General features: G+C 45.7%; 1 protein-coding gene across 1 annotated transcript; it reads left to right on the top strand.

Moving 5' to 3' along the window:
• Positions 1 to 2,023: 2,023 nt before the first annotated feature.
• LOC138665233 (mitochondrial dicarboxylate carrier-like) lies at positions 2,024 to 45,353 on the top strand. The gene is made up of 11 exons (XM_069752530.1): positions 2,024 to 2,434; positions 9,066 to 9,185; positions 24,193 to 24,307; positions 33,664 to 33,712; positions 37,200 to 37,241; positions 39,457 to 39,500; positions 39,580 to 39,650; positions 41,690 to 41,782; positions 44,205 to 44,282; positions 44,365 to 44,421; positions 44,536 to 45,353. Exons 1-11 carry the CDS (start codon positions 2,345 to 2,347, stop codon positions 44,635 to 44,637), a joined length of 861 nt encoding a protein of 286 aa, XP_069608631.1. The 5' UTR covers positions 2,024 to 2,344; the 3' UTR covers positions 44,638 to 45,353.
• The last annotated feature ends 26,736 nt before the right edge of the window (positions 45,354 to 72,089 follow it).

Genomic DNA, 72,089 nt, shown 5'->3' on the forward strand with positions numbered 1-72,089 from the left:
ATCTCTGTACACAGGGGGGATATTATCTCTGTACACAGGGGGGATATTATCTCTGTACACAGGGGGGATATTATCTCTGTACACAGGGGGGATATTATCTCTGCACACACGGGGGATATTATCTCTGTACACAGGGGGATATTATCTCTGTACACAGGGGGGATATTATCTCTGTACACAGGGGGGATATTATCTCTGTACACAGGGGGGATATTATCTCTGCACACACGGGGGATATTATCTCTGTACACAGGGGGGATATTATCTCTGTACACAGGGGGGATATTATCTCTGTACACAGGGGGGATATTATCTCTGTACACAGGGGGGATATTATCTCTGTACACAGGGGGGATATTATCTCTGCACACACGGGGGATATTATCTCTGTACACAGGGGGATATTATCTCTGTACACAGGGGGGATATTATCTCTGTACACAGGGGGGATATTATCTCTGTACACAGGGGGGATATTATCTCTGCACACACGGGGGATATTATCTCTGTACACAGGGGGGATATTATCTCTGTACACAGGGGGGATATTATCTCTGTACACAGGGGGGATATTATCTCTGCACACACGGGGGATATTATCTCTGTACACAGGGGGGATATTATCTCTGTACACAGGGGGGATATTATCTCTGTACACAGGGGGGATATTATCTCTGTACACAGGGGGGATATTATCTCTGTACACAGGGGGGATATTATCTCTGCACACACGGGGGATATTATCTCTGTACACAGGGGGGATATTATCTCTGTACACAGGGGGGATATTATCTCTGCACACACGGGGGATATTATCTCTGTACACAGGGGGGATATTATCTCTGTACACAGGGGGGATATTATCTCTGCACACACGGGGGATATTATCTCTGTACACAGGGGGGATATTATCTCTGTACACAGGGGGGATATTATCTCTGCACACACGGGGGATATTATCTCTGTACACAGGGGGGATATTATCTCTGTACACAGGGGGGATATTATCTCTGTACACAGGGGGGATATTATCTCTGCACACAGGGGGGATATTATCTCTGCACACACGGGGGATATTATCTCTGCACACAGGGGGGATATTATCTCTGTACACAGGGGGGATATTATCTCTGTACACAGGGGGGATATTATCTCTGTACACAGGGGGGATATTATCTCTGTACACAGGGGGGATATTATCTCTGTACACAGGGGGGATATTATCTCTGTACACAGGGGGGATATTATCTCTGCACACACGGGGGATATTATCTCTGCACACAGGGGGGATATTATCTCTGCACACAGGGGGGATATTATCTCTGCACACACGGGGGATGTTATCTCTGTACACAGGGGGGACGTTATCTCTGTACACAGGGGGGACGTTATCTCTGTACACAGGGGGGATATTATCTCTGTACACAGGGGGGATATTATCTCTGTACACAGGGGGGATATTATCTCTGTACACAGGGGGGATATTATCTCTGTACACAGGGGGGATATTATCTCTGTACACAGGGGGGATATTATCTCTGCACACGGGGGGGAGATTATTTGTGCACACACGGGGGATATTATCTCTGTACACAGGGGGGAGGTTATCTCTGTACACAGGGGGGATATTATCTCTGCACACACGGGGGATATTATCTCTGTACACAGGGGGGATATTATCTCTGTACACAGGGGGGATATTATCTCTGCACACGGGGGGGAGATTATTTGTGCACACAGGGGCAGTGGGTGGATCACGTGGCAGCACGGTATATACACAGCTGGAGCAGACGTGCACTGCTGCAGGTCACACGTAGCCGGAATAACCCCCACAATCCATTGCACGCAGTGGGTGACAGTCTGGAGACGCACTATTACATGCAGCGTGTGACCTGGGACTCTCTAGCCGCAGAATCTACAGCCAGTAATCTGCAGCCACTGTATAGGAATGCTGGGAGTTGTAGTTTCCCAGCAGCTGCAGTCCCATGTGACAGACCAGGGCCGCACTGCATTGGCTATAGATGACACGTGGACGTGTTATTCTGGACTGGGCCCCCCTCATCCACAGCACGAACAGTCCCAATTAAGAGACACGTGTTTAGAAGCCGACCGATGCCCGTACTCGGTGACCTTTCACCATTTCCCACACCATGTGTTCTCCCCGGTGGGCCCCACCTCCTTGGCAGCGCCACTTTAACATGCTGAGTCTTGTGGTTTGACAGTAATGTGGGCGGAGCCTTGTACCAGAATTTCTCCTATTGGTCCCGGCGCAGTAGAGCAGACCCCGCCCCTGGCCCTTGGACTGTCCGGAGTGGCCGGATCTGGGGGAGAAGAAGACTGAGGGATGGCGGAGCGGAGGATCTCCCGCTGGTACTTCGGGGGCCTGGCGTCCTGCGGGGCAGCGTGCTGTACCCACCCGCTAGACCTCATAAAGGTGAGCGCTGGGCATCTGGAAGATGGCTCCTCGTACGTGTGCAGCGTGCATCTGTGCAGGGCATGTGTGACACCTGCTAGGGCTGCGTGTATGGCAGCCATATAGTCCTGTGCAGTATAGAGATGGACGAGGCTGCGCACACTGACATGTATAGGACGGGGCTGCGTACACTGACATGTATAGGACACTGCACACTGACGCGTATAGGATGATGCTGTGCACATGTATAGGACACTGCACACTGATGCGTATAGGACGAGGCTGTGCACACTGACATGTATAGTACGACGCTGTGCACACTGACGTGTATAGGACGCTGTGCACACTGACGTGTATAGGACAAAGCTGTGCACACTGACATGTATAGGACACTGCACACTGACGCGTATAGGATGATGCTGTGCACATGTATAGGACACTGCACACTGATGCGTATAGGACGACGCTGTGCACACTGGCATGTATAGTACGACGCTGTGCACACTGACGTGTATAGGACACTGTGCACACTGACGTGTATAGGACACTGCACACTGATGCGTATAGGACGAGGCTGTGCACACTGACATGTATAGTACGACGCTGTGCACACTGACGTGTATAGGACACTGCACACTGATGTATATAGGACGAGGCTGTGCACACTGACATGTATAGTACGACGCTGTGCACACTGACGTGTATAGGACACTGTGTACACTGACGTGTATAGGACACTGTGCACACTGACGTGTATAGGACACTGTGCACACTGACGTGTATAGGACACTGTGCACACTGACGTGTATAGGACACTGTGCACACTGACGTGTATAGGACACTGTGCACACTGACGTGTATAGGACACTGTGCACACTGACGTGTATAGGACACTGTGCACACTGACGTGTATAGGACACTGTGTACACTGACGTGTATAGGACGAAGCTGTGCACACTGACATGTATAGTACGACGCTGTGCACACTGACGTGTATAGGACACTGTGCACACTGACGTGTATAGGACACTGCACACTGATGCGTATAGGACGAGGCTGTGCACACTGACATGTATAGTACGACGCTGTGCACACTGACGTGTATAGGACGCTGTGCACACTGACGTGTATAGGACAAAGCTGTGCACACTGACATGTATAGGACACTGCACACTGACGCGTATAGGATGATGCTGTGCACATGTATAGGACACTGCACACTGATGCGTATAGGACGACGCTGTGCACACTGGCATGTATAGTACGACGCTGTGCACACTGACGTGTATAGGACACTGTGCACACTGACGTGTATAGGACACTGCACACTGATGCGTATAGGACGAGGCTGTGCACACTGACATGTATAGTACGACGCTGTGCACACTGACGTGTATAGGACACTGCACACTGATGTATATAGGACGAGGCTGTGCACACTGACATGTATAGTACGACGCTGTGCACACTGACGTGTATAGGACACTGTGTACACTGACGTGTATAGGACACTGTGCACACTGACGTGTATAGGACACTGTGCACACTGACGTGTATAGGACACTGTGCACACTGACGTGTATAGGACACTGTGCACACTGACGTGTATAGGACACTGTGCACACTGACGTGTATAGGACACTGTGCACACTGACGTGTATAGGACACTGTGTACACTGACGTGTATAGGACGAAGCTGTGCACACTGACATGTATAGTACGACGCTGTGCACACTGACGTGTATAGGACACTGTGCACACTGACGTGTATAGGACACTGTGTACACTGACGTGTATAGGACACTGCACACTGATGCGTATAGGACGAGGCTGTGCACACTGACATGTATAGTACGACGCTGTGCACACTGACGTGTATAGGACGCTGTGCACACTGACGTGTATAGGACAAAGCTGTGCACACTGACATGTATAGGACACTGCACACTGACGCGTATAGGATGATGCTGTGCACATGTATAGGACACTGCACACTGATGCGTATAGGACGACGCTGTGCACACTGGCATGTATAGTACGACGCTGTGCACACTGACGTGTATAGGACACTGTGCACACTGACGTGTATAGGACACTGCACACTGATGCGTATAGGACGAGGCTGTGCACACTGACATGTATAGTACGACGCTGTGCACACTGACGTGTATAGGACACTGCACACTGGTGTATATAGGACGAGGCTGTGCACACTGACATGTATAGTACGACGCTGTGCACACTGACGTGTATAGGACACTGTGCACACTGACGTGTATAGGACACTGTGCACACTGACGTGTATAGGACGAAGCTGTGCACACTGACATGTATAGTACGACGCTGTGCACACTGACGTGTATAGGACACTGTGCACACTGACGTGTATAGGACACTGTGTACACTGACGTGTATAGGACACTGCACACTGATGCGTATAGGACGAGGCTGTGCACACTGACATGTATAGTACGACGCTGTGCACACTGACGTGTATAGGACGCTGTGCACACTGACGTGTATAGGACAAAGCTGTGCACACTGACATGTATAGGACACTGCACACTGACGCGTATAGGATGATGCTGTGCACATGTATAGGACACTGCACACTGATGCGTATAGGACGACGCTGTGCACACTGGCATGTATAGTACGACGCTGTGCACACTGACGTGTATAGGACACTGTGCACACTGACGTGTATAGGACACTGCACACTGATGCGTATAGGACGAGGCTGTGCACACTGACATGTATAGTACGACGCTGTGCACACTGACGTGTATAGGACACTGCACACTGATGTATATAGGACGAGGCTGTGCACACTGACATGTATAGTACGACGCTGTGCACACTGACGTGTATAGGACACTGTGCACACTGACGTGTATAGGACACTGTGCACACTGACGTGTATAGGACACTGTGCACACTGACGTGTATAGGACACTGTGCACACTGACGTGTATAGGACACTGTGCACACTGACGTGTATAGGACACTGTGCACACTGACGTGTATAGTACGAAGCTGTGCACACTGACATGTATAGTACGACGCTGTGCACACTGACGTGTATAGTACGACGCTGTGCACACTGACGTGTATAGGACACTGTGTACACTGACGTGTATAGGACGAAGCTGTGCACACTGACATGTATAGTACGACGCTGTGCACACTGACGTGTATAGGACACTGTGCACACTGACGTGTATAGGACACTGTGTACAGTGACGTGTATAGGACGAAGCTGTGCACACTGCCATGTATAGGACACTGTGCACACTGACGTGTATAGGACGAAGCTGTGCACACTGACATGTATAGGACACTGCACACTGATGCGTATAGGACGAGGCTGTGCACACTGACATGTATAGTACGACGCTGTGTACACTGACGTGTATAGGACACTGTGTACACTGACGTGTATAGGACACTGTGTACACTGACGTGTATAGGACACTGTGTACACTGACGTGTATAGGACGAAGCTGTGCACACTGACATGTATAGGACACTGCACACTGATGCGTATAGGACGAGGCTGTGCACACTGACATGTATAGTACGACGCTGTGCACACTGACGTGTATAGGACACTGTACACTGACGTGTATAGGACACTGTACACTGACGTGTATAGGACACTGTACACTGACGTGTATAGGACACTGTGTACACTGACGTGTATAGGACACTGTGTACACTGACGTGTATAGGACACTGTGTACACTGACGTGTATAGGACACTGTGCACACTGACGTGTATAGGATGAAACTGTGCACACTGACATGTATAGGACACTGCACACTGATGCGTATAGGACGAGGCTGTGCACACTGACGTGTATAGGACGAAGCTGTGCACACTGACATGTATAGGACACTGTGCACACTGACGTGTATAGGATGAAACTGTGCACACTGACATGTATAGGACACTGCACACTGATGCGTATAGGACACTGTGCACACTGACGCGTATAGGACGAAGCTGTGCACACTGACATGTATAGGACACTGTGCACACTGACGTGTATAGGATGAAACTGTGCACACTGACATGTATAGGACACTGCACACTGATGCGTATAGGACGAGGCTGTGCACACTGACGTGTATAGGACGAGGCTGTGCACACTGACGTGTATAGGTTCTGGTTCTATTGCTGCACACAACCTGTCTATTCTGTCTACAGATTTGGACCATGTGAACATGTGTACTACTATTGGATAACATTGGTCTGAGTGCTGTCAGTTTTCTTGCCGACATCACTCCCACCAAAACCAGCAGTGTGAACTCGGCCTAACAGTTATTGTATTTCTGCAACACAGATACTGACTACATGTAGGACACTGTACACCCTGTCCGTATAGAGGAGGGGTATACTAATGCACACGGTGTACACAATGTATGTATATATAATGGAGCTGTGCATATGTATTCCAGTTAGTGGGGCAGTGAGGTACATGTATGATCCCATCCTGCACAGCTCTGCTGCACGCTGCCATCCCGTGTGTAGTGTGTGGACTGCTCACGTCTGCCGGCCGGGTCTTGTGCGCGGTCGTACTACACTCATTAGTCCATATAACGAGTGAACACTTCCTTACTGAGCCGTGTGTGTAGTGCAGGGATGAATATGTGCTCTGTACACAGGATATAATGAGTCTGCGCTCACCGTTGATATCTGTGGCGCTCAATGAATGACTTTGACGTGTGTGCAGCAGCCGTGTGTGCCTGCTTGTGTCTGGGGAGGTATTTTTGTGTGCATTGTGCCCATTCAGGGTCAGGAGCTTGACATGCTGTCACATCCGTGTTCTGGGGAGAGAGGATTTGGTCATCGGTGCTGTTTATGTGCAGACGTAGCAGAGCTGAGGTTGGCATAGTGTTCCCTCTGGTTTTCCATACTGGATTATATCTAATCTCAATGTGTTCCCACTACTCAGAGGAAATGTTTAATCACACAGTGAGCACTGCTACATCCGTGCATGAGGAGGCATGACATGCGTTATAAGGAGGCTAGGCTGATGGTATCTAGCCTGTGTGTGTGTATGTATGTATGACAGAGCCGGGAGTCTGAATGTTTGAATAGTAGAGATTTGTGAATGGGGAGCAGAATCGTATGTGTATGGCGCGTGAGAGTGGATGCGGAGCTGCGCGCGTGAGAGTGGATGCGGAGCTGCGCGCGTGAGAGTGGATGCGGAGCTGCGCGCGTGAGAGTGGATGCGGAGCTGCGCGCGTGAGAGTGGATGCGGAGCTGCGTGTCAGCGGGTGGTGGGGCAAGATGCTTTGCATACCTCTGCACGAAGCTGCTCTGATGCTGTGTCATTGTGACTAGGCTGGATACCGGAATATATCAGGATATCAGCTTTGGCCTGCGCTTATCTACAGGACACTTAGTGGTAATATAAGGGCCCGTTACTGTCTGTGGCCCCGTGCCCATCAGTCTGACTGATCACAGATTGCCTCCGGCTTCCACTTTTTCACGTCTTGGTCCCTGCCCGTCCATTACAAGAGCTGAATTTCGGTAAATGGAGTCGTGGTCTCAGGTGTCACTAACACTTCATTCACACAGGGATCTTTAGGGTCTGCATTCCTGTAATCAGTGGGATCCCAAGTGTTTGGACCCCCTGCTACGATCCATTTACCACCTGTCCTGTAGATAGGTGATTTACGTTGATTATCCCCTTGAGGATGGTGTTGAACATATAAAGAGATTGGCGTGCTTGCAGTGAGGAGGCACGATTGGCAGCTCTGGCAGTGCTGGTGCAGTGAGGGGGCACGATTGGCAGTGCTGCTGGTGCAGTGAGGGGGCACGATTGGCAGCTCTGGCAGTGCTGCTGGTGCAGTGTTGGGGCGCGATTGGCAGTGCTGCTGGTGCAGTGTCGGGGCACGATTGGCAGCTCTGGCAGTGCTGGTGCAGTGAGGGGGCACGATTGGCAGTGCTGCTGGTGCAGTGTCGGGGCGCGATTGGCAGCTCTGGCAGTGCTGCTGGTGCAGTGTTGGGGCGCGATTGGCAGTGCTGCTGGTGCAGTGTCGGGGCGCGATTGGCAGCTCTGGCAGTGCTGCTGGTGCAGTGTTGGGGCGCGATTGGCAGTGCTGCTGGTGCAGTGTCGGGGCACGATTGGCAGCTCTGGCAGTGCTGCTGGTGCAGTGTCGGAGCACGATTGGCAGTGCTGCTGGTGCAGTGAGGGGGCACGATTGGCAGTGCTGCTGGTGCAGTGAGGGGGCACGATTGGCAGTGCTGCTGGTGCAGTGAGGGGGCACGATTGGCAGTGCTGCTGGTGCAGTGAGGGGGGCACGATTGGCAGTGCTGCTGGTGCAGTGTCGGGGCGTGACTGGCAGCTCTGGCAGTGCTGCTGGTGCAGTGTCGGGGCACGATTGGCAGCTCTGGTAGTGCTGCTGGTGCAGTGTCGGGGCACGATTGGCAGTGCTGCTTGTGCAGTGAGGGGGCACGGTTGGCAGTTCTGGCAGGTCTGCTGGTGCAGTGAGGGGGCACAGTTGGCAGTGCTGCTGGTGCAGTGAGGACGGAGCTCTGTGTGTTGCTTGTACAATGACCTTTGCGCTGGTTTCTCAGTAGTAAGAATGCCCATGTGTTTTATTGCCCTGTGTCACCTGTCTGCCTTTGTCTTACTTCCAGGTTCATCTGCAGACACAGCAGGAGGTGAAGATGAGGATGACTGGCATGGCCATTACTGTGGTTAAAAATGATGGCTTCTTTGCTCTGTATAACGGCCTGAGTGCATCACTGTTCAGACAGGTGAGATGATCTTGTGAGCCACCCATCACCACCAGGAACCTGACGACACGTCCAGGTCACGTCTCCACTGATCACATTATTACTGCGGTGCCGACCTCCGCACTGTTCTATGGTACTCCATAACTATAAGTCTGTCATTTCCAAATGCCAATGTGAAAGTTGACAAACAAACCTTATATACTTATACTTTTATAATTTATAAATATTATATTAATTTATCACCATATAATTAATTTACCATACCCGGGATTTCAGAAACGCCTGTCCTGACGTCACTGCACTGGGGATTTCAGAAATATCTGCCCTGACGTCACCGCACTGGGGATTTGAGAAACGCCTGCCCTGACGTCACTGCACTGGGGATTTGAGAAACGCCTGCCCTGACGTCACCGCACCCGGGATTTCAGAAAAGCCTGCCTTGACGTCACCGCACTGGGGATTTGAGAAACTCCTGCCCTGATGTCACCGCACCCGGGATTTGAGAAACGCCTGCCCTGACGTCACCGCACCCGGGATTTGAGAAACGCCTGCCCTGACGTCACCGCACCCGGGATTTGAGAAACGCCTGCCCTGACGTCACCGCACCCGGGATTTGAGAAACGCCTGCCCTGACGTCACCGCACCCGGGATTTGAGAAACGCCTGCCCTGACGTCACCGCACCCGGGATTTGAGAAACGCCTGCCCTGACGTCACCGCACCCGGGATTTGAGAAACGCCTGCCCTGACGTCACCGCACCCGGGATTTGAGAAACGCCTGCCCTGACGTCACCGCACCCGGGATTTGAGAAACGCCTGCCCTGACGTCACCGCACCCGGGATTTGAGAAACGCCTGCCCTGACGTCACCGCACCCGGGATTTGAGAAACGCCTGCCCTGACGTCACCGCACCCGGGATTTGAGAAACGCCTGCCCTGACGTCACCGCACCCGGGATTTGAGAAACGCCTGCCCTGACGTCACCGCACCCGGGATTTGAGAAACGCCTGCCCTGACGTCACCGCACCCGGGATTTGAGAAACGCCTGCCCTGACGTCACCGCACCCGGGATTTGAGAAACGCCTGCCCTGACGTCACCGCACCCGGGATTTGAGAAACGCCTGCCCTGACGTCACCGCACCCGGGATTTGAGAAACGCCTGCCCTGACGTCACCGCACCCGGGATTTGAGAAACGCCTGCCCTGACGTCACCGCACCCGGGATTTGAGAAACGCCTGCCCTGACGTCACCGCACCCGGGATTTGAGAAACGCCTGCCCTGACGTCACCGCACCCGGGATTTGAGAAACGCCTGCCCTGACGTCACCGCACCCGGGATTTGAGAAACGCCTGCCCTGACGTCACCGCACCCGGGATTTGAGAAACGCCTGCCCTGACGTCACCGCACCCGGGATTTGAGAAACGCCTGCCCTGACGTCACCGCACCCGGGATTTGAGAAACGCCTGCCCTGACGTCACCGCACCCGGGATTTGAGAAACGCCTGCCCTGACGTCACCGCACCCGGGATTTGAGAAACGCCTGCCCTGACGTCACCGCACCCGGGATTTGAGAAACGCCTGCCCTGACGTCACCGCACCCGGGATTTGAGAAACGCCTGCCCTGACGTCACCGCACCCGGGATTTGAGAAACGCCTGCCCTGACGTCACCGCACCCGGGATTTGAGAAACGCCTGCCCTGACGTCACCGCACCCGGGATTTGAGAAACGCCTGCCCTGACGTCACCGCACCCGGGATTTGAGAAACGCCTGCCCTGACGTCACCGCACCCGGGATTTGAGAAACGCCTGCCCTGACGTCACCGCACCCGGGATTTGAGAAACGCCTGCCCTGACGTCACCGCACCCGGGATTTGAGAAACGCCTGCCCTGACGTCACCGCACCCGGGATTTGAGAAACGCCTGCCCTGACGTCACCGCACCCGGGATTTGAGAAACGCCTGCCCTGACGTCACCGCACCCGGGATTTGAGAAACGCCTGCCCCGACGTCACCGCACCCGGGATTTGAGAAACGCCTGCCCCGACGTCACCGCACCCGGGATTTGAGAAACGCCTGCCCCGACGTCACCGCACCCGGGATTTGAGAAACGCCTGCCCCGACGTCACCGCACCCGGGATTTGAGAAACGCCTGCCCCGACGTCACCGCACCCGGGATTTGAGAAACGCCTGCCCCGACGTCACCGCACCCGGGATTTGAGAAACGCCTGCCCCGACGTCACCGCACCCGGGATTTGAGAAACGCCTGCCCCGACGTCACCGCACCCGGGATTTGAGAAACGCCTGCCCCGACGTCACCGCACCCGGGATTTGAGAAACGCCTGCCCCGACGTCACCGCACCCGGGATTTGAGAAACGCCTGCCCCGACGTCACCGCACCCGGCATTTGAGAAACGCCTGCCCCGACGTCACCGCACCCGGCATTTGAGAAACGCCTGCCCCGACGTCACCGCACCCGGCATTTGAGAAACGCCTGCCCCGACGTCACCGCACCCGGCATTTGAGAAACGCCTGCCCCGACGTCACCGCACCCGGCATTTGAGAAACGCCTGCCCCGACGTCACCGCACCCGGCATTTGAGAAACGCCTGCCCCGACGTCACCGCACCCGGCATTTGAGAAACGCCTGCCCCGACGTCACCGCACCCGGCATTTGAGAAACGCCTGCCCCGACGTCACCGCACCCGGCATTTGAGAAACGCCTGCCCCGACGTCACCGCACCCGGCATTTGAGAAACGCCTGCCCCGACGTCACCGCACCCGGCATTTGAGAAACGCCTGCCCCGACGTCACCGCACCCGGCATTTGAGAAACGCCTGCCCCGACGTCACCGCACCCGGCATTTGAGAAACGCCTGCCCCGACGTCACCGCACCCGGCATTTGAGAAACGCCTGCCCCGACGTCACCGCACCCGGCATTTGAGAAACGCCTGCCCCGACGTCACCGCACCCGGCATTTGAGAAACGCCTGCCCCGACGTCACCGCACCCGGCATTTGAGAAACGCCTGCCCCGACGTCACCGCACCCGGCATTTGAGAAACGCCTGCCCCGACGTCACCGCACCCGGCATTTGAGAAACGCCTGCCCCGACGTCACCGCACCCGGCATTTGAGAAACGCCTGCCCCGACGTCACCGCACCCGGCATTTGAGAAACGCCTGCCCCGACGTCACCGCACCCGGCATTTGAGAAACGCCTGCCCCGACGTCACCGCACCCGGCATTTGAGAAACGCCTGCCCCGACGTCACCGCACCCGGGATTTGAGAAACGCCTGCCCCGACGTCACCGCACCCGGGATTTGAGAAACGCCTGCCCCGACGTCACCGCACCCGGGATTTGAGAAACGCCTGCCCCGACGTCACCGCACCCGGGATTTGAGAAACGCCTGCCCCGACGTCACCGCACCCGGGATTTGAGAAACGCCTGCCCCGACGTCACCGCACCCGGGATTTGAGAAACGCCTGCCCCGACGTCACCGCACCCGGGATTTGAGAAACGCCTGCCCCGACGTCACCGCACCCGGGATTTGAGAAACGCCTGCCCCGACGTCACCGCACCCGGGATTTGAGAAACGCCTGCCCCGACGTCACCGCACCCGGGATTTGAGAAACGCCTGCCCCGACGTCACCGCACCCGGGATTTGAGAAACGCCTGCCCCGACGTCACCGCACCCGGGATTTGATGCGCTTATAGAAAAATTGTATATTTAGTTAATCATCATTATTGCATTGTTGGGGGGGAGGGGGGGGGGAAGGACATGCTTCCTTCCTGAGGATCGTCAATACGACCTTCGCCAGAGAATCTTAAAATTCAAACAGCTGAGGTCACCAACCTTGAGAGAATCCATGTCCATTCTGGGATCGCTGACCTCATGTATTCAGGCAGTATCCTGGGCTCAACCGCACACCAGAACCCTCCAATCCCACGTCCTTCTATACTCTCGAAGGTACCACAACGTGCTGTCCAGGAGAATTCCGCTTCCCGGACATGTGAAGTCGGCTCTCTCCTGGTGGCTGAATTGCCAAAACCTGCGGAGGGGGGTGAGCTGGGATCAGCTCCCCCTAAAAATTATTTGTACATTTGCCAGCTGAAGAGGCTAGGGAGCTGTGGTGGAGGAAACATATTTTCAGGGATTATGGCCCCTGAACATAAGATCTAGATCTTTGAACCTGAGGGAGCTAAAGGCAGTGGAGGAAGCACTGATAGCTGCCTCACCTCTAATGCAAAATCATCATGTTCGGGTCTACTCCGACAACGTAACATCAGTAGCCTACCTTCGACACCAAGGGGGCACGAAGTATGCCAACTTAAAACTAATCGCGGAAAGAATATTTTTCTGGGCAGAGAAACACCTGTTGTCTATCTCGGCAACACATCTCAAGGGTTCAGACAGTGCCCAGGCGGACTTCCTGAGCAGGAGGTATGTCCATCCGGGAGAATGGTGTCTGAACCAAGCGGTCTTCCTATCCCTGTCCGATGGGGGAGCCGAGACGTCGATTTGTTTGCAAACGCTCAGAATACAAAAACCTTTTTCTCTCTGTCTGGCTTATGGAGCTCGGGGGGGGGGGGGGGGGGGGGGGGGGCTAGATGCTTTCGCCCATCTATGGAATTTCAACCTGGCCTATGCCTTCCCGCGAAAACACTTGGCGAAAACGCTGCAGAAAATCCGATTGGACCAGGTCACAACGATCCTGATTGCTCCAATGTGAGCAGGGCGCAGCTGGTACAGCGCACTGATGGACATGGCATTAGAGGGTCCCTTACTTCTACCCCAGACCACTGACCTCCTTTACCAGGGTCCCCTACGGTACTCAGACTTGAACAGACTGAACCTAGTGGCTTGGTTACTGAAGCCAGCATCCTAAAAGCCAGAGGTCTCCCTGACCGAGTAATCCAAATGCTCCAAAAGAGCAGGAAACCAGTGACGAATGCCATCTATGGCAAAGTATGGAAAAAGGTCTCTTCCTGGTGCCTTCCCAATGTCCCTAATCCCTTCCACCCCAACATTGCTCATATCCTGGACTTCTTCCAGAAAGGGTTGGAGCTAGGTCTTTCCCCCAAGCACTCTGAAAGTTCAGATTTCTGCTCTTTGTTCTTTTTTTTACCAAGACCTGGCGGGCCACCGCTGGATCAAACGATTTATGACCTCTGCAAGTAAAATATGTCCTAGACTCCCTAGCCAGGTCCCTCCCTGGGATTTAAATTAATACTCGACAGTCTAACCCAGGCTCCTTTCGAGCCCTTGTCCTCAATATCTTTTAAAACCCTGACTCTTAAGACGGTTTTTCTGGTGGCAATTACCACGGCTAGACGCATAGGAGAATTGCAGGCCCTGTCAATACAGGATCCCTACCTAACTATGAACTCTGATAGTATAGTTTTGCGTTTAGATCCCTCCTTTATGCCCAAGGTGGCCTCAGACTTCCATAGGGGTCAAGATATTGTGCTACCCTCATTTCGCCCAAATCCTTCTAATGCGAAGGAAGAAAATTTCCACACTCTGGATGTCCGCAGAGTGGTCCTCCATTACCTGGAACAATCCAGGGATTGGAGGGTTGACCAGAATCTTTTTATTCAGTTTTCAGGCAAAAATAAAAGTAAAAAGGCAGCTAAAAGCACAATTGCAAACTGGATCAAACAGGCCATTTGTCTAGCATACTCGATAAAAGATCTTCCTCATCCTGCTTCACTAAAGGCTCACTCCACCCGGTTGGTCTCTACATCCTGGGCAGCGAGAGGGAACGCTTCATCTGAAAAGATATACAGATCGGCTACATGGTCTTCTGTAGATACCTTCACCAGATATTATAGACTGTGCTTTAACAGGGATCTAATATTCGGCAGACGTGTTCTGCAAGCTGTGGTCCCTCCCTAAAAATAAAACAGTGTTGGTATTACTCCAAGGTGACTGTCGTGGAAGGTGACTGGAGAAAATAGAATTAGTCTTACCGGTAATTTGGTTTCTAGGAATCTTCCACGACAGCCGTAATTTCCCTCCCTATCTGATATTCCTATTGGATGATTCCTGCATTTTTGTGGTAACTATACATGCTAGTGTGTCCAGAAAAAAACACTGGAGATAGCAGGAAGGGTTATTTAACCTCTTTGTGTTTCCTGTCCCCCATTAGGACGGGGAGACATCCTCCAAGGTGACTGTCGTGGAAGGTTCCTAGAAACCGAATTACCGGTAAGACTAATTCTATTTTTTTTTTTTTTTTGTGTATCCACCCTGGAGACCAAGAGGGCAACCACCTTTCAAGGGTATGTTTCCACGGTCCGCAACCGGCAGCGTTTTGGATGCAGCACATGTCTGTCCCGTCCAAAGTGCTGTCTGCTTTTGAACGCAGGTCTCACTGAACCATGCGGAAGCGCCGCACCCAATACATTGGACGGGCTGACACCAGAGCGCTCGCGGTCTTTTGAAAGCGTGGGAACCACGGCTCTCTGACCGGCGGTAATGATTTCACTGCCGATCAGAAGCTGTGTCTGCCGCGCTCATGCACATGACAATGCACCAAACACCCGGTGTTCAGGCAGATGAACCCGAACAGTAGCAGGGATTCCCTGGTGAAGTCCGTGTTCGGTGTTCATGCCCGAAAAGTAGGTGTTTGGTACAGTTGCAGAACTTTGCTGTTCGGATTCGCCCATCTCTATAAATAATTCTATTACATTTAGTACTTTGGTTGCCCACTTTGAACCCTCTGCTGCTAGTTGTTTATTGTACATTGGTGCCCCAAGCTGTACACAATATTCTATTAGCGGTGTGACTAAAGGCCCCTTCACATTTAGCGACGCTGCAGCGATACCGACAACGATTCGGATCGCTGCAGCGTCGCTGTTTGGTCGCTGGAGAGCTGTCACACAGACCGCTCTCCAGCGACCAACGATGCCGGTAACCAGGGTAAACATCGGGTAACTAAGCGCAGGGCCGCGCTTAGTAACCCGATGTTTACCCTGGTTACCATGCTAAAAGTAAAAAAAAACAAACACTAGATACTTACCTACAGCCGTCTGTCCTCCAGCGCTGCGCTCTGCTTCTCTGCTCTCCTCCTGTACTGGCTGTGAGCCGGAAAGCAGAGCGGTGACGTCACCGCTCTGCTTTCCGGCTCACAGCCAGTACAGGAGGAGTGCAGAGCACAGCGCTGGAGGACAGACGGCTGTAGGTAAGTATCTAGTGTTTGTTTTTTTTACTTTTAGCATGGTAACCAGGGTAAACATCGGGTTACTAAGCGCGGCCCTGCGCTTAGTTACCCGATGTTTACCCTGGTTACCAGTGAAGACATCGCTGGATCGGTGTCACACACGCCGATCCAGCGATGTCCACGGGAGATCCAGCAACGAAATAAAGTTCTGGACTTTATTCAGCGACCAACTATCTCCCAGCAGGGGCCTGATCGTTGGTCGCTGTCACACATAACGATTTCATTAACGATATCGTTGCTACGTCACAAATAGCAACGATATCGTTAACAATATCGTTATGTGTGAAGGTACCTTAATGCTTTGAGGTAGAAGGACGTTCTTGTCATGTGCTTCTTTTGATGCTTTCCATTATCTTATTTGCTTTGGCAGGAGCTGCCTGGCACTGGTTACATCAGCTCAGTTTACTGTCGATTAGTGAAACCTAAGTGTTTTTTCATACTAACTTTTCGCATTGATTTCCCATTTAGTATGTAACAGTAATGTACATTTTCCCTCCCAAGGGCATAACATTTTATATTTATCAATGTCAAAGTTCATTTGCCACTTCTACGCCAATCAGCAGTAGATTTTTTTTTTTTTTTACTTTGTGTTAATTATTTTACACATTGAGTAAGGTAATCTCTCCTGGGGGTTTTACTCCACTTCCCTAATTATAATTAAAATGACTACTGATCCCCCAAAGACTGTATAATGTCTGATCCCTCAGGACTGCTGCTCCATACTTGTTTATAATAAAATATATAGTGCACAGCATAAATGAGTACACCCCCTTTGAAAAGTAAGATTTTAATCAATATCTTACAGGACACAAGGACAATTTCCAATATTTTCACAATACTGAGTTTCATAGAACCCATAACATGAAAGTAAGGTTAAAAATGCAACTTTCATTACAAAATCTTCAGTTTTACTCAAATTAGTTGATGCAAAAATGAGTACACCCCACATCAAAAACTACTTCATCTAGTATTTTGTAATTTTGTATGACCTCCATGATTTTTAAGGACAGTTTTTACTCTTCGCCACGACAGCACCCTACTGGAGAGAGGGATCTGCCCCACAGCAAGAGGAAACCTACAGAAAATAAAAGGGGGCGGTCTGCCTCTCCTCCTCAGTTTAGGTTTCCTATTCCTGCGGGAACGACAGGATTTTTCTGCAGAAAGCACTTGGGCATGTATGCCGCCTGTGCAGTATCTCCGGGAACGGCAGGGGCTGCAGTCCAAAGGCAGCGTCGGGGGAGTTTCCGTTTGACGGCTCCCCCCTCGTCTGATGGAAGTTCGGGTGATGGCCGGGTCCGGGGAAGGCCGCTCGGCATCACTCTGGAACATGTGGCGAGAGCAGCGCCGGAGCAAGCCCTGGCCGACAGGAGTCAGGTGAGGTGAGGGCAGCGTACCGGAATGCGGTCCAGTTCAAAATCCCGGACCGTGCATGCGCTGACCGCCACAGATGCTTTTGCCCCGGAAGTAGACGTTGAACTTCCGGGGCATCCAGGCCAAAGTCAGCGGTGGGGGAAGCGCTGATTTGTGCGTTCGCAGAGCCGCAATAGCGACCCGGAACCACTAGGAGGCTCGGGGGGGGGGGGGGGGGAAGGAATAATGGAAAGCACTCTATAAAAGCCAAACAGGCGCTGCGTTTGGCGATGCAGCATGTCATCCCCAGGTGCTATGGATCCTCCAGCAGGAGACTCAGCAGCTCCCGTCCAAGGATCACTCCAGCAGGGGATCCACGGATACTGGTCACAGAAGCGACACAGCGGACTCCAGATCCACGACAGGACCTCGGCCTTCTGATCCGGTACTGATAGCTTCACTGGGTGAGTTTAAAACTCTGCCTATTAAGCTGACACCCTCCCCTTTTTTCTCTTTCTCCTTCTCTTGCTATGGCTTACTCATGTCAGATTAAAAAACTAAACATAAGCAATGTGCTTTATGTAGCCAACCCCTTCCAGACTCATACCCTAAAAAGCTTTGCAAAGACTGTATAACTGAGACCACGCAGGGAGCAGCGGTACGGACTTACGCGCCATTATTAGGGAGGAATTAAAGGCTATGTCCCAGGATAAACCACAAAAAAGCAAAATATCCTCATCAGATTACGATAGTGGCCAAGTGGTAGTCTCAGACTCATCATAATCATCACCATTCATCATTTGTCATTCATCATCAATCATCTCATTCATCCCATTCATCCATCACGGTCATGTTTTCGCTTGGATAGTGTGGACAGTTTAGTGAAGTCGGTAAGAGACACTATGGGGTGTGAGGAGTCGAAAGGCGCTCAAACCACGCAGGACATAATGTTTGCAGGTTTAGCCGAGAGAAAAAGGAGATCCTTTCCGATAATCCTGGCAGTCCAAGCTTTAATAAAAAGAGAATAGGAGAAGCAGGATCAGAGAAGTTTTCTACCCTCTGCGTCAAAACGAAAATACCCGTTTAGTGACGATGAGCTACTTACATGGACCAAAGTCCCTAAGGTGGACGCAGCTGTTGCCTCTACCTCCTAGGCAGTCCACATTACCCGTAGAAGATGAGGGACTACTTTCTGACCCTCTTGATCGCAAAGCGGAGTCATCCCTAAAAAAGGTCTTGGGAAGCAACTATAGGCATATTCAAACCGGCAGTAGCTAGTACATGCACTGCTAGGTCAATGCTCATTTGGATTGACCAGCTGGACCAACAAATTGAGAACAAAGTCTCAAGAGAAAAATTGCGAGCTGCTATCCCCTTAATTCGAGGGGCAGCAGCCTTTATGGCTGATGCATCTGCAGACTCTCCGCTTGGCAGCAAGGTCTGCAGGTCTCGTAAATAATGCCAGACGGGCATTATGGATGAAAAGCTGGAAAGGGGACACGCAGTCAAAATCCATGTGAGGGTGAGTTTCTCTTTGGAAAAACCCTAGATGAAATACTCAAAAAGGCAAAGGACAGGAAAAAAGCTTTTCCTGACTCTTCTATTCCCTTTTATAGGAGGGCCTTTAAGAAAAGGCCATTCGGCAAGAGAAGGCAAACAGAAAGGCCGACAAGATGGGCCGTTAAAGAGGAGAAACAGAGAGGTACCATGTTCAGAAGACCCAACCCCCCCAAAAGAAAACAAATACTGAAGATCCAATTACTCCAGTAGGGGGTATATTAAAATTTTTCTTTCCTCAGTGGGAAAACAACTAGCTCGTGGATTTTAAATACAATCAGAGATGGAATAAAATTACAATTCACTCGCTTTCCCCACGAATCATATATTATAACATCTCTCAACTCGCCTATTCAACAAGAGGCCCTTGAGGTGGAAATTCAAACCCTATTACCTAAACTGGTTTTAGTCCGGGTTTCTGAGGGTCATGAAGGTAGAGGATTCTATTCTCCCTTATTCCTGGTTTCCAAAACCAGATGGTTCATTCAGAACAATCATAAACTTAAAAAAACTAAATTCATTCATTCAAAATCATAAATTTAAAATGGAGTCTATCAGATCCACCATAAAACTCCTTTTTCCAAATTGCATGATGGGGGGGCATTGATCTAAAAGATGTTTACTACCATCTCCCTAGTCCATGACAGATACCAAAGATTCTTCAGGGTAGCGGTAACATTCAAAGGTGAAATTCGTCATTTCCAGTATGCAGCCATGCCCTTTGGCCTCTCTGCAGCACCAAGGATCTTCACCAAGGTGATTCTAGAGGTGATGGCTTATCTTCGTCAAAAAGAGACCTTTATTGTGCCCTACCTGGATGATTTTTTTGGTCATCGGAAATTCAGCTACTCAGTGTGCTGACCGCCTAGCTCACGCAGTTTCATCTTTACAGGATCTGGGCTGGATCATCAATGTCAAGAAATCCAGACTTACTCCACTTTCCCTTCAGGCGTTTTTGGGGTTCCATCTAGTCTCCACAATCCAAAAGTGTCTTCTTCCTCAGGTAAAGATATCGCTCATCAAACATAGTCACAGCTGCGATGGATAATCCGCGCATGTTCTTAAGGAAAGCAATGTCGTTACTAGGATGCCTTATTTCCTGTACCCCTGCAGTTCAATGAGCACAATACCATACCCGGACACTGCAACATCAGATTCTCCAAGAGGAAAGAGGACTACTTGGTCATCTAAATGCAAAAATAACTTTGTCCCAGGAAGTCCTGACTTCCTTAATGTGGTGGCTAGATTCTAGCCATTTGATGAATGGTGTTCCATGGGTAATAACACCATCTCACACTATAACCACCGATGCCAGTCCTCATGGATGGGGCGCCCATATGGGAAGTAAATTTTGCCAAGGGTTATAGGACACAGAAGAAACCCAGAGTTCATCTAACCTTAAAGCGTTAAATGTAGTAAAATACGCGTTGTATCATTTTCTTCCACAGCTCCAGGGAAAAGATGTCAGAATCCTTTCCGATAACACCACCACAGTGGGATACCTAAACAGACAAGGAGGTACTCTATCAGAGACTCTGAGGTCTTCTGCTGGGAAAAATCTTGGCTTTAGCCGAAAAACATCTGCTATCCCTTACTGCGCTTCACATAAGAAGTCTGCCTGCTGGTTGTTTTCCACTTTTAAGTCGACACACCTTAAGACAGGGGGAATGGTGCCTAAACCATCATGTCTTCCAAGAGCTAGTATACCTATGGGGTCATCCTCCTACAATTCTATGCATCTTCCAACACATCAGAAATCCCAATACAACCTATCTTTAGAATTCCTTCAAAAAGGGAAAGAACTAGGTTTGTCTGTAAATACGCTAAAGTCCACGTATCAGCACTGTGGGCCCTCAATGGCTATAACGTTGCAGGAAATAAATGGGTGTCCCGATTTATCTCAGCCTGCGAACGAATAAATCCCGTTAACATACCTAGAATTCCACCCTGGGATTTAAATTTAGTTCTACAGCCCTAACAGACTCTGTTTGAACCAATAGACTCGATACCACTTAAATACCTGTCACTCAAAATGGCCCTCTTGGTGGCACGGACTTCGGCCAGAAGAGTCGGTGACATCCAAGCTCTTTCCATAGATCCTCTTTTCCTGCTGACATTTCAGGATAAGTTGATTCTAAAGCCAGACCCCTCTTACCTTCCCAAGGTGGCAAAGAAATTTCATAGATCACAAGAAATACTCCTACCCACCTTTTTTAGTAATCCCTCCACTCCTGAGGAACACAGGTATCACTCTAGATGTTAGGAGAGTAGTATTAAAATACATATTGAAAGGACCAGGAGCTGGCAACAGTGTAGGGCTCTGTTCATATCCTTCCAGGGTCGCAAGAAGGTTCATGGAGTCACAAAAAGCACCTTATCCCGGTGGATCAGACTGGCTTATTCTGCGAGGAAAGAAGACCCTCCGGAAGGCAAACGGCACACTCTACCCGGGCTATGGCATCCTCCTGGGCCGAAAGAGGGGACGTTCCAATTGAAACTATATGTAAGGCAGCAACTTGGTCAGATCCTTCTACCTTCTGTAACCACTATAGGCTTGACCTATCATAAACTTCTGACCTAGACTTTGGCAGGACTGTCCTCAGCACGGTGGTCCCTCCCTAGGTGATGGTCTCTGGAAAATCTCCAGTAGGGTGCTGTCATGGCGAAGAGTTAAAAGCCAGATTACTTACCGGTAATGCTCTTTTAATGAGTCCACGACAGCACCCTCTCACATCCCTCCCTAGGTTAATATAGTGTGCACTAATAAGTAAAATGTTTAAACCAAATATAGAGCAAATAAGTTTGAACTTAAAATAATGGCATTTGCCTAATACTGGTGGTCGTCCCGGTACTCTGAAATCAAAACTGAAGAGGAGAGGCGGACTGCCCCCTTTTTATTTTCTGTAGGTTTCCTGTTCCTGTGGGGTGGATCCCTCTCTCCAGTAGGGTGCTGTTGTGGACTCATTAAAAGAGCATTACCGGTAAGTAATCCGGCTTTTTTCCATTCTTCAAGAAAGACCTCTTTGAGATCCTTGATGCTGGATGGTTGAGTTGATGCTCATTTGTCTCTTTTGAACACCCCATAGGTGTTCGGTTGGATTCATATTAGGAGATCTACTTATGCTTGGCCACTGAATCACTTTCACCCTGTTTTTCAGTAATGCAACATTGGTCTAAGATGTGTTTTGGATCATTGCCATGTTAGAAACGTGCACGTCTACAAAGGGTACGAAGTGACGATAGTATCTGTTCTTCAGTTTCGAGCAGTACCTCTGTGATTCATGATGCCATCAATGAAATGTAGCTCCCCTACACCAGCAGCACTCATACAGTCAAATATTAGGACACTGCCACCACCATGTTTTACTGTAGGCACCATGGATTTTTCTTTGTACCTACCAGTTCCAAAAACCTTTTATATTGGAATCATTACTCCAGAGTAGTCTTAATATTCTTCAGAATGGACCCTAGTAAATTGTAGGTGCACTTTTTTGTGCATGGGATTTAAGAGCAGGTTCCTTTGTGGATGACACCCATGCATGCCATTACTCTGCAGTATATGTCATATTGTGTCAATAGAAACTCACCCCGGTTTGGCTTTCCGCTTCACCTAACTGCATTGATCTTGCAAGTATATTTTCTTCAGCTCTTCTTCATCAGAAGACGTTCCTGTTTTGGTGTTAACTTCTGTGGTCGGCCTAGATGTCTCGGAGATGGTTGCAGTTACATCTTTGTTACATTTTTGAATCACTTTTGGTACTTATTTTGACTGATAAGTGCTGATCTACCTTTAACCTTCACATTTCTGGTGTATATAATTTTCTTTATCAGGTCTTTTGACATTTCTCCTCCATGTGGTGCCATGAAATTGGAATGCGATTTTCTTTGTTAAAGGGAACCGGTCATCAAGTTTGGCCAATATGGGCTATGAACACCACCTTTCAGGCCTGATATACAGCATTCTGTAATTCTGTATATCTGCCCCCAACCCGATCTGTAAGAGAAGAAAAATTTAACTTTTATTATACTTAACTGCAGGGTGGTTTGGTCTGAGGGGTGTCGAGTTCTTGATCTGGCACCTCCCATTTTTAGAAGCCCATCCTCCTTCTTGCTTTGTGTGGATGTTTTTTCCCTGTGTCATTCACACAATCTACTCTGCGTTGCGCTCCTGCGCAAGCGTACTTTTGTGTCCTGTTGAGGGCAGAGCAAAGTACTGCAGTGCTTGTGCGCCAGGGCTCTTTGACATTTCCAGGCGCCTGTGCACTGCTGGGACACTTCATTCACACAAAGCAAGAAAGAGGACAGCATCGCAAGAAGATCGACACCCCTCTGACCGGACGCCCCATAGGTGAGTATAATAAGTTATTTTTCTTCGCTTACAGGTTGGTTTGAAGGCTAATTTACATCATTATAGAATGCTGTAGATCAGCCCTGAAAGGCGATGGCCTTACCTTATATTGGCCAAACCTGGTGACAAATTTGCCTTAGGTAACACTCTTATAGTCTACTGTCAGCTGAACACCTGTTTAATGAATAATTAGCCTTACCTGTGGTTGAATTCTAGGTTAATGAAAATTTTGTAGTCTATACTTAATCTTTGCTCCTAAGACTTTCATTAGGGTGTACTCATTTTTCCAAAATGGTCTTGAATTAATTTATTAGGAAAATTACTTTTTTGGGTGTGCTAAATAACAAATCTTATTTGCAATAAATGACCAACATTTGTGGGAGTATTTTGCTGTATGGTATCCCATAGAAAATGATTCTGAAAGAAAACGGTTGGGGTGTACTAATTTATGCTTTATTATATACATATATCTTAATAGTGTATTCCGCTACAGTATACATGCTCGGGACAGCTGTATACACCCTACTAATTTTTACTTACACTTCTCTTCCCCTACAGATCACTTACTCCCTTACCCGTTTTGCCATCTATGAGACAGTGAGAGACCGCCTGGCACAGGATAACAAGGGCCCACTTCCATTCTACCAGAAGGTGCTGCTGGGGGCATTTGGGGGTAAGTCCATTCACCGTTGTGTATGGCATAAATCTGTGATAAGGTCTTTAATCAAAGCTTGGGTAGTGTTGATGGCTCTGTTGCCATACTATTACTTAAAAGAAGCACAAGAACTGAAAATTGTGGAGTTACCCTTACATTTAAAGGGAACCTGTCGCCCCGTTTTTTCAGATTGAGATAAAAATACTGTTAAATAGGGCCTGCGCTGTGCGTTACAATAGTGTATGGTAGTGTACCCTGATTCCCCACCTATGCTGCGAAATACATTACCAAAGTCGCCGTTTTCGCCTGTCAATCAGGCTGGTCAGGTCAGGTGGGCGTGGTGACATCCATCGCTGTTTCTTCCCCAGCTTTCCGTTGGTGGCGTAGTGGTGTTCGCATGTCCAAGTGCCGAATCCACTGCACGCAGGTGAAGAAAAAGCGCGCAATCTGTGCTATTACCCTTGTCATCGGTGGGGACGGCCATCTGCCTGAGGCCGCGCGTGCGCAGATGGAGTGCTCTGCTGCACGGGGCTTCAGGAAAATGGCCGCGGGATGCCGCGCGTGCGCAGATGAAGATCGCGGTGGCCATTTTCCCGAAGCAGAGTTTGCATCTCGGCGGCATCCCGTGGCCATTTTCCTGAAGCCCCGTGCAGCAGAGCACTCCATCTGCACACGTGCGGCCTCAGGAAGATGGCCGCCCCCACCGATGACAAGGGTAATAGCACAGATTGCGCGCTTTTTCTTCACCTGCGTGCAGTGGATTCGGCACTTGGACATGCGCACACCACTACGCCACCAACGGAAAGCTGGGGAAGAAACAGCGATGGATGTCACCACGCCCACCTGACCTGACCAGCCTGATTGACAGGCGAAAACGGCGACTTTGGTAATGTATTTCGCAGCATAGGTGGGGAATCAGGGTACACTACATACACTATTGTAACGCACAGCGCAGGCCCTATTTAACAGTATTTTTATCTCAATCTGAAAAAACGGGGTGACGGGTTCCCTTTAAAGGGGAAATGCTCTATGCCTTGTTTAATGGAATAAATACTACTGTTTCATTGCCGGCAGGGGTTAATGTAGACATCTATTTATTTTTTTCTATTGGAGTCCTAGGATTCTAATTATCATTAGAATACATTTTAGAATCTATACGCATACACAGTACATATAGAAGGGATTATAATTCTAAATGCTGATACTAATCTATTACCATGGCGACCATATAATGATCCCGATTCTGTAGTAAATGATCTTATAATTATCCAGGAAGCAGAGTGCAGCAGGAAATACTTTATTGCTGACAATCAGATCTTCTCACCCATCAACATTAATATTGCTACACCAAGAAGGAAAAGTTGTGCAATTGTGGAAATCACAGGATGTATAGACATGTTAATGAGATGCAAATTTTGAAAAAATGGAAAACTTTTCAACACTTCCTGGTTTATTTAGTATCAAGTATGAGCTTCACAGCTGCACAGAGGAACGAGACAGGGGTACCCGCTCTCCGCTCTTTTGTTTCCTCTGGCCGTGGAACCGTTGGCCGCCAAAATGCGACAGTCCACCAAGGTTTTAGGGTTCAAATATGGGTCGATAGAAGAAAAGATAGCGCTTTGATGTTCGTCCTTCGTTTTCGAAGATGACCATGACTTCAGGGTTAGAAGAGAATTAATAGTTATGGGTCCGGAGGTGGCTGATGAGTCCAATCCGGGCCCTGAAGGTTCGCCCACATACTTGACATACGAAAGCAGATGTTGTCAGTACACCAGGTTCTGCTTGTGCCTTGCGTACAGCACGCTTTCTTTTTGCGTCGACGATATACTACTATTTCTGGGGGACCCGCATGACTCATTGAGCAATGCTATGTGGCTCATTGAGGGATTTGGCTCTCTTATCAGGACTAAAAATAAACTGGAATAAATCAATTTTATTCATGGTGGATGATGTGGGGGGTGAGCTGAGTGATTCTACGGAAAGGGGGTAGACTTAAGATAGCAGATCAATTCAAATATCTTGGGATATCAATCTCTTTGCCGATTACAAATTACTTGCATAAGAATCTGACACTGGTACTGGAAACTCTTAAGGCTAAGGTAGGGGCTTGGTGTAAGCTGCATTTGTCTGTTGTGGGTCGAGTTACCCTTATCAAAATGATTCTGATGCCTAAAATATTGTCTGTTCTTCATAACTCACCTATCTGGATACCACGTGGGAAATTCAAACTGATTAACTCATTATTTAGAAGTCTGGTGTGGGGGAGACAGCACCCACGAATTAGGTTGGAGACGCTTCAGCGGCCTAAAGAGGCGGGGGGGTCTAGCCTTACCTAATCCTGAGATATATTTCCTTGCGGCCCAATGTCAACATTTAAAGGGCTGGGAGCAGGCGACGTCCACCAACGGGGTACAACTCTTAATAGAAAAGATTGCCAAAAGAAGTCCGGCGGTACAGTGTTTAGAGGATGGCTCCCTTGGGATGCTTGGGAAAATATACCCAACATTGCTTTTGATATATAAAATATGGGGAAGAGTCAAACATATTCGTGGGGTCACTTGTCTTACCAGGTGTTCTCCACTATGGTTTAATAATAATTTACCAGAATTTTTGGCAATGGGATGTATATCAGGATGGCAGGCTAAAGGGATTCGATATGTTTATCAGATTTTAGAGCGACGGGAGTTGAAGTCCTTTTCCCAGCTGCAGTCTGAGTATGGCCTCGAGACATCCGGGGGTTATCAATATGCCCACGTTCGACATGCCTTTTTGGCTCAGAATAGGGGGGGATTGTCTCAAAATCCAAAGTGACTTAGTATTGGAATATATCTGCGGTGCGGGAACATCGAAGGGTGTGATCTCTTCCTTTAAGGACTTGCTCCATACTTACTTATTGGGATATCCGTTTGGAGCGAGGGCTAAATGGGAAAGAGTTGGGTCGCTTGGAGGATGAAACATGGGAATCTGTTTTAGAATGGGTACCGAAGCTTTCAATGAATGAGCCGTATAGACTTTCTCAGCTTTACGTTATACACAGAGTATATAGGTCTCTGGATGTTCTATATAGAGCTGGGTTGAGACCCGATTCGGAATGCCCTAGGTGTAGGAATGATAATGCTGGAATGTTCCACATGCTCTGGTCGTGTCCAAGGCTGACTGTTTTTTGGTTAGTGGTTCTCAGCCGGATAGAAGGGGCATATAGATGTGTAATTCCAAGGGAACCAGTGGTGTGCGTGCTGGGATATGTGGATGAGATAATTGTAGATAACACATTGAAAATAGCAATCGCCAGACTGTTATACATGGCTCGGAAGGTCATAGCAAGAAACTGGATGAAAGAGGAGCCTCCCTCGAGGGGAGAATACATCGAGTATGCGGGGAAGGTCATAGCCTTAGAAAAGGGAATATATCAGAAAAGAGGGAAAATGGTTCTGTATGACAAATTGTGGACGCCTTGGTTGGAACTGGGTTAGGAGGAGATTAAGGGAAAATAGGCCTGAGAAGGTTTCGCCTATAAAATAATAGTATATAAATTCATAATGAAGGACATTATATTATACAAAGTATATAATGCTATAAGACATGTTAAAAGAAGGACGTGTGCTGTCTAAGTGGGAATGGGGGAGGGATGGGTAAAGGGGGGTTAATGCTGGGGGGGGGGGGATTGAAAAACGCATGTGTTATTGTTAGATTTTTATTGATTTATAAAATGCAATAAACATTTATTTGATTAAAAAAAGTATATGAGTTTCACGTGCAGAAATCCCCGCACTTACACACCATGGCTGCTATTAGTGAGGTTATTACCGTAATTGTTGTCTGAGGAATGTTCTGCGCTGAATGCACTTGGACAAATCATCAAGATCCGCTGCTGGCAGCTTTCTCTGCAATTGCCGACCTATGACATCCAAGGATGAGAGACAAGTCCGGAGACGCTGCAGATCATGATAGCACATTTAGGCCATGCAGGCTACTCGCAGAAGCACGAGCAACATACAGCACACGGCATTGTCATGCTGAAAACCGTCTTCTGGGACACCTTGTCAGTGTCTCCAGATTTGTCGCTCTTCACGTACATCTGAAACATCATTGGTCGGCAGTTGCAAAGGGAGCTGCCAGCAGTGGATCTTGATGCTTTCTGTGCCCAAGTGCATTCAGCCTGGCAGGACCTTCCTCAAACAGCAGGTAGCAGATGAGGCTGGAAGTGCGGGGATTTCTGCAGCTAGCGCTCATAGTCCATATTGAACAAATCAAGATATTTTAATAATGTTTCTATTTTTTTCATAATTTCCATATCCTTATCATGTCTGTCCATCCTGTGATTTCCATACCTCCACGACTTTGCCATCCTGGTGTTGCGATTTCCATGTTGAGGAGCATATATAGCCAAGGACTGTTAAATAGGCATGGGCAATAGTTAAAGTACATGGGGGTCTATAACATAACTTGGAGTGGATTCTGTGATGGCAGCAGCAGCCTGTGAGTCCCGGGGAAGGGGGTATATTACCACAAGCATAGGTAACAAAAGGTGGGTAACCCAGGTAGTAACCCCAGATGAAAAGTGGTATACAAATGAAAAATCAAATACTGTAGTCAATGTACAAAAGTGCTGTGTGACCATGTACAAACATGCACAAAATGAAAAACAATATAGTAATAATACAAGTGTATATAGCAAAACAATAATATAATATAATTACCAATGGAGTACTCCTGGGGACCCACCACACCCGACGCGCGTTTCGCACTGAAATGCTTTTAGCTATAGGAACCAGGTCCCATAATCTGCAGTAATGAGCCAATATTCGGTAGTATGGTTATCGTGGGGTAAGACTTTCCTCATTCTAAGGCTGCCGTCACACTAGCAGTATTTGGTCAGTATTTTACATCAGTATTTGTAAGCCAAAACCAGGAGTGGGTGATAAATACAGAAGTGGTGCATATGTTTCTATTATACTTTTCCTCTAATTGTTCCACTCCTGGTTTTGGCTTACAAATACTGATGTAAAATACTGACCAAATACTGCTAGTGTGACGGCAGCCTAATGCATCTATTTCTGAGATTATAAGACTCTGTAAGTTGCACTTTCAGCAAAATGGATGGGATTTCTAGAAATCTCATGCCTACTGCGATTTTCTACACTGTGTAATATGACCCTCAATGCACGTTTGAGATCTACAACCTATCAATTTCTCTTGCGGGTACTCTGAGTTTAGATTAGATTTGGAAAATCTGCAGGTACAAAAGGCACATGCATTTTAGTGTGCTTCCGCTGTGGAAACGCACTAAAAACAGTTGTGTGTGTGTGTAGTATGTGTGCCAATAGAGTTTTGTCAAAGCTAAATACCAGGAAGTGTCAAAAGCAGTGCAGCTTTATTTAAAACATGACATAACAAAAAATGATGAAAAACCGCAGCGTTAAAAAACATGATAATGGCCCAAGTGAAAACCGCAAGTGACCTAATTTACCGAATAGGTGCGGGAAAACTGCAACGTCAAATTTTCATGGTGGGAACGCAGCCTTGCACGAGCTCCTTTCAATAAGGCTACATTCACACATCCGGTTTTCTCATCCGAGATCTGTCCATTTGTAAGATTGGACCGTTTTTTGTTATGGATCCGTATATGCCTCATCTGCTGCAGTCGGAGCTTGTCTTATTCTTAACCATTTTGCAGCTCAGACTTGGTCATTCAAGTTCATGGGGGTCCTTTAAAATGGGCTGGGGGTCCCTTTTGTCTATTATTTTATACCATCAGCTTTTAAAAATGGTTTACGAGAAAATGGATGCAAAATGGATGACACTTAGGGGAAAAAAACAGGTCTTTTTGCTGTTGTAGAAGGTAAATTCCAACATAGATGTGTGAAACATGGACGTATTCGTAGCGATGATAGTTGGCGCCTACCTAGAATCCTCCATTGAGTTTTACGTGCAGGTGGCAAGAATATACACATGGGAGTGTACTGATGACAAATTATGATCTTTCTTAGCATATAAGATGCCATTAACAACAAAAAAGACGTGATCCCTGACGATGATTGCTTACAATCGGCCTAAATGATCTCCTCCATGGAAAAGAGGCCCTAGTGACCAGCATTGTTTAAGGTTCTCGTCAATGGTTGAGCTTCTCGGGGCGGTTGTCGGTGGATTAGCTTTCTGTTTCTTAAGGAATGTTTCCCAGATCTGCAAGCGCTGACTTGTAGGAATATCACTCGCCTCATGAGCAGAAGACTCGGCGTATATGTGTATGGCTGATAATTACGTGCGCGTGTTGGGTGCATTTGTGATTCTTCTGAGTTGTATTCCGGCCACATCTCTTCTACACCAGACTCCATCCGTGAGCCACTTAATGGGAACAGTAGCCTCTTTGATCATACACATCCTCATCATTATAAGGTTCTGATGATACAGGTTACCACACTCCTTCTAGGACCATGTAATGGCCACACATTATGGATGCCGTCTTAAAATGGTTGTCCAATTGTTAACTGAAACACCCCCTTGCAAAATAAAAACAGCATATACTCTCCCTTTGGAAAAACGTCAGTGCTGTGTCTGCTGGTGCATGCATGACATTGTCACGTGAGCGCTGCAGCCCATCGGCAGATACTGGTGGGCTGCAGCACTTTCCTTGGACAAAACCATTTCAAACGAGGGAAGTGTGATCCCTGAAGCCCATTAGTGACTGCTGGTTATATCATGTGCGCATTAGAGCCTATATCACATGTCACCTGCAGACATGGCACGGATATTGCTGGAACCGAACCAGACACATATAGTTTTTATTTTTCATGGGCTTCTGCTTTATTTAAAGTGGTATTCCCATCTCCAGGATCCTATCTCAATATGTAGTAGGTATAATAATATTAGCAAATACCTCCAATTAGAAATGTAGTATAGCTTTTCTGATTCGCCGTGTCTCTTTCCTCACGTAGCCGGCAGTCTCGAAGACCGTTAATTGTCCATGAGTTGCCATAGCAAACACTAGGACCACACAATCAAGATCTCGGGGTGCCAATGGGGTTAAAGAGGGAGCCCCCACACCCTGTTAACCATCTAGATTCTGTAGTCACTATTAAGGGGTTAAACGGCCATGGTATTTGCCAAAACTGATCATGGCTGATGCAGCAAGTTGTCAGCTATAGTGTACAGCCCACAGCTGCCGGACTGTCACCTGTTGGGGGGTGCTAGTCTGTTATATTGCAGGTCCGTTTTAGGTCGGATTGGTGGTCACTAAGGTGTTAAAGGGGCTCACGATTTTATTTAGTCCATTTGTCTGCTGTATTTTAGTATTATTCACCTAAATTGGGAGGGACCCTCGCCTTCTTAGATTCTGCTGCTTTTTATAGTGAGTCACCATCATTTTCTGTTGTGAGACATGTCCTGATGAATGGCGGATGTCAGTGTGCGGATTATGAGGTGAATAACTATAATAACGAGCCACCCTGCCCACGCACACTGTTCCCAACTACATCACAGCCATCTTTGTCATTGTGCTCTTTCACACTTTTATCTTTCATTGTTCTCCAATTGTTACCGTGATTAGAAGGAAGATCGGCATTACCTGGAGAATAATGGTGGCAGTGTAACATAAATACTGGCACCCTGTGGAAATAAGTTTTAATGTAACATTGATTTTTTTTTTTTTAATGGTTTTCCTCTACATAATTGCTTGGGCAGCTTATTAAATGATAGTAATGGATTTCAGAATAAAGTGTATTTGGCGTTTTTTTTAATTTATCATGAGCTAGTATGGTGTGCAGGTCATACTCCTAATATTCTGGGCTTTCTCCTGTACTCACTTTAGTCTCTGGAAATAGGTCGGAGGATTTCCTATGTGCAGAGGTCATTATTATTATTATTATTTATTATTATTATTATACATTTTTATAGCGCCATTTATTCCATGGCGCTTTACATGTGAATACGGGGCAAATATAGACAAATACATTAAACATGAGCAGATAACAAGGCACACGAGTACATAAGGAGGGAGGAGGTCATATTTTTTTATTTTAATGATGCACTTCGATCCCAAGCCTAGGCGAGGATGAGCGTTGTCCATAGTTTGTAATGTTCTGACCTGTACATGGACGATATAAAATCATTGTCAATCGGAGTCACTTGATATGGTTGACATTTTAAAGGGGTTGTTTCATAAACATAATTGATAAATGTATGATTACTGGGGCAGTGACCACTGGGATACCGGGGGGCCCAAAGTTACCTTGAATGTGTGACCATCACAGTGAATGGGGCTAGTGCTCCATTACATTGGGGACTTTGGGAATCCCGTTCTCCTGAAATAAGTGTTACATTTTAAAGGGGTTGCATGAGATTAGAAAAAATGGCTTCTTATTTCCAGAAATGCCCCCACACTTATCTATTGGTTGTGTTCGAAAAATACCATGGCCAAAAGTGGCACAGTCTCTGGAAATATTTTTCTAAATGTATAGAATCCCTATAAAATGGCTGCCGTAGTTGAGCTACTTGCTGGGCGGAAGAAAGGACCAAGATCATGGGTCCAACAGTTATGGGTCAGAATGGTAGGGCTATCGACACAATGCCAGCTGGTGACAGATGTGTAGGACAGTGGTGGGGAATGTTACCAGCTGGGAACCGGAGCCCTTCCACAGCTAAAAAGAATGATCCTAGTAACTGGTATGTTTGTGTTTTACCTGTTAGGCTGTGTTCACATGTTGCGTTTTTGCTGCTTATTTTTACGCGGGCAATAAAGAAGCTGCTTACAAAAAGCAGGTTTTGCTGTGTTTTTGTTCTCTTGTGCATGCTGATAAAGTTCAGTACCCTCCACCCCCCAAAAAAAGCATGACTTTCTTAAGGTTGTTTGCATCAAAAACGCAGCAAAAGCTGATACCTGCTTTTCTGCATTTAACCATTTGTTTTCGATGGGTGAAAAACTCTGCAAATACACTGAAAGAAGTGACACGCTCATGTTTGCAAAATTGCAGCAGTTTTCCAAATTGGTTTTATTTTCCTGACTAATGTGTGTGCGTGGGATTTCTGAAATCTCATAGGCTTTGCTGGTACTGTAAAACCCAGCTTAAAATTTGTGGCGAAAAAACATTGCAAAAACTCAACGTGTGAACATAACCTTATGGAATCAGTATTAACTCATTGTAATTTTTTTATGACGTTGTCCATGTCATAAGTTTTGAAGAACATCACTAAATCTGTTCATTAGATTTTAAAAATGAGCCCAATGGTATTACTATATGGGCACAAAATCAGGCCTTGAGTCAGCCCATCTGCTATTTTAGTGCACAGCAGTATATGCAGTTTTTGGGGTTAGGTCGTGGTGGTGGGAAGAGATCTTGCTTCCTTTTCATATTTTGTTTCCCCCTGTTATGTTTTAGGTTTTACTGGGGGATTTGTAGGGACCCCAGGAGATATGGTGAATGTCAGGTGAGAGCTCTCCGCATTATTACTCAGCGTTGTCCTAGGGTCACACGTGTGTGTACATACAATTGCATTGAAAATTATGCAACCTCCATTTGCAAATTACGGTAGGTTTATTACCAAAATTCACTAATTTTATTCTGCTTCCAATAAACCAATCCAAAGAGAACAATGTAAAGAGCTCAAGAAGACGAATTATAACAAGTGGTTTCTCCAGATTCATCGTCAAATGCCAATTTTACTGACTAATTCCATCTCAGAATTATTCATCTTCTTCATGACCAGTGTTGTTGTTAGGGCTTAGAAGAGCATCTTTGGCCGTTATGACCTGCTGCAAACATGATGCGTAGCCAGATACCAGATTCTGGCAGCGATCTTGAGGAATCTTAGCCCATTTCTCATGGATAATGGCCGCCAGTTCACAAAATTCTTGGGTTGTCAAGAGCGTGTTCTAAAAAAGTTACGATAAGAGATCATTGTCTTGTACGCACAATGTGGAGGATCAGGTCAGGTTAGGACATAATCATTGGTTCTGTGTAGGCCACACACAGACATTTACATGGATGTGTGAATGCACCCTTAGGCACATGCTGAAAGATCTCCATGCTGGAACTTCACGGCATTCACTTCTACACACCATAGCTCACAAAGAGTTATTCCAATATGCTCCAAACAGTATAACAAGCCACTGTTTTGTGGCGCAATGAAACAAAACGGGAACTTTTAAGGCTTATAGATGAGCGATGAGATTAAAAAGAAAACACACTGGCAGTACCACATCACCCAATTCAAATAAAGATGGGATCAAACAAAAACTCTGGATTGTGATCTCCATATCTTGCGGTGCTCCGCTTGATATACGCGTGTATTAAATCATGGGTTCCAGAGAAAAACAAGAGAAGCGACACTCTACCGGCAATTTCAATAAAGGACACTTTATTTCAGTCACAGGGTTGCACATAGAAACCTCAGTGAAATGAGCAACAGCTGTTTCGCGTCAGTACATGCTTCTTCAGGCTCACATGGATGAGCGGTATGTATGAAGGAGGAAGATGGAACCGTTTTCTGAAAAGAACAACCTGTGTAGAGTGAAGCATGGTGATGCCTATAGTCAAGTATGGCTGTGGCTTGGTGATGTTTAGGTTTGCTTGGCTTCCTTTGGCATTGGAAATCTGCCCCATGTGCAAAACAAGAGGGCTTCACTCAAGTATCAGGAAATCCTAGGACAAAAGGCATGACTTCTGTGATGAAGCTGAAGCTTTGACATCATTGCACCTTCCAACAGGACATTAGTCCTAAGCATAACTGAAAGGTCCACCAGGACTTGGTTTCAGAATAAGTTCCAGAAGATTCTGGAGTGGTCAGTTGTATGGCTTAACCTCTCTTGAAAATCTTTGATGGGAATTGAAGAAGGCGGTTGCAGCACGGAAACCCAACAATTAGTGATCTGGATATAAGTTGTATTGAGCTGTTTAAATTGTACTTGTTTGATTGGTTTATTGCAAATTGATCCTTTGTGGCACCCAGACCAGGACAGTCTTCAATGCCGCTGGCATCATCAACTAGGCATTCTAGGCTCCTCTGACATTTTCTAGGCCCGTGGTGTCATAACATGATGTGCACTTCAACATCATGACATTGCCTTGCTTTGTAAAAGCCTTAGGTGCCCAGGATGCCTAGTGGAGGATACCGGCAGCAGTAAAGACTGTCCTGGTCCGGCCGACTACAGAGGACCTTGTCGAATGCCAGACCATGGTAGCATGAATCTTTTTGCTAATCCGTCTGACATTATTTTGAGTTGGGTAATTAATACTGATTGTGGTATTTGGAATTGGGAAGTATTTTTGTTAGTATTAGAGTGACAATATGTTAAACTACAGTCATGGACAAAAATTTTGAGAATGAGACAAATATTAATTTTTCCAAAGTCTACTGCTTCATTTTTTCTAATGGCAATTTGCATATACTCCTGAATGTCAGAGTGATCAGCTTAATAGCAATTACTGTACTTGCAAAGTCAATATTTGCCCAGAAAATGAACTTTAACCCCCAAAACCCATTTCAACATCATTGCAGTCCTGCCTTAAAAGGAGCAGCTAACATCGTTTTAGTGATTGATCCATTAACACAGGTGTGGGTGTTGATGAGGACAGGGCTGGCGATCAATCAGTCATGATTAAGTAAGAATGACATCACTGGACACTTTAAAAGGAGGCTGGTGCTTGGTATTATTGTTTCTCTTCAGTTAACCATGGTTATCTCTAAAGAAACACGTGCAGCCATCATTGCACTGCACAAAAATGGCCTAACAGGGAAGAGTATCGCAGCTACAAAGATTGCACCTCAGTCAACAATCTATCGCATCATCAAGAACTTCAAGGAGAGAGCTTCCATTGTTGTCAAAAAGGCTCCAGGGCGCCCAAGAAAGACCAGCAAGCGCCAGGACCGTATGTTAAAACTGTTTCAGCTGCGGGATCGGACTACCAGCAGTGCCAAGCTTGCTCAGGAATGGCAGCAGGCTGGTGTGAGTGCTTCTGCACGCACTGTGAGGCAGAGACTCTATCAGCAAGGCCTGGAGGGCAGCAAAGAAGCCACTTCTCTCCAGAAAAAACATCAGGGACCGACTGATATTCTGCATAAGGTACAGGGAGTGGACTGCTGAGGACTGAGGCAAAGTCATTTTCTCTGATGAATCCCCTTTTCGATTGTTTGGGACATCTGGAAAACAGCTTATTCGGAGAAGAAGAGGTGAGTGCTACCACCAGTCTTGTCTCATGCCAACTGTAAAGCATCCTGAAACCATTCATGTGTGGGGTTGCTTCTCAGCCAAGGGAATCGGCTCACTCACAGTCTTGCCTAAAAACACAGCCATGAATAAAGAATGGTACCAGAATGTCCTCCAAGAGCAACTTCTCCCAACCGCCCAAGAGCAGTTTGGCGCCCAACAATGCCTTTTCCAGCATGATGGAGCACCTTGCCATAAAGCAAAGGTGATAACTAAATGGCTCATGGAACAAAACATAGAGATTTTGGGTCCATGGCCTGGAAACTCCCCAGATCTTACTCCCATTGAGAACTTGTGGTTAATCATCAAGAGACGGGTGGACAAACAAAAACCAACAAATTCTGGCAAAATGCAAGCATTGATTATGCAAGAATGGACTGCTATCAGTCAGGATTTGGTCCAGAAGTTGATTGAGAGCATGCCAGGGAGAATTGCAGAGGTCTTGAAGAAGAAGGGTCAACACTGCAAATATTGACTTGCTGCATTAACTCATTCTAACTGTCAATATAACCTATTGGTACTTATAATATGATTGCAATTATATTTCTGTATGTGATGTAAACATCAGACAAACACTAATAAAAACCAGAGGGCAGCAGATCATGTGAAAATATAATTTTGGTGTCATTCTCAAAACTTTTGGCCATGACTGTATATGGAATTTTCAGTCTGAACAATTCTTTATATTGTTTTTTTTTTCTCCTTCAGGATGCAGAATGATGTGAATCTGCCCGCACATCTGAGACGCAAGTAATATGCAATTCCAGAATTGTATGAGTGGACACGGAGATCATGGCTGCCTTGTTCAGCCTACCTACTGACATCTGCTATTCCATTGATTGTAATGCAGCAATGGGTGTGAATTTGTTAGAGATGATCACTGAATTGATTTGCTCATCTACACCATCTTCACATCCTAAGTTTGCATTCACTTTCGTGTAAAGGATGAGAACATGATGCCTTTTGTGTCACACATGAAACTTATTTATGAGCACTATCCTCAAAAAAAGGACTGCGCACAACACACACATGAAACATGTGAATGGGGTCTAGAGGACAGCGGATGCTTTGGAGATTGTGGTGTTCAAAACTGACTCCTTTAAATCAATGGGACTCTTTTTCGTGTTCGTTTTCATCAGTTTTTAAGTGTCTTTTGTCCAATTAAATGGACCGGTGTGAGGTCTTGGACCTCCTCCCAGGGCCGGCTCCAGGTTTTTGAGGGCCCCGGGCGAAAGAGTCTCAGTGGGCCCCCCCTTTAACACATACCCCGATTCATGATCGCATATAAACACAGCCATGTAGTATATAACACTGCCCACGTAGTATATAGCAGCCCATGTAGTATATAGCAGCCCACGTAGCATATAGCAGCCCATGTAGTATATAGCACAGCCCACGTAGTATATAGCAGCGCAGCCCACGTAGTATATAGCAGCCCACGTAGTATATAGCAGCGCAGCCCACGTAGTATATAGCAGCCCACGTAGTATATAGCAGCGCAGCCCACGTAGTATATAGCAGCGCTACTCACTCAGGCACTGGTAGGACTAGGAGCTCCTCCTGAATCTGCCTCATAACTTCAGCAGCATGGCAGCCAGCCAGGGGCGGAGATCAGAGCAGAGAACGTGCTCTCTCCGCCCACAAACAATGTCACACTGGCTGCCTTCTCTTAACCCCTATGTGTGCCTGCCTGGCTGCACTGACTGAGTGAGAAGATGCTTGTGTCAGAGCTGGCACATAGGGGTTAAGAGAACGCAGCCAGCAGTGACTTTGTGGGCGGAGAGAGCATGTTATCTCCTGCTCTGCTCTCCCAGCTGTATCTATGACAGCATGAGTGGGCCCCCCTCTCTCCCCAGGGCCCCGGCATTTGCCCAGGTGCGCCGGGTGCTGACGCCGGCCCTGCCTCCTCCTTTATATATTGGCTTCTATTCATTAGTGTAGGTTCACACTGCGCATTTGCAGCTATTTACACTAAAATATAAGAGAAAGGTGTATTCGATGCTCCATTTGCACATTTCAAAAAAAAAAATTACAGGAAATTGAGAGCATAAAATGGATTTTCTTTTCGGCACGAATTTCATCCATGCTTTATAGCTATGTAGGATGAAATCTGCAACAAAATCCACAAGTAAGGCTCCTTTCACACTAGCGTCGGAATCTCCCCATCGCAATGCGTCGGGGAGAGATTCCGACGCTAGCGTTTGCTGCATTGCACAATGGAGGCAGCGGATGCATTTTTCCGGCGCATCCGCTGCCCCATTGTAAGGTGCGGGGAGGTGGGGGCGGAGTTCCGGCCGCGCATGCGCGGTCGGAAAAAGCGGTCCGTCGGGAGAAAAAAAAAACCTACATGTAACGTTTTTTTCGCAAGACGGATGCGAAGTGTGCCAATCCGTCACAAATGCGTCGTCAATAGAAGTCTATGGGGAAAAAACGCATCCTGCAAGCACTTTTGCAGGATGCGTTTTTTCTGCAAAACGACGCATTGTGACGGATTTAAAAAAACGCTAGTGTGAAAGTAGCCTAACACTATGGACCACTATTCGGGCATAAAAAGCGTTGCTCTTTTTGCTACTTCTGGCTTTCTGATGCCATTTTTCTCTAGTTTTGACAAGGTGGACGGAGCTAGTGCGGGATAGGGACGTGATGACCACCTCTTGCCATATTAATCAGGAGTGACTGCATATGCCATAAGTCTTATTCCAGCAGTGACTGTAGTAGGACTTGTGGCGAGACTTGTCTGATGCTTCTGATTCCGATGTCTCTTCACGCCTCTTCATGACTCCACCAATCCTATTCATTAAGACCAGCGTGAATGACGCCGATCTTGATGAATCAGGACAATTACATTTCGGGTTTGTTGTGGATTTGTGACCACATCCAAGCCGTGTGAACATGACTTTAGCACGGTTTGATTTGTCTGTGCTGCTAACATTGCTCCTCACCTTATTTCTTCATGTTTCCTCAGTTATGCTCATGCACTAGATGGCATGTACCGAGTCGTCCAAGAAGGTAACTGCTATATTTCTGGCGGACACAGAACACTCCCTGCACTGCGAATGCCTTGGATAACTCCTTGTTTTTTATTTAGAGGGTTTCAGAAAGCTTTTCTCGGGGGCCACCATGGCGTCCAGTAGAGGAGCTCTAGTGACAGTGGGACAGGTGAGCACTATTAAGTTCTATTCATTTTCTTAGTTCTCTACCCAGGAAGCACAGACTGTGCTCCTTAATATCAGAAGTTTTGACCTGTAGAGGTACGTGTCACTACTACATGTTGTCTTGGGAAAACAACGCTTCAGGTAATCAGACATATTTGTATGTACCATTTCTTAGTTATTGTTCAGTTTCCAAGAAAACATCAACTTAAAGAGAATCTGTCAGCAGGTTTTGCTGTGTAATCCGATCATCAACATGATGTAGGGGAAGAGACCCTGATCCCAGCGATCTATCGCTTTGTAACTAGGTGCAGCAGTTGTGATAGAATCACTGGTTTTTTTTCTGCTGTAGTTTTAGCAGAGCTCTGAATGCTGAGCCCTGTAAAACTCCTCCCACATTGATTGGGAGCTTCGTGTGTACAATGTCTAATGACCAAGCTGCCAATCAGTAGTAGGGGTGTAGTTGGCCTAAAGGTACCGTCACACATAGCGACGCTGCAGCGATACCGACAACGATCCGGATCGCTGCAGCGTCGCTGTTTGGTCGCTGGAGAGCTGTCACACAGACAGCTCTCCAGCGACCAACGATGCCGGTAACCAGGGTAAACATCGGGTTACTAAGCGCAGGGCCGCGCTTAGTAACCCGATGTTTACCCTGGTTACCATCCTAAAAAGTAAAAAAACAAACGCTACATACTTACCTTCCGCTGTCTGTCCTCGGCGCTCTGCTTCTCTGGTCTGGCTGTGAGCGCCGGGCAGCCAGAAAGCAGAGCGGTGACGTCACCGCTCTGCTTTCCGGCTGACCGACGCTCACAGCCAGAGCAGGAGGAGAGCAGAGCACAGCGCCGGGGACAGACAGCGGTAGGTAAGTATGTAGTGTTTGTTTTTTTACTTTTAGGATGGTAACCAGGGTAAACATCGGGTTACTAAGCGCGGCCCTGCGCCTAGTTACCCGATGTTTACCCTGGTAACCAGCGAAGACATCGCTGTATCGGTGTCACACACGCCGAATCAGCGATGTCTACGGGGAGTCCAGCGACGAAATAAAGTTCTGGACTTTCTTCCCCGACCAGCGATCTCCCAGCAGGGGCCTGATCGCTGCTGCCTGTCACACTGGACGATATCGCTAGCGAGGACGCTGCAACGTCACGGATCGCTAGCGATATCGTCTAGTGTGACGGTACCTTAAGAGGCAGGAGATACCTAGTTCTCTAGTGATAATCTACTTCTGATATTGAAACAGCAAAACACAACCCAGAAAGTGACACGTCACTGGAATCAGGGTCTCTACATCATGCTGATCTCAGATTACATAGTGAAAACCTGCAGATTCTCTTAAAAGGTGTATTCTTAAATTAGGACATTTCTGATTGCTGAGGGTCAGAGCACAGGATCCCCCACTGATTTCAAGAACCTCGGTATGAGGATCCCGATGTAAATGGAGCATGGTCCATCATGCGCACTGTCGCTTTGGTCCTTCTTAATGTGGCTGCTGGTGATGGCCGAGCGCTGTGTTTGGGTGGTTTTCAGCTCTTCTATAAAGAATGAATGGCACGTCCGTATGCATGATTGACCACCGTTCCATTCAGTCAGAGCCCCAGTGATAGGGAAGACCTCCCATGGATAGAGGATAGCTTCCATTAACTTTAATTTTACATTACTTGGGACCGTTATGCTAGAAGCAGTACCTTTTTTGGAATGCACAATTCTAACGAATATTATTATTTTTTACTTTGTAACCTACCCCAAATAGTGTTCTCTCATTCTGTCCGCTGCTCAGTCTGAGTGCTGCGTTTAGGGCATTACTGATGGTTTTAGTTCCCCGACACGATAAAGTATTGGCACATCTGCGTAATAGCGAATAGCACAAAGCAACTTTGCCTGTCGTCCTTTAAGCTATGTGGGGTGGTCTAGACGGGGTTAAATTCTCCCTACCACTTTTTGCATTTCTTCAAAAAAGTATCTCCCCCTTCCAGTAGCTTCTAGAAACATCTGATTACCGTACTTGTGATGAGTTTTTCATTCTGAACTCTACTTGTCTTACAGCTGGCATGTTATGATCAAGCAAAGCAGCTGGTCCTGAACACGGGCGTCATGTCTGACAACATACTCACGCACTTTTTGGCCAGTTCTATTGCAGTAAGTTTTTTTTTTTTTTTGTTTTTTTTTCCCCCCCCCCCCTCCGCTTTAATGTACTTTGATCTCCAGTGTCTGTAGGTAACAGGTATTGCTTTATTTTCCAGCATTTCTACCCTAGGGCCTCTTTTTTCAACTCTGAAAGCCCATTAGCATATCGGACTCTTCTTATTTCTCAATGTCTTGTGACTCTTCTTCTCCGAAAGGAAAGCTCCCTGCACATACACTAAATTTAGCCATAGGTTCCCCGATTGTCTGCTGGCGGCCAAGAGTGGAAAGTAAAAAAAAAAAAAAAAAAAAATTGCCTATCCTTTGTAAATAGGTGGTGGTCCATATCCCATGACTTTTAGCAGCTATAGCCCCCTCTACGGATAAGCTCCTGTGCCTGTGTAAACAATAAAAGGGACCTGTCATTCTAGTGATCAGATGGCGCCCGGTAGTAAGGACTACCTCCTGAGAGTAGGCCATCTATATTTAAGTCCTTGAAGACCGTATTAAAGGATAAACACCAGGTGCAATATATTTAAGACCCTTTGTGTCCTGTGAATGTTAGAAAACTTTTTGGTCCCGCGCTTGGACTCCAGCAGTGCGTTATGTGCAGCTGTCCTACTGTGTGCCAACGTTTTCTGCCCATTCTTTGGCCTTGTTCACACTTGTCATTAGGGACATTGGGTGCCCATCCACATCACTGGTCAGATCCTTGCAGGCTTGAACATTGATATTGGTTTACACAATACTCCTGCCATAACATGGCCTGTGGCAGTAATTGGTACCTGAAGTGTTATCTTGAGGGTATAGTAGAAAGGCTGCTGTAGAAAGGGGTTATTCTCCATGTCACATTGTGGTTTTATAACAGTGTACACACATATCTATTAATTTGGGCTAATTTAACCCATTTTTCAATCTGCCTTGTTTTGCACATATCTCCCCGGGAAGGAGGCCCCTACAGGCTCTATTTATCTTACAGTTGTCATTGAAACTGTCCTGTAGTTTGAAGAGCTCTGGTGGATCTTTTGGCTGGTATCCTGCCAACATAGCTGTGCTGTGTCTATAATGGAGCTTCTACTGTGAGAGATGTCGTCACTGGAAGGGGCAGTGCCTCCTTATTTATATTGAGAGCTCATAACAGGAAGCAGCGGTGCCGCTGTGGTAACTAAGAGGAATGATGTACTGCAGGATGGGGCTGTATACAGGGGGATGAGAGGAGAGATGTTATACAGGATGGGCTGTATATAGGGGAGACAGAAAGGATAAATATAATGCAGAATGGGCTGTATATACAGGAGTGCTCAGAGGAATTATGCACTACAGGATGGGCTGTGTATAGAAAGCACAGAAAAGAGAGATATAATGCAGGATAGGCTTTATATAGAGTGGGCTGAGAGGAGAGATGTACTGCAAGATGGGGATGTATACAGGGGGCTCAGAGGAATTACATACTACAGGATGGGCTGTATATAAAAGGAAAGAAAGGAGAGAGATATTGCAGGATGAGGCTCTGTAAAGAGGAGTTGAAAGAATGAATGAATGTTTGGATGGGGATCGCTGTATAGGAGCTGAGAGTGAATAGATAATACAAGAGGAGTCTATAGAGGAGAATATACTGCAGGAGGAGTCTCTGTATAGAGGCAGATATACAGCAGTAGGGGCTCTGTATAGATGTGGATATGATGCAGTAGGTGGATATACTGCTGGTGTGGGCTCTCTATAGATGAACTGAGATTAGTTGTATTGTTTTTGTTGCCTGCACCTGAAAGACCAGTGATGTGAAATGGCAAATGTTTCTCTTTTGGTGCTTATGGCAGAGGATTATCCTCAGCTAGATGCATCAATAGAGCAGCATTTGCAGTTTCACATCACCAATCTGTCTACAGCAGACAACAAACACAGCTCTGCACTGCATTGTGGAAGAGGGCAGGACATCTGAGCTTTGCAAAAAATCAGCTAATGATGTGAAACCATGCAGGCAGTCATACAGATGTAAATAGATGATAACATTTTCAGGCAGGGCTTTGTACAGAGAGCACAGAAGCACAAGGCGAATTCTACACTTGGTTAGCTTGATGATAACTCAGAGAAGTGTGTCTAGTCAGGGGCACACAGAAGTGTGTGTGTATGTTTTTTGGGGTGGGTTCTGCAGCACTGAGGAGAAACAAGGGCTTCTAGGAAATATATTTTTAGCAGATAAGAACAGGACCACTCATTCTGCTGTGTCAAGCTGAATGCACAGAAGGGCTAAGTCTGCATTTCCTGGGCTTTGTGAAGAATAATGCAGTTGTGGGAATAACCCTTTAAGCAACCCCAGCTCCGATTTTCTTTAACCGATGATGAAGATTTTATCTGTAGAACCCCAATATGAAATAAATTCAGTTACTAGATAAGAAGCTAAAGTAATAGTTGCTAATCCACCTTTTGTCCAATGTAGGGCGGGTGTGCTACATTCCTATGTCAGCCCCTAGACGTCCTGAAAACACGACTGATGAATTCCAAGGGGGAATATAGGGTAAGACCTGTGTCTTTGTACAGGCAATTGGTTTATACCTTGTTTTGCTCAATTGTAACCTCTTCTCTTCACACCCTTTTAGGGGGTCATACACTGCGCAATGGAGACTGCAAAGCTGGGGCCTCTGGCCTTTTATAAGGTGATGAAAAAATCTGGGGAGAATTAATTATTAATCGTGATGTGAAATTATCTTTATTTGTGAAACGTGATGTTCAAGGTTTTCTAACCAGCTATTTTTTTTTTTTGGTCACAGGGTCTTGTTCCAGCCGGAATCAGACTTGTCCCTCACACTGTTTTGACGTTCGTGTTCTTGGAGCAGCTACGGAAATATTTTGGAGTCCGTGTTCCTGCGTAATATTGGTTGTGGGATCATGACTGATCCTACATACTTGTCATCCTGCAGCCACTACTGAGCAGGACATGTGGACCAACAATGTTCCCCGTATCATTGTTTTCGTGCGGGGAGATGGGATCGGTGTCAGTGAAGTCGATCCCGAAGAAATGGAACAGATTGGTTTATAACAGGACTGTTCTTGCGAAAGAGAAGACCTCTCCAGGCAACTAGAGCGTAGATTAAATACAATGTGATCATCAATATACCTTCCGAGATACCACTACTAAAAAAAACTTTCCAGAAATCCTTTTATATGAAATAAGGTTGACATGAGCCAACAACCCAGACCTGGTCACTAGACCTGGATTTAGGTGCCGTAGACACACATAGCCGCAGAAGTCAATCAGTTAACTTGTATCTGTCCAGGAGACTTGAAACAATGGAAGCAAATATGGAATATGCTCCTTTGGATCAATACAGTAATTCGTGATGCGTTTTATAATGTCCTGACCTGCTGATCGGGTTCACTGGATACATGCGTTGGCTGAGTAATTGTCTCCTCCGTAATTTTATGTTTTATAATTGGGTAGGATAATGAATGTATTAATGGGAAGCACTTGTGATTTGGTAAACGTTTGGTTAATGTCACCATTGGTGGAAACAATAGTGATATTCAAATCCATATCCGTATTTTACTGTAAAATAATAAAATTAACGGTCTTTATTACTGGTCACGATGCTTCTTATGCAAATTGATTTATGGGATTTCCCCAGGTTAAGTGATAAATATTCTTCTCTTCACGGGGTCAGTTTTAGACCAAGTGTGGCCCCTGGCAAAAATTACAGATGGGCCCCAAATGCTAATATATTGTTTTATCACACAGAAACATTTAGGTCACATTTATACAGGCTGATTTATTCAGACCGTTACATGAGCGCAGATCGACTGACTATATTCAAGTTGTTCAGTGCTTCTTGACCAGATTATTTTCACAGGCTGACAAGGAACGATGGAGACAGAACAGTCGCTAATACATTGGCTCGGTCCTCGTACATGATCATGTTAAGGGCAGTAAGTGTCCGGTGTTCACCGGGTGATGTGCTGCTGGGCACAGACATGACCGATCCAATTGCCTGATGAATGAGCTTTGATACCTACGAACTCTTGCCTGTGCTACCAATTTTCTACACATACTTCACATAATTTGTGACACACATTGCATATTACATACGCACACACATCCCATGATACACACGTCATACTCCTTGTTACACACGCACTAAGGGTTCACTCACACTAGCGTATAGCATCTGATAATTTTTTCATGTGAGACAGTTGGATGCTATGTGCAAATGACTCTCGGCTTCTCTGCTGCGAGCGTGGGTTGAGCGTTGTGCTACTGTGATCCGATTCGTGAGACCGCACAGGTGAGGAGAAGATGGAGAATTTAATTTCTTCATTTGTCCATTGCATGAGTCGGTGCGTATCAGATTGCATTCTGATGACATTGGAGTGCAGCACGATGTTTTCCACGCTTGTATGGATGCGTGCCATCCATTATTTTCTGACAATCACAGCATGCAGCGATTTTCTTTCTCGTGCCGACTTGTCAGCACTGCTCCATTGTATAACATTGGAGCAATTGCTATCTGATAAAACGTCAGATAGCACTCGGCTGAGTTATACCCTGGCTATACGCCAGTGTAAGAGAACCCTAAAGGTACCGTCACCCTAAAGGTACCGTCACACTAAGCGACGCTGCAGCGATACCGACAACGATCCGGATCGCTGCAGCGTCGCTGTTTGGTTGCTGGAGAGCTGTCACACAGACAGCTCTCCAGCGACCAACGATGCGGGTAACCAGGGTAAACATCGGGTTACTAAGCGCAGGGCCGCGCTTAGTAACCAGATGTTTACCCTGGTTACCATCGTTAAAGTAAAAAAAACAACCACTACATACTTACCTTCAGCTGTCTGTCCCCGGCGCTCTGCTTCTCTGCTCTGGCTGTGAGCGCCGGGCAGCCGGAAAGCAGAGCGGTGACGTCACCGCTCTGCTTTCCGGCCGCTGTGCTCACAGTCAGTGCAGGAAAGCACAGCGCCGGGGACAGACAGCGGTAGGTAAGTATGTAGTGGTTGTTTTTTTTACTTTAACGATGGTAACCAGGGTAAACATCGGGTTACTAAGCGTGGCCCTGCGCTTAGTAACCCGATGTTTACCCTGGTTACCAGCGAAGACATCGCTGAATCAGTGTCACACACGCCGATTCAGCGATGTCAGCAGGAAGTCCAGCGACGAAACAAAGTTCTGGACTTTCTTCCCCGACCAGCGACATCACAGGAGGGGCCTGATCGCTGCTGCCTGTCACACTGGACGATATCGCTAGCCAGGGCGCTGCAACGTCACGGATTGCTAGCGATATCGTCTAGTGTGACGGTACCTTAAGGCTGCCGTCACACTAGCAGTATTTGGTCAGTATTTTACCTCAGTATTTGTAAGCCAAAACCAGGAGTGGGTGATAAATGCAGAAGTGGTGCACATGTTTCTGTTATACTTTTCCTCTATTTGTTCCACTCCTGGTTTTGGCATACAAATACTGAGGTAAAATACTGACCAAATACTGCTAGTGTGATGCCGGCCTAATAGTCATACTCCATGCTACACACAAACACACACTATCCATGCTACATGAACAGTATGTAATGCATATACACATGCCATACAACACACACATCATATTACACACACACTCCATGTTATACATACATACAGCACATTACACATATTCCGTGCTACACACACTCACATATATATTGCACACACTGTTACACACACTCCATGCTACACACACAGACATGTTTTGTTACACAGACTCAGCATTAAGCATACACAGTGTAGAGGTCACACCAAGCCTCCCTCCCCTTCATTTCCTCCAGACTCCCGGGTTGAAAAACCTTTTGGTCACATGACCATGATGTCACCAAAGGTCATCCTCCCGCCGATTTTAGCTTTTCTGCTGCCTGAGTTGAAAATTGAAATGGTGGCTATCCCCTCACCCCCGGCCCCATCAAAAAATAAACTCAAAAACAAAACCTAAATCTGTCTAAAAGGGAGTTTGTCAGATCCAAAATCCGTATCAAATTTATCGCAGATCCTTGTAAGGATCCTGCAGTGGAAGGAGACGGCTTATAGTTTTACAACGTATAGTTTTCAAGAAAATTGTCCTCTTTATACGACATTAGACGCTCCGCACCACACAGTACATGGCAGCACTCCCGCTGTTTCTCTATGCTGCTATCAGAGTGCCCTGGACTTTGTGCCTTCAGCACGTCGCTTGTTGTTTTCCTAAAAAAGAAAAAAAAAAAAAAACCTGTCTAGTAGAAAGTGAATAATTTGATTTTTGGAGCTTACAAACTCCCTATAAATTAAACACTTCTCTTGGCTGTGTGTGAATATGTATTCGCTGTGAATAAATACCACGCAAATATATATCTCGTAAATCACATACTACAGTCATGGCCAAAAGCATTGACACCCCTGCAATTCTGTCAGATAATACTCATTTTCTTCCTGAAAATGATTGCAAACACAAATTATTTGGTATTATCTTCATTTAATTTGTCTTAAATGAAAAAACACAAAAAGAATTGTCCCAAAGCCAAATTGGATATAATTCCACACCAAACATAATAAGGGGGTGGACAAAAGTATTGGCACTGTTCGAAAAATCATGTGATGCTTCTCTAATTTGTGTAATTAACAGCACCTGTAACTTACCTGTGGCACCTACAGTAACTGTGGCAATAGGTAAATCACACTTGCAGCCAGTTGACATGGATTAAAGTTGACTCAGCCTCTGTCCTTGTGTGTACCACATTGAGCATGGAGAAAAGAAAGAAGACCAAAGAACTGTCTGAGGACTTGAGAAACCAAATTGTGAGGAAGCATGAGCAATCTCAAGACTACAAGTCCATCTCCAAAGACCTGAATGTTCCTGTGTCTACCGTGCGCAGTGTCATCAAGAAGTTTAAAGCCCATGGCACTGTGGCTAACCTCCCTAGATGTGGACGGAAAAGAAAAATTGAGATTTCAACGCAAGATTGTGCGGATGTTGGGTAAAGAACCTCGACTAACATCTAAACAAGTTCAAGCTGCCCTGCAGTCCGAGGGTACAACAGTGTCAACCCGTACTATCCGTCGGCGTCTGAATGAAAAGGGACTGTATGGTAGGAGACCCAGGAAGACCCCACGTCTTACCCCGAGACATAAAAAAGCCAGGGTGGAGTTTGCCAAAACTTACCTAAAAAAGCCTAAAACGTTTTGGAAGAATGTCCTCTGGTCAGATGAGACAAAAGTAGAGGTTTTTGGGCAAAGGCATCAACATAGAGTTTACAGGAGAAAAAAAGAGTAATTCAAAGAAAAGAACACGGCCCTTACAGTCAAACATGGCAGAGGTTCCCTGATGTTTTGGGGTTGCTTTGCTGCCTCTGGCACTGGACTGCTTGACCGTGTGCATGGCATTATGAAATCTGAAGACTACCAACAAATTTTGCAGCATAATGTAGGGCCCAGTGTTAGAAAGCTGGGTCTCCCTCAGAGGTCATGGGTCTTCCAGCAGAACAATGACCCAAAACACACTTCAAAAAGAACTAGAAAATGGTTTGAGAGAAAGCACTGGAGACTTCTAAGGTGGCCAGCAATGAGTCCAGACCTGAATCCCATAGAAAACCTGTGGAGAGATCTAAAAATGGCAGTTTGGAGAAGGCACCCTTCAAATATCAGGGACCTGGAGCAGTTTGCCAAAGAAGAATGGTCTAAAATTCCAGCAGAGCATTGTAAGAAACTCATTGATGGTTACCGGAAGCGGTTGGTCGCAGTTATTTTGGCTAAAGGTTGTGCAACCAAGTATTAGGCTGAGGGTGCCAATACTTTTGTCTGGCCCATTTTTGGAATTTTGTGTGAAATGATCAATGTTTTGCTTTTTGCTTCATTCTCTTTTGTGTTTTTTCATTTAAGACAAATTAAATGAAGATAATAATACCAAAGAATTTGTGTTTTCAATCATTTTCAGGAAGAAAATGAGTATTATCTGACAGAATTGCAGGGGTGTCAATACTTTTGACCATGACTGTATATACCAGCACTGAATAAATTGCACACAAATATAAGCCTACAATGGATAAACAGTAAAGCTAATGGCACGTAAGGCCTGGTTTACACTACCTGACCCGAAGCGGTAAGCCAGATGCTGACAGTGGCCCTTTAAAGGGTTTTCATCTGTTTTTATAGACCTTTTAGGCCCTAGAGACTATGCGGCCTAACAGGTCCCTTTGCCTTATGAAAAGACTATTACTATTAAAGACCTGTGATAGTTGGGGGCCATGAGGAAGACTTTGCAAGTTTTAAGTTACGGTACTACGATTGCCCAGTTTGCCTCCCCTCGCCTGTCTTCTAACACCGGCCTTGCCTCTATACCTTTGTAATTACCCAATAATCTAGAATATTTTATTGTGAATCTACCAAATGCCATTAGTGTTAAATAGCCGTACCTTAGTGGTCTCCTAGTTCCAATAGCTGGTTTTTCATTTGTAAAAAGATGGGTCCCATCCATGCCAGGTGGCATCACTTTGGGTACAATGTATACATTGGACTAGTTTTGTCTGTTGACTAGTGATGAGTGAGTGTACTCGTTGCTCGAGTTTTCCCGAGCACGCTCGGGTGACCTCCGAGTATTTATGACTGCTCGGAGATTTAGTTTTCATCCTGGCAGCTGAATGATTTACAGCTAGTAGCTAGGCTGAGTACATGTGGGGGTTGCTAGGGAACCCCCACATGTAATCAAGCTGGCTAATACAGTGCCTACAAGTAGTATTCAACCCCCTGCAGATTTAGCAGGTTTACACATTTGGAATTAACTTGGCATTGTGACATTTGGACTGTAGATCAGCCTGGAAGTGTGAAATGCACTGCAGCAAAAAAGAATGTTATTTCTTTGTTTATTTATTTTTTAAATTGTGAAAAGTCTTTTCAGAGGGTCATTTATTATTCAACCCCTCAACCCACCAGAATTCTGTTTGGTTCCCCTAAAGTATTAAGAAGTAGTTCAGGCACAAAGAACAATGAGCTTCACATGTTTGGATTAATTATCTCTTTTTCCAGCCTTTTCTGACTATTTAAGACCCTCCCCAAACTTGTGAACAGCACTCATACATGGTCAACATGGGAAAGACAAAGGAGCTTTCCAAGGCCATCAGAGACAAGATCGTGGAGGGTCACAAGGCTGGCAAGGGGTACAAAACCCTTTCCAAGGAGTTGGGCCTACCTGTCTCCGCTGTTGGGAGCATCATCCGGAAGTGGAAGGCTTATGGAACTACTGTTAGCCTTCCACGGCCTGGACAGCCTTTGAAAGTTTCCTCCCGTGCTGAGGCCAGGCTTGTCCAAAGAGTCAAGGCTAACCCAAGGACAAGGAAGTAGCTCCGGGAAGATCTCATGCCAGTGGGGACATTGGTTTCAGTCAATACCATAAGTAACGTACTCCACCGCAATGGTCTCCGTTCCAGACGAGCCCGTAAGGTACCTTTACTTTCAAAGCTTCATGTCAAGGCTCGTCTACAGTTTGCTCATGATCACTTGGAGGACTCTGAGACTGGTTCAAGGTTCTCTGGTCTGATGAGACCAAGATGGAGATCTTTGGTGCCAACCACACACGTGACGTTTGGAGACTGGATGGCACTGCATACGACCCCAAGAATACCAACCCTACAGTCAAGCATGGTGGTGGCAGCATCATGCTGTGGGGCTGTTTCTCAGCCAAGGGGCCTGGCCATCTGGTCCGCATCCATGGGAAGATGGATAGCACGGCGTACCTGGAGATTTTGGCCAAGAACCTCCGCTCCTCCATCAAGGATCTTAAGATGGGTCGTCATTTCATCTTCCAACAAGACAACGACCCAAAGCACACAGCCAAGATAACCAAGACCTGGTTCAAGAGGCAAAAAATCAAGGTGTTGCAGTGGCCTAGTCAGTCTCCTGACCTTAACCCAATTGAAAACTTGTGGAAGGAGCTCAAGATTAAAGTCCACATGAGACACCCAAAGAACCTAGATAACTTGGAGAAGATCTGCATGGAGGAGTGGGCCAAGATAACTCCAGAGACCTGTGCCGGCCTGATCAGGTCTTATAAAAGACGATTATTAGCTGTAATTGCAAACAAAGGTTATTCCACAAAATATTAAACCTATACAAAATATTACACACTTTTATGTTTAAAATTTATAAAAAATTTAACTGAGCAGCAAAACTTTTTGGTTTGTAAGATTTATGCATCTGTTAATAAATCCTGCTCTTGTTTGAAGTTTGAAGGCTCTAACTTATTTGCATCTTATTAAACTTGCTAAATCTGCAGGGGGTTGAATATTACTTGTAGGCACTGTAGCTATAAATCATTCAGCTGCCAGGATGAAAACTTAATCTCCAAGCAGTCATAAATACTCGGAGGTTAGCGTGCTCGGAAAACCCGAGCAACGAGTACACTCGCTAATCACTACTGTTGACCTCTATTTGGTAAATGGGACCTATAAATATGTTAATTTCTTCATCAGGAGATTTTTCCGTTCAGCAGACAAAATTCCAAGTGGGAAGAAATTGTGAAGAAGAAAAGAAAAAAAAACAACCTGCAATTCTGACATTGTTTTGGGGAATCTTTTGGAAATTGTCTTTACGATGTACACTTTGTGTTAAAAATGACCTTCAAATATGATTCTGCTATTCAGTACAATTACGGCAAAATCAAATGCATCCAGTGTTTTTTTTTTTATTATTATTTTAGCAGTGGAAAAAATCAGAAGTTTAAAAACAAGAGATTTACAATTTTTTGGGTTGCGTTGCGATAACGTTTTTATTTTTCAGGCGACGGAGCTGTGTGATGTCTTAATTTTAGAGGGATGAGACATTTTTATTTATACCATTGTAGGATAAATGTGACTTTTTGATCGCATGTTACAGCATTTTTTTGTGGAATTGCAGCAATCTGTAAAACATAATTTTGGCATTCTTGACTTTTTTGTTTACGGTTTTTACTGTTCTGGTTATTTTTATATTTTGATTGATCAGACTTTTCTGAAAATACCACGAGTATTTTTTAATATCTCTATTTTTTAATGGGGCAAAAGGGGAGTGATTTCAGCTTTTTTTCTTTTTTAAACTTATTCTTGTTAATCCCCTTAGAAGACTTGAAGCTGCGATCATCTGATCGTTTGTGTTATATGCAGCGATATCACTGCATATAACAGAAATCACATTCTCCTTTGAAGCCTGGCCACAGGTTGTGCTTCAAAGGAGCTCCATAATGACAGGCGGGCTGTCACACCAACCCATTGTCCACCCATGATCACGTCACGGGCATACTGATGGGCATATGGAATGTTGTGCCCCCACGCCGGCAGATGTTAAATATCGCTGTCAGAGTTTGACTGTGGCCCTTAGAAGGTTAAAAATAGCGGGCGGAGCTCACTCCACCCGTGATTCTTTGTGGCAGGTCCTGGGTGTAATGCACAGCCATAATCTGCCAGGTATGGGGTAGGCTTACCCGGTGACCCTGCTCCATACACCCGGTTACATGCACAATCATACAGGGAAGACTGTCAATCACTGAGTAGGGCCACTATGTATAAAATTAAATGTGTATGTGTGTATATATATATATATATATATAAATAATATTAGATGGTGGCCCGAATCTAACACATTGGGTATTCTAGAATATGCATGTCCACGTAGTATATTGGCCAGCCACGTAGTATATTGCCCAGTCACATACTACATTACCCAACCACGTAGTATATTGCACAGCCCACGTAGTATATTGCACAGCCCACGTAGTATATTGCCTACGACGTAGTATACAGCACAGACGCGTAGTATATTGGCTAATCACGTAGTATATTGCCCAGCTACGTGGTATATTGCCCAGCCACATATGTAACAGGTTAAAAAATAAATGTACTCGCCTTCCGAGGGCCCCTTGTAGTCCTGGCGCCTGTGTGCGTGCACGCGGCAGCTTCCGGTCCCAGGGTTGGTATGAGCGCTGGACCTGTGATGACGTCACATGACCGTGACGTTATGACAGGTCCTTCTCGTATAGCATCCTTCGCACCGGAACCTGCCGCTTGCACTGCCGAGGACACCGCGCCACGTCTGAGGGTGAGAATAACGTTTTTGTTTTTTTAATTATTGTAACATTAGATCTTTTTACTATTGATGCTGGATACGCAGCATCAATAGTAAAAAGTTGGTCACACAGGGTTAATAGCTGCGTAACCGGAGTGCGTTACGCTGCGCTTCGTTAACGCTGGCATTAACCCTGTGTGAGGGATGACTGGAGGGGAGTATGGAGCTGGCACTGACTGCAGGGAGGAAAGAGCAGCCATATTGCCGCCGGACTGTGGCCGTCGCTGATTGGTCGTGGCAATGGTCGTTGGCATTTTGCCACGACCAATCAGCGACTTGGATTCCATGACACAAACATAAACAGTCGCACTCTGAAAAGTATCTTCAGAGTATTATTAGCCAAACAAGTGTACAAGTATAATGTCCCTGTTCAATAGAGATCACACTATGTCCGTATAGTAGTAGATAAGGCGGCAGTATAGTGGAACCCTTCAAGATGCTGGAGAGGAGCCGTAGTAGGTAACATCAGAGGTATCATAGGACCGTTATACGTATACTCTCGGGGTGATTTATAGGAGTAAACTCATAAGGCAAGCACCTTCAAAATAAAAAAAACACTTGTTTGGCTAATAATACTCTGAAGATACTTTTCTGAGTGCGACTGTTGATGTTTGTGACTATACTTTGGAGGATCCCTCCACGTTCAGTCTGCACCATTACCAGCGAGAGTGCACGTCTTGTTCTTTACTTGGATTCCATGACAGACAGAGGCTGTGACCAATGAATATCCAAGACAGACAGACAGAAGGACAGAGATACCAGGGATTTTAATCAATAATATGCACGTTTTGCTGAAACTTTTGTCACGAAAATGTACCAATCTGATCAGTCTCTACTCTATAACATATTTCTGCCGATCAGATACCATTTTAACATGACAGGTTCCCATTAAAGAGGAGGTCAACCAGCCTTCTTCTGACATGTCATAGAGACATGCATTAATATCATTGGTACAGATATGTACCCTCAGAACCCCACCAACTTACAATTTGTAGGATACAAGGTACAGTCGATTGCATATGTATTGTGTGCGTTTTTTCCCAGATATAACACGTACCCATTATAATCTATGGTGCTATTCACAAGTCGTCTGTCTTTTTCCGGTATCGTGGATGACAAGAGCTAAAGCAAGTCTATGGACCTGTGAAAAACGCGTGCCGCGTACGGATGGCACCCATGTGCTGGCTGTATATAACATAGCAAAAGTATAGGAGAAGCTTTGTAATTTACTTTATCCATGCTGGAAAAACTCTGATGGTAAAATCGGACACACGGACCGTACACTGATGGTGAAAACGGACACACGGACCGTACACTGATTAAAAATGTTCTTGTTAATTTAGCTTGTATGTAATTTCCCGCATGTTTTGTACAAAAACCATATGTGATGGTTAAAAATAGAAGTTTTTTGTTTTTTTTTAAATTCGGACATAAGAAAACATAAGCAGTCCTTGGATTTGGAAAAAGTTTCATAAACACACATTTGTGTACGTGTATATTTAGTGCTTTGTGTGTGTAGTTTACATGTATTTAGCTAATAAGTAAATGAAGAAAACAACTTGGGGTCCCCCCCCGATATTTGATAACCAGCAAATGTAAAGCATACAGCTACAGGCTGGGAAGGTCCCTGGTTAATGTGCCATTCCCAGCCTAACAATACCAGCCTACAGCTTCCCTATAATTGATGCATCACAATTAGATGTGCTAATTATGGCGCTTTCCCTTTGCTCTTCCCGATTGCCCTGCTGCGTTGGCGATCGGGGTGATGTTAATGGATGTCAGATTCAGTTTACGTTTATTATGGTGGACCTGCATGGGATTTTTTTCTGCAATAAATTGGTGAACCAGGGAAAGTGTTGGGGTCTTTATTCAAATAAAGATGACATCAACCCCAACTACCATTATCCCTATTGCCACCACACCAGGGCAATCGGGAAGAGCAAAGGGAAAGCGCCAGAACTGGTGCATCTAATGTGATGCGCCACTTCTTGGGCGGCTGGGAATTGGTATTTTTAAGCTGGGAAAGCCCAATAACCATGGACCTTCCTAGCCTGATAATATCATCTCACAGCTGTCTGCTTTACCTTTGCTGGTTAGCAAAGGAGAAAAAGAACTGGACTGTTGCTCAGTGGTCCAAGGTGTTGTTTTCAGATGAAAGTAAATTTTGCATTTCATTTGGAAATCAAGGTCCCAGAGTCTGGTGGAAGAGTGAAGAGGCACACAGTCCAAGCTGCTTGAGGTCTAGTGTGAAGTTTCCACAATCAGTGATGGTTTGGGGAGCCATATCATCTGCTGGTGTAGGTCCACTGTGTTTTAGCAAGACCAAAGTCAGCGCTGCAGTCTACCAGGAAATTTTAGAGCACTTCATGCTTCCCTCTGCTGACGAGCTTTTTGGAGATGTAAATTTAATTCTCCAGCAGAACTTGGCACTTGTCCACACTGCCAAAAGTACCAATACCTGCTTTAAAAACAACAGTATCATTGTGACTGATTGGCCAGAAAACTTGTCTGACCTTAACCCCATAGAGAATCTATGGGGTATTGTCAAGAGGAAGATGAGACACCAGACCCAACAATGCAGATGAGCCAAAGGCTGCTACCAAAGCAACCTGGGCTTCCATAACACCTCAGCAGTGCCACAGGCTGATCGCCTCCATGCCACACAATATTGATGCAGTAATTGATGCAAAAGGAGCCCTGACCAAGTATTGAGTGCATTCACTGAACATACATTTCAGTAGGCCATCATTTCGGATTTTAAAATCATGTTTTTAACTGGTGTTATAAAGTATTCTAATTTGCTTAGATAATGACTTCTGGGTTTTCATTGACTGTAAGCCATAATCCTCAGCATTAACAGAAATACACACTTGAAATAGATCACTCTGTTTGTAATGACCCTATACATGAGTCTGAATACTTATGATCCTGTGATATTTCAGTTTTTCTTTTTTAATAAATTTGCAAAAATTTCTACATTTCTGATTTTTTTTTTAGTCAAGATGGGTTGCAGAGTGTGCATTAATGAGAAAAAATGAACTTTTTTGAACTTACCAAATGGCTGCAATGAAACAAAGAATGAAAAATTTATAGGGGTCTGAATACTTTCCGTACCCACCATATACGTGCCTTAAAGGGATTGTCCATAGCATTGTCTGGGTCTCTTCCCAACTTTAGGGTATGTGCACACGTTGCGGGTTTTGCTGCGGATCTGCAGCAGTTTTCCTTGCGTTTACAGTACCGTGTAAACCTATGGAAAACAGAATCCGCTGTGCCCGTGCTGCAGAAAACACCACGCGGAAATGCTACGTTGTTTATTCCGCAGCATGTCAATTCTTTGTGCGGATTCCACTGTGGTTTACACCTGCTCCATAATAGGAATCCGCACAAAATCTACAAAGAAAACGCGGTAAATCCACAGGTAATCCGCAGTGCGGTTTACCTGCCGATTTACAAAAACAGCTGCGGAAAAATCCGCAGTGGTTCCATCTACGTGTGCACATACCCTTAAGCATCCTCTCCCAACAGGCATGTGCCTGCTGAAGCCTGCCAGTGCTTGTTGCCATTCCCAACTCCTACTGTCAGTGATTGACTGCAGCGGTTATATGACTGAAACAGCATGTACAGAACCAGAAAAGACAAAAACAAGACGTGGGAGAACTCTGGGGAGCACGAAGAGAGAAGAAGCTGAGTTCATATATTGAGTATACATTATTGTTCATTTCTAGATCATGCTAGGCCAAAAAAAGTGGTGGACAACCCCAGTAGTGATAGAGCTAATCAACCAAAGGCCATACATTGGGAGAATGGCATTGTTTCCTGGTATCTCTAAGGCTATGTGCCCATGTTGCAGAATGTGTGCAGAATTTTCCTGAGCAAAACCGGACTCCTTTCGCAGGAAATCCGCTCGTGTTTTTTGCACGTTTTTTTCCGGAGCATCCCAATACAATTATATAGCGGCAAAATCACCGAAATTCCACAAAATGAATGAATGAACATGCTGCGTTTTTTTCTGCAATGCTTTTTTTTTTTGCGGAAAAAACGCAGCATGGGCACAACAATGCGGAATTCCATAAAAAATAATGGGATGCATTTTGTAAGCGTTTTCAACACGAAAAAAAGCAACATGTGCACATAGCCTAAATGTGAAATTCTGAGCCTTTATAAAGAAAAAATACTAATGAGGTTTTTAGTGTGTAAACCCATTATCATACACCCTATTAAGGAATCCTGGGCTGACAGTGGGGATCAGGCTATATCTGGTGGCCAAAGTAGACAGTGGTTACTGGCAGACCTGTTTGGTTCTACAATCCATTGATTTGAATCAGCTCTTTTGCTGAGAATGCTGGGAGTCCTAACACATGGACACAAAATGTATTTTCAAGGGGCCCCTTTAACAAATATGGACTTTCTAAAGAAGGAAACCTTTATATTTACCACTAGGGGGAGTCCTGGGCTTAGTTATGTATTATACAATTGGGCTATGTAAAATTGGCTTTGTACTGCGCTCACCCTGGTGATGGCTACCAGCTGCTTGATTTAGGCTTCTCACGGTTGATGTGGAGATTTATGGTGTATTTAGAGCTCGGTTTCAGAAGTGCAGAACTATTATAATAAGGGTATGTGCACACGTTGCAGATTTTCCTGTGGAATTTTCTTTGCAGATTCTTCCTTCTCTTGCCAGAAAACGCAGGTGCGGATTTGCTGCGTTTTTAATGCGTTTTTTGATGCGGATTTGTATGCGTTTTTGAAAGCAGTGCTGTCATTTCTTGTCCAACCTCCTCTTTTGCATTTGTCCAACCCACACTCCATTACACACAGACAGACAGATGGAAGGAATGAGATAGATAGACAGATAGATAGATAGATCTATCTATAGATAGATAGATCTATTCATATATCTATCTATAGATATATCTAACCATAGATACAGTATATCTATAGATAGTAACATAGTTAGTAAGGCCGAAAAAAGACATTTGTCCATCCAGTTCAGCCTATATTCCATCATAATAAATCCCCAGATCTACGTCCTTCTACAGAACCTAATAATTGTATGATACAATATTGTTCTGCTCCAGGAAGACATCCAGGCCTCTCTTGAACCCCTCGACTAAGTTCGCCATCACCACCTCCTCAGGCAAGCAATTCCAGATTCTCACTGCCCTAACAGTAAAGAATTCTCTTCTATGTTGGTGGAAAAACCTTCTCTCCTCCAGACGCAAAGAATGCCCCCTTGTGCCCGTCACCTTCCTTGGTATAAACAGATCCTCAGCGAGATATTTGTATTGTCCCCTTATATACTTATACATGGTTATTAGATCGCCCCTCAGTCGTCTTTTTTCTAGACTAAATAATCCTAATTTCGCTAATCTATCTGGGTATTGTAGTTCTCCCATCCCCTTTATTAATTTTGTTGCCCTCCTTTGTACTCTCTCTAGTTCCATTATATCCTTCCTGAGCACCGGTGCCCAAAACTGGACACAGTACTCCATGTGCGGTCTAACTAGGGATTTGTACAGAGGCAGTATAATGCTCTCATCATGTGTATCCAGACCTCTTTTAATGCACCCCATGATCCTGTTTGCCTTGGCAGCTGCTGCCTGGCACTGGCTGCTCCAGGTAAGTTTATCATTAACTAGGATCCCCAAGTCCTTCTCCCTGTCAGATTTACCCAGTGGTTTCCCGTTCAGTGTGTAATGGTGATATTGATTCCTTCTTCCCATGTGTATAACCTTACATTTATCATTGTTAAACCTCATCTGCCACCTTTCAGCCCAAGTTTCCAACTTATCCAGATCCATCTGTAGCAGAATACTATCTTCTCTTGTATTAACTGCTTTACATAGTTTTGTATCATCTGCAAATATCGATATTTTACTGTGTAAACCTTCTACCAGATCATTAATGAATATGTTGAAGAGAACAGGTCCCAATACTGACCCCTGCGGTACCCCACTGGTCACAGCGACCCAGTTAGAGACTATACCATTTATAACCACCCTCTGCTTTCTATCACTAAGCCAGTTACTAACCCATTTACACACATTTTCCCCCAGACCAAGCATTCTCATTTTGTGTACCAACCTCTTGTGCGGCACGGTATCAAACGCTTTGGAAAAATCGAGATATACCACGTCCAATGACTCACCGTGGTCCAGCCTATAGCTTACCTCTTCATAAAAACTGATTAGATTGGTTTGACAGGAGCGATTTCTCATAAACCCATGCTGATATGGAGTTAAACAGTTATTCTCATTGAGATAATCCAGAATAACATCCCTCAGAAACCCTTCAAATATTTTACCAACAATAGAGGTTAGACTTACTGGCCTATAATTTCCAGGTTCACTTTTAGAGCCCTTTTTGAATATTGGCACCACATTTGCTATGCGCCAATCCTGCGGAACAGACCCTGTCGCTATAGAGTCCCTAAAAATAAGAAATAATGGTTTATCTATTACATTACTTAGTTCTCTTAGTACTCGTGGGTGTATGCCATCCGGACCCGGAGATTTATCTATTTTAATCTTATTTAGCCGGTTTCGCACCTCTTCTTGGGTTAGATTGGTGACCCTTAATATAGGGTTTTCATTGTTTCTTGGGATTTCACCTAGCATTTCATTTTCCACCGTGAATACCGTGGAGAAGAAGGTGTTTAATATGTTAGTTTTTTCCTCGTCATCTACAACCATTCGTTCCTCACTATTTTTTAAGGGGCCTACATTTTCAGTTTTTATTCTTTTACTATTGATATAGTTGAAGAACAGTTTGGGATTAGTTTTACTCTCCTTAGCAATGTGCTTCTCTGTTTCCTTTTTGGCAGTTTTAATTAGTTTTTTAGATAAAGTATTTTTCTCTCTATAGTTTTTTAGAGCTTCAATGGTGCCATCCTGCTTTAGTAGTGCAAATGCTTTCTTTTTACTGTTAATTGCCTGTCTTACTTCTTTGTTTAGCCACATTGGGGTTTTCCTATTTCTAGTCCTTTTATTCCCACAAGGTATAAACCGCTTACAGTGCCTATTTAGGATGTTCTTAAACATTTCCCATTTATTATCTGTATTCTTATTTCTGAGGATATTGTCCCAGTCTACCAGATTAAGGGCATCTCTAAGCTGGTCAAACTTTGCCTTCCTAAAGTTCAGTGTTTTTGTGACTCCCTGACAAGTCCCCCTAGTGAAAGACAGGTGAAACTGTACAATATTGTGGTCGCTATTTCCTAGATGCCCGACCACCTGCAGATTTGTTATTCTGTCAGGTCTATTAGATAGTATTAGGTCTAAAAGTGCTGCTCCTCTGGTTGGATTCTGCACCAATTGTGAAAGATAATGTTTCTTGGTTATTAGCAGAAACCTGTTGCCTTTATGGGTTTCACAGGTTTCTGTTTCCCAGTTAATATCCGGGTAGTTAAAGTCCCCCATAACCAGGACCTCATTATGGGTTGCAGCTTCATCTATCTGCTTTAGAAGTAGACTTTCCATGGTTTCTGTTACATTTGGGGGTTTGTAACAGACCCCAATGAGAATTTTGTTACCATTTTTCCCTCCATGAATTTCGACCCATATGGACTCGACATCCTCATTTCCTTCGCTAATATCCTCCCTTAAAGTGGAGTTTAGACAAGACTTTACATAGAGACAAACCCCTCCTCCTCTCTGATTTTTACGATCCTTTCTAAACAGACTGTAACCCTGTAAGTTAACTGCCCAGTCATAGCTTTCATCTAACCATGTCTCGGTTATTCCCACTATGTCAAAGTTACCTGTAGATATTTCTGCTTCTAGTTCTTCCATCTTGTTTGTCAGGCTTCTGGCGTTTGCGAGCATGCAGTTTAGAGGATTTTGTTTTGTTCCAATCTCCTCGCTGTGGATTGTTTTAGAAATGTTCTTACCTCCCATCTGAGTATGTTTTCCTGGGTCTTCTTTGTTCAAGTCTAATGTTTTTCTTCCCGTCCCCTCTTCTTCTAGTTTAACGCCCTCCTGATGAGTGTAGCGAGTCTTCTGGCGAATGTGTGTTTCCCAGGTTTGTTGAGGTGTAGTCCGTCTCTGGCGAGGAGTCCATTGTACCAGTAATTCACACCGTGGTCCAGGAATCCGAATCCTTGTTGTCTGCACCATCGTCTTAGCCAGTTGTTTGCATCAAGGATCCTGTTCCATCTCCTGGTGCCATGCCCGTCTACTGGAAGGATAGAAGAAAAAACTACCTGTGCATCCAGTTCCTTTACTTTCTTCCCCAACTATTCAAAGTCCTTGCAGATTGTCGGTAGGTCCTTCCTTGCCGTGTCATTGGTGCCAACATGTATCAGAAGAAATGGGTGGACGTCCTTGGAGCTGAAGAGCTTTGGTATCCTATCGGTCACATCCTTGATCATCGCACCTGGAAGGCAGCATACTTCTCTTGCAGTTATGTCCGGTCTGCAGATGGCTGCTTCTGTGCCTCTCAGTAGTGAGTCTCCCACCACCACTCTTCGTTGCTTCTTGGCTGTACTTTTTGATAGATTTATAGATAGATATATCCATATCTATCTCTATAGATATATCCATAGATACAGTATATAATAGCAAGGCCGATGTTTATTAATGAACAATATGTTTTATTTTTGAAAAAAACGGAAAAAAAAATGGCATGGGCTCCCGTGCAATTTTCTGCACCAGAGGGGGAAAGCCGATGGCCAGGGGCATTATATTTATAGCCTGGGAATGTGGTAGTACCCATGGCCCATCCCAAGCGATGAATATCAGCCCGCAGCTGTCTGCATAGCCTTTACTGGCTATTAAAATAGGGGGTCCCCCCAAAAAAATGATGTGGGGTCCCCCTATATTTTATAGCCAGAAAGGCTACACAAACAGCTGCGGGCTGATATTCATAGCCTAGAGAGGGGCCATGGTTATTGCCCCCCAGGCTACATTTACCAGCACCCAGCCGCCTCAGAAGTGCCAATTCTGGCACTTAGTGTCTCTCTTCCCGCTTCTGTGGAGCTGTGGGATATGGGATAATAAGGGGTTAATGTCACCTTTGTATTGTAAGGTGTAAAAAAATAATAAGCCAACCGTATACTCCCTGTCCGACGCAGTCCAATTAATAACGAGTGTCCCACGATGGCAAAAGTGAAGGCAAAAGGGCCAACAAGTGCTAAGCATCTCTGGGAACTCCTTCAAGATTGTTGGAAGACCAGTCCCGGTGACTACCTCTTGAAGCTCATCAAGAGAATGCCAAGAGTGTGCAAAGCAGTCATCAAAGCAAAAGGTGACATATTTTCAGCTGTTTCACACTTTTTTGTTAAGTATATAATTCCACATGTGTTAATTCATAGTTTTGATGCCTTCTGTGTGAATGTACAATTTTCATAGTCATGAAAATACAGAAAAATCTTTAAATGAGAAGGTGTGTCCAAACTTTTGGTCTGTACTGTATGTTGCATGTTCTGTATGTACTCTATGTTGTATGTACTATATATTGTATGTTCTGTATGTTGTATGTACTGTATGTATGTACTGTATGTTCTGAATGTTGTATGTTCTCTATGTATGTACTGTATGCTGTATGTTCTGTATGTTGTATGTACTGTATGTATGTGCTGTATGTTGCATGTTCTGTATGTTGTAAGTGTGCATTTGTTTTTTTTGTACACTTGAACACAGTAGCCGGATGAAGGGACTATACTGTCCCATCATCCGGCTACCTGTCACTGTAGCAGGTATAGCTGGATGAGACTAGTAGTCCCATCGGACGATGCCTGCCTACATACAGACCTGCACACACCCACGCACAGACACACACAGCCCCGCAATCCCCGCAGATCGCCGTACAGCCCCGCGATCCCTGCGCACAGACACACACAAACCTGCAGACACACACAAACACCCACACACGCACTTCTTCCCCGCACATACACAGTCTCCACCCACACACATAGTCTCCGCCCACACACTCTTCCCCCTCCTGATCTGCAGCGTTTCTCGCACCCGAATCAGCAGCAAAACCGCAGATCCTGCGGTTTTGCTGTGGATTTGACAGAATCAATGTAAGTCAATGGGTGCAGAAACGCTGCAGATCCGCAAAAAGAATTGACATTGTCCTTTTCTTAATCTGCTGTGTTTTAAGTGCGGAATTTTCTGCACCATTAGCACAGCATTTTTTCCCCCATTGATTTACATTGTACTGTAAATCACTTGCGGATCTGCAGCGTTTCCGCGTGGAAAAAACGCCTCGTATCCGCAGGAAATCCGCAACGTGTGCACATAGACCAGATTTTCTTTAGGCTTTTTTGGTTTACATGAGTGTATTTACTCTCTTTCCTGCTACCTCCCTTTACTGTATCACCATCCAGAACCATATAATTATGTTTGTGTAACTAACACATAATGTGATTGATCATTAATATATAGAAGTAAACATCGGAGGCAATGCTGAATAGAAAAAGGGTAAAGAAGAAATGCATACAAACTTTAAAATATAGCTAATTGCAATTTTTTTGACAAATCAACCTATTAGATGCCAATTCAATAAATTCTGTCTTGGTCACCAATTCACATTTGGTGGCAAGGTAAAAATAATCATGTAATTTTTTAGTGCTGCCAACAGATGGCAGTGTGTGTCAAGCCAAGAAATGCATAATCCTGGACTATAGTAATTTTTTTACTGTGGGTCTAAGAAACAACAGGCAGGTAATTGGTAACTACCTGCCTGCTCTGCCCACCACAGATTTCTGCTGGCACAGAGTGGTCACAGACTGCTCCTGCAGGCGATTCTGCAGGTTCCGCTGACATCATGTCAACAGAGCAGTGGCTTCTTTTCTGACGGGGCATGACTGTCGATGTCATGCTTTTTGACAGCTAGCTCACCATAGCATAACTGTGGGAAGCCTGCAGTCAATCTGCTGATGTCGGCAGTTACGCCTCAGTGATAGAGCAGAGGAGAAGAGGAAGAGTTGCTCTGTTGTTATGGAGCAGCTGTATCGCTGGCAGGAGCGGTCAGTGACTGATATAAACCGACATTGAATAGAACAGTCAGATAGTTAGCAACTAGTTATCAACTACCTGCCTGTTAGTTTTTTTTTACTAAAAAATAATGTAATCCTGGATAACCACTTTGAGACGCCCTGGTATAACTGGTAATAGTCTGTGACACAGACCACCACCTACTCTATAACAATAGGCTAAACCGAAAAAAAATGTACTGGAGTATAAGTTGCTATTGATTTATGAAACGAAAATTTAAACCAGGGTTACTCTTTAACCCCTTCGCGCAATTTTTTGTTTTCCTTCTTTTCTCTCATTCCAAGAGCCATAATATATAGCCATAGCCATATACATACCAAATACCGGTATGTATAGTTTGTTAAATTCATTTAAGTGTCGAAAAAATTTCTTAAATTTGTATAAAAAAAAAAGTTTTGTGTTTGTTGCCATTTTTTCAAAGACCTGTAGTGTTTTCATTTTTTTGTGGCCCTGGGGCTGGGTGTTGGCTTATGTTTTGCGCCCGGAGCTGAGTTTTTATTGACCCTATTATGCGGTAGATACGATGTTTTAATTGTCTATTATTGCATATTATTGCAAAGTGGCAAAGTAATTTTGTCGTTTTGATTTTTTTCTCTGTTTAACGATCTGATTAGTTTACTTTATATTTTGATAGATCAAACATTTCTGAACACCGCAACACCAAATACTGTATGTGTATTTCTTTCTTATTAATTGTTTTATTTTCAATAGGGCAAAAAGGGGGTGATTTGAACTTTTGTGTTTTCTTTTTCATATTTTTTAAAAACTTTTTTTTTCACTTTTTATGTTATTTAATATTCCCCTCAGGAGATTTAAAGCTGCGATAGTCCGATTGCCTGTGCTACTCAGAGGAGTGCTTCAGCACTGCTATGTATAGCAAAAATTACAATCGCCTGATCATGTGACAGGGGCATTGATGTGCAGGATTTGTAACGCGCTTTTGGCTGGGTAACAGCCGCGGGTGGAGCAGTGATCCACCCACGGCTGTTAAAGGCATATGATAAAGGATTAAATCAGTCCTCATGTGTGGGGAAACATGTGGGCTCAATGTTGGAGCCTGCATCAAGGTTGGAGACACGACATATGATGTAAATATACACCATAAGCCGTGAAGGGAGTTCATTGTTTTTGTTTTAAAAAGTTTCATTAAAAAGTAGACAATTTTAGCAAATCTGTTTTAACAATATAAGCTAAGCTGTTTTAAAGGGGTTGTTCAGTGCTTTACATTGATCTATCCTTCGTGGCCACAGTAAGTATTCAGGTGACGGAGTTCTTCTGCTCTGCTCTGCAAATGATCACATCCGGTCGCTGCTGCCGCCACTGAGATTAGCTGATTTTTTTGTGAATTCTGCATTAAAAAAGTTACAAAACGAAAGTATAATAAGCCCAAAACCCCATCCAAAAGGGAATTTTTCACTGCAGACTTAAGGCCATCAATATAAAGTACTGAAAATCCCCTTTAAATGTGTCAAACTTATCACAGTCTAAAAGGTGGATGATACATTTGACCCATCAGTTTGTTTTTCTCGCAGACAAATAATATTTATCAGTGTACCGGATCCAAATTCAACCAGTTTTGTTTCATAAGGTTTCCTAAGGTTCTCTTCTGAGTCAATGAAAAAAAGACGGTATATAGATACAATGATGGCATCTGTGTGTCGGAATTTCTTTTTTTTTTTGCAGAACCATTTAGTCTAATAGGCAAGTTTAAACTGTGTCTCCGTACTTTTCTTTGCAATCTAAATATGTGTTATGTGTGGTATGTGTTTTAATCACACAAAAAAACAACACAACAAAAAACAAAACAAAACCCCCAACAAATAAAACTTGTACACAAAACCACAATAAAATCTGCACTAAATCATGATTTTGTCACTATAAATATTCCTGACGGTCCCTAAAAGTAACTGGCAGCTGTTTTTTTTTTATAGGATAGAAAACTACTGTATACTGCATTTATAGCTCATGCTGTCTTAGGCGTTAACCAATACATTCCATTAAAGGGCAATTAATACTTGACAATTTTCATAATGTTTTGCTAATCACTGAACAGACGAGGTGCGGCCATTTCCTTATAGTTGTACTGGCTGTGAAATAGATAACAGGGAAATACATGTAAATTGATTACTTTTTGATAATGGCTGCACAGTTTGCACAATTGCATGGCTATTGACAATATGTAATTAATTTACATTCACTTCCCGTAAATCTATTTGACATCTGTCTGAATGTTGCTGTGTGGCACCCCACGAGTTCGGCTGCCACAGTGGCATGGCCTCCCTCACAGGGGGTAATATCATGCCTGGAAGCAAGAAGGGATCCCCTTAGTAGGTAACACTGGCATGCAACACTTTTCTGACTCCAGACCAGAAGGGGAATCTCTAAACCCGGTTTGAGGGGAACTTCCCTATAATTAATGTCTTGAGGTGGGGTTAGTCAGTGTAAGACAGTGAAGGAAGAGGAAGCAAGTGAGAAGAATCGGGGGGACTGGAGCTGCAACTGAGCTCACCCCAGGAATGAGCGCCAAAGACCGGACACCAGAGTCGGAGGTTGTGTGGGAATTGCATGCCCAGCAACTGAATCTGGAGAACAGGAGATTGCAAATCTCCTGGCCACAACTGACACCCGAAGGCACCACAAGGAAGTGACACCTGAAAAGGCTTGAGCTGCCTGCCATGCAGGTAGTGTTCCACTTAAGGGACAGACTTAAAGAGGGATTAGAATAGAGTATAAAGCACCAAGAACCTCGTGAACAGTGCAGTAGGAAGGCCTCCAAACCCACCTGCCTAGGTGGATCCTGAAAAGCTTCCTGGCTGCCCAGACCTCCAAGATCACCTGTCACCAGTGCCTCGGACTGCATCTGCAATTAAAGATAACTAAACTACAGTCCCTATGTCCTCCAATCATTCCTGCACCCTAACATCCACAACCCCTCACAGACTGTTCCGGTAGCCCTGGGGCCTCCGCTCCACCTGTGGGGAGTAGAACCATCCCAGCTACATCACCATCGGCCCCAGCGGTCCCCATAAGCAGCATCAGCCATTGATAGCCGAACACCACAGGTGGCGTCACGAACAATCCCCTATAAACATTCCCTCATCCCTTTAAATTACACGCCTAGGGCCGTCCCACCCAGTTCCGAGTGCCCCACGACCCTAGCGGGTGTTGCATTTCTGGCGTCACAAACAGGATGGACCGACTGGTTCCTGTGCGCCATAGACTGTATTGAACTGTTTAATCACCGCCATTGTTGCGCCTTGCAGCGTGAGCGAAGCAGAGGTGTGTGTTCGTGGGTGGAGCCAAAGAAAGAGTGCGAAGGAAAGTCACGCTCTTTGCCGTCAGCAGGTAACAAAATGCAGGCACTGGCTGAGGTTCACTGGGGAGTGGGGAAGTAAATGTCCAATCCGGGTGGAGACCCAGTGGTGGCCACAGCTGCAGCCCCCATGATGCAACCAGATCAAGCGGCGGCCGCAGCCCCCATGATACAGCCGGATCAAGTGGCAGCTGCAGCCCCCATGATGCTGCCAGATCCAGCAGCAGCCCCAGCCCCTATAAACCATCCGGATCCAGTGACATTTTCAACTAAAGCTTCCATAATGCCGCTATCAATGCCATACATACCTGGTTACCGCAGTACTACCGCGATTTTAAGGAGATACTATGCAGTTTGTTTGAAGTGTACCCCCTGTCTGAGAATCAAAAAGTCAGCATCCTTACTGGCCAGTTAACTGGTGCGGCCCAGAGAGAAGTAAAGTGCTGGCAGGACATTGATTGTTGAACAAATCTTGGCCAGGCTGAAGGATACCTTTGACACTCGCACTGCTGCAGAGATTTGGGTGTAAACAAAGGGTGCAGGACAGTATACGGGACTATGCTCTTAACCTTCAAGAAGTGCTAAGGGCTGTAAAACAGGTTGACCCTAACAGCATGCAAGATGAAGATAAGTTGCTAATGGAGCAGTTTATTGAGGGACTCCTGTCTAACAATCAAAGGGCACAGCTATGCGTAATGACCCTACAAAATCCTGAACTGGACTTTGCACACTTTAAGGATAGGGCCATCCGGGTGCTGCGTGAATCAAATCCTAGTGGCACAGCGCCCTCTAGGTGCCCAGCAATTATATATCAGCAGAAGGCAGCATCCTTTCCCCGAACCCCTGTGGGGGCCGACACACTAACCCAAGATAAAGATTCTTCTGCAGACCTACGTTTCCAGGTCCAGGAGCTGACCAAAAGTGTGGCTGCACTAACCAAAACTGTGCAGTCCATGCAAGTGTCCCCAAGGGAGAAGATCCAGCTGGCCTCCAGTCCAGATGACGTCCCATTGTGATGGCAGAAGATGATCTAACCGACCAGAGGGAGAGACATCACTACGACCAGGACGGATGACCCATTTGTCGCCGCTGCACCAAGGCGGGACACATCGCAAGATTCTGTAATTTAAACGAGCAACCCCCCTGGGGCAGAGGGCAAATGCCCAGGAGTAAGACGATCAGGCCCACAAAGCTGGTGAGACAAGTACGTGGGAGGACAGCCTGTACTGCCCGTCGTGATTGATGGCATCCCGATGAACGCTTTACTGGACACCAGCTCTCAGGTGACGACTATGCCATAAATTCTTTATAAACGGTTCTGGGCTGACTCTGACATTATCTGCGACCCAGATAATGATCTGACCATAGTTGCCAGCAATTGTCAGCCTTTGCCACAGGTGGGGTATAAAGAGGTGACCATTAAGATTGGCCGAGTAGAATTGCAGTCACAAAGGTTGATATTGACAAACGAGAATGCCATCCTATGATCACTTTAGGCACCAATGTAATAGAACATTGTTTAACAGAAATTATTGTTTTGTTGCAACAGGTAGCTGAGACCGCCAGTTCCAGTCAGCAACGAGTCCTGCAAAAGAAGATTAAAGCACTGACACAGAGACAACAGGCGGAGTTGTCTGGTGGAGAAGTCGGGAGTGTCAGAGTGAGTGATCCGTTCCCCATTGTAATTCCCCAAGGAGTGAAATGTTAATTTGGTGTCAGGCAGCCATAGGCCTCAGGGGCTAAAATTACCAGGCCCCGGTAGAACCAGTGTACTCTGAGAGTACAAATATGCATCCTGAACTGTGGGGAAAAAGAGGTCCATTTACCCTGATATGCCACCCTTGCTAAGCTGTTCACTGTAAGCAACAATGCAATAGAGGCAGCAGAACCCTTGCTTCCGTCCAACCAGGAGGAGGACAATGGCTCTGAGGGGCAGCTGGAGGATTGGTGTCAACAGCTACAAGTAGGCACTGCCTCCACTCCTTTGCATCAAAAGCAAGGGGCTTACCGGATGCTTTGATAGTATGAGAGCCTCTTCAGCAAACATATCCCCAATGGAGATCATCTGCCCATTAAAGAAAGGTACCGGCCTGTACTCCCAGCACACTATCAATGTGTCAAGGATATTTTGCGGGAGATGAAGGAGGCTGGGGTAATCAGAGGTAGTTGTAGCCCCTGGGCAGCTCCGTTAATCCTCCTTAAAAAGAAAGATGGTACCAGGAGAATGTGTGTTGACTACAGGCGAATTAACAGCATTACACACAAGGAGTTTGGTTTGACATGACTATTGAGGTGTGCACAACACTGTCAAACTATAGCAGAGAGGATCAGTCTGAGGCAGGAAGACGTGTGAGGGGCTGTGCAGCCAGAGGTGCTGCAGCTCCTGGATAGTGACTTAGAGAAGGAAAGAACAGTTTGTAGAGAGCATGCAGGAGAGAGGAGCACAGGCGAGTGACACCAGGGGAGGACAGCTGCGACTGGGCTACCTCCCTGGAGAGCGCAGATACCGGTAGCTGGAAGACTGAGGTTGTGACGGACTCTTGAAGGCACAGCAGAAACTGGCAGGACAGCTGGACTGTACGTTACCTGTCCACCCTAATACCCAGGAGGCACAGTGGTGCAGAGAGCCGGGTCAGGATAGAGACCTTATAAAAAGGCTCGAGCCACCTGTCATACGGGTTTGTGTCCCACCTTTATGGAGGACAGAGAGGAACTGTGAGGACCTTTTCAGAAGCCATAGGCAGTAAGGGACTACAATATCACCGCGCTAAGAGGAAGGCTTTCATCTCCACCTGGTAAAGGGGACTCTGAACTTGCTTCCAAGCTGGCCGGACCCTGCCTGTACCTGTGATCTGTGATCACGAACAAACTTTATTCTCAAAACCCCTTTAAAGACCGTCCCTTTAATATAGGCGCCCAGGGCCACGGACTGGGACGCCGACACAGTGAGATCCCCCTTTAAGCCGTCCAGACCCGGTACCGAGTACCCCACGGCCCTGGCTGGCGACTCAGGAGCGCTTGTAAATTATAGTCCAGGGCGGGCAGAAGACATACAGACATACTTACCTGTGTACACTGATCCTTCGTTACTGGCCCTATACTGACAAATCTGAGTAATTGCTATCTTTATTTTTATTTTTATGGAGTACATGACACATATGGTTTGATAACTTTAGTTTATTACTGAACATATCCTATTATACATCCAAGGAAGCAGTGTGACGTAATTCCTTTATACGGTAACCTGACAATACACAGGACCATTTACGACTTTCCTCACATTATGGTTGATGGGCTCACACTATTTGATTATATCAAATTCTGTGCAAAGCGTCTCTTAAATATTTTCCTAATGTTCAAAAGCCATTTTGCTATTCATATTTCATATAGTTCATATTAGACGTGCTTTTGCACGATAGAGGGCAACCTTTTTTGTATATTTCCTCACATTACTCCAGGAGTAATTTTCTGTAAGTTCCCTTAGTGTTAGCTGAAATTTCATCGTATCACAAACTAGTTTTACGAATGCTCAAATCAGTATACAATTAATACCGTTATAGGCTGTTCTGATCCCAATACGGATGTCAGAGTGGTATATGTCCTTCCCTACCTTTCTTACCTTACCTTTTCCCTCACCATGATTGCACCATTGATTTGATTATACTGCTTTATTATGTCTACTCACATTATTGTACATGAACTGAATGTGGTTGTCTTCTATTCTTGTTTAGAAATTTTGTTATACTTTGATCATTGCAGTGTATTGATGAAGGTCGATCCATGACCTAAACGTTTACTTTGACTGCAATAAAAAAAATCCTATTTCATGGTACGTTCAGAAGTTGAGTGCCAAATTTCATTTATTATTGTTCTGGTGTGGGAACCTATTTCAGTATCAACACGGCTGTGCCATGATATACTTTACACATTGCT

This window comes from Ranitomeya imitator, chromosome 2 (genome assembly GCF_032444005.1).
Source record: "Ranitomeya imitator isolate aRanImi1 chromosome 2, aRanImi1.pri, whole genome shotgun sequence".
Taxonomy (NCBI): Eukaryota; Metazoa; Chordata; class Amphibia; order Anura; family Dendrobatidae; genus Ranitomeya; species Ranitomeya imitator.

What these genes read in the sequence shown, in the direction of transcription:
- LOC138665233 (XM_069752530.1), top strand. Translation starts at nt 2,345, where the DNA reads ATGGCGGAGCGGAGGATCTCCCGCTGGTACTTCGGGGGCCTGGCGTCC. An exon ending in GGAGATATGGTGAATGTCAG is followed by an intron (nt 33,713 to 37,199) that starts GTGAGAGCTCTC and finishes TTTCTCCTTCAG; the next exon opens with GATGCAGAATGATGTGAATC. An exon ending in CTCTAGTGACAGTGGGACAG is followed by an intron (nt 39,651 to 41,689) that starts GTGAGCACTATT and finishes CTTGTCTTACAG; the next exon opens with CTGGCATGTTATGATCAAGC.